At 51.3% G+C, this 64,630-nt stretch overlaps 8 protein-coding genes across 15 annotated transcripts in view; 5 read left to right on the forward strand and 3 right to left on the reverse strand.

The window, feature by feature from the left end:
- The first annotated feature begins 3,926 nt into the window (after positions 1 to 3,926).
- On the forward strand, positions 3,927 to 21,972 carry arhgap21a (Rho GTPase activating protein 21a). 3 transcript variants are annotated; one of them, XM_076047476.1, is made up of 25 exons: positions 3,927 to 4,358; positions 5,659 to 5,853; positions 7,658 to 7,679; positions 9,621 to 9,713; positions 9,847 to 9,925; positions 10,114 to 10,168; positions 10,724 to 10,747; positions 10,943 to 12,848; positions 12,954 to 13,097; positions 13,200 to 13,302; positions 13,403 to 13,439; positions 13,519 to 13,638; positions 13,728 to 14,027; positions 14,607 to 14,671; positions 14,799 to 14,950; positions 15,037 to 15,179; positions 15,558 to 15,716; positions 15,823 to 15,901; positions 15,995 to 16,068; positions 16,144 to 16,233; positions 16,350 to 16,475; positions 16,555 to 16,596; positions 16,862 to 16,967; positions 19,117 to 19,148; positions 19,290 to 21,972. In XM_076047476.1, the coding sequence occupies exons 1-25, from the start codon at positions 4,056 to 4,058 to the stop codon at positions 20,928 to 20,930; spliced, it is 6,090 nt and encodes a 2,029-aa protein (XP_075903591.1). In that variant the 5' UTR covers positions 3,927 to 4,055; the 3' UTR covers positions 20,931 to 21,972. The 3 variants fall into 3 exon arrangements, with proteins under 3 accessions (XP_075903591.1, XP_075903593.1, XP_075903592.1); XM_076047478.1 differs by having other exon boundaries at positions 3,928 to 4,358; positions 13,230 to 13,302; XM_076047477.1 differs by lacking the exon at positions 10,724 to 10,747 and having other exon boundaries at positions 3,928 to 4,358.
- Positions 21,973 to 22,551: 579 nt separating this feature from the next.
- Positions 22,552 to 25,162, forward strand: apodb (apolipoprotein Db). 2 transcript variants are annotated; one of them, XM_076047642.1, is made up of 5 exons: positions 22,552 to 22,691; positions 23,882 to 24,002; positions 24,105 to 24,226; positions 24,552 to 24,637; positions 24,728 to 25,162. In XM_076047642.1, exons 2-5 carry the CDS (start codon positions 23,889 to 23,891, stop codon positions 24,958 to 24,960), a joined length of 555 nt encoding a protein of 184 aa, XP_075903757.1. In that variant the 5' UTR covers positions 22,552 to 22,691; positions 23,882 to 23,888; the 3' UTR covers positions 24,961 to 25,162. The 2 variants fall into 2 exon arrangements, with proteins under 2 accessions (XP_075903757.1, XP_075903758.1); XM_076047643.1 differs by having other exon boundaries at positions 22,571 to 22,691; positions 23,885 to 24,002.
- Positions 25,163 to 25,310: 148 nt separating this feature from the next.
- otos (otospiralin) lies at positions 25,311 to 26,663 on the forward strand. Its single transcript, XM_076047644.1, has 4 exons — positions 25,311 to 25,519; positions 25,631 to 25,697; positions 26,013 to 26,036; positions 26,278 to 26,663. The coding sequence occupies exons 2-4, from the start codon at positions 25,640 to 25,642 to the stop codon at positions 26,463 to 26,465; spliced, it is 270 nt and encodes an 89-aa protein (XP_075903759.1). The 5' UTR covers positions 25,311 to 25,519; positions 25,631 to 25,639; the 3' UTR covers positions 26,466 to 26,663.
- A 3,797-nt stretch (positions 26,664 to 30,460) lies between these two features.
- and1 (actinodin1) lies at positions 30,461 to 35,720 on the forward strand. The gene is made up of 7 exons (XM_076047639.1): positions 30,461 to 30,638; positions 30,924 to 31,020; positions 32,538 to 32,582; positions 32,769 to 32,917; positions 33,384 to 33,803; positions 33,928 to 34,182; positions 34,396 to 35,720. Exons 2-7 carry the CDS (start codon positions 30,948 to 30,950, stop codon positions 35,374 to 35,376), a joined length of 1,923 nt encoding a protein of 640 aa, XP_075903754.1. The 5' UTR covers positions 30,461 to 30,638; positions 30,924 to 30,947; the 3' UTR covers positions 35,377 to 35,720.
- A 1,092-nt stretch (positions 35,721 to 36,812) lies between these two features.
- On the reverse strand, positions 36,813 to 40,058 carry tmtopsb (teleost multiple tissue opsin b). The gene is made up of 4 exons (XM_076047418.1): positions 39,371 to 40,058; positions 38,674 to 39,002; positions 38,191 to 38,424; positions 36,813 to 37,791 (listed from the first exon to the last, which is right to left on the reverse strand). The coding sequence occupies exons 1-4, from the start codon at positions 39,768 to 39,770 to the stop codon at positions 37,534 to 37,536; spliced, it is 1,221 nt and encodes a 406-aa protein (XP_075903533.1). The 5' UTR covers positions 39,771 to 40,058; the 3' UTR covers positions 36,813 to 37,533.
- Positions 40,059 to 41,336: 1,278 nt separating this feature from the next.
- On the reverse strand, positions 41,337 to 53,408 carry tnk2a (tyrosine kinase, non-receptor, 2a). Of its 2 annotated transcripts, XM_076047413.1 has the most exons (22): positions 52,513 to 52,783; positions 49,669 to 49,708; positions 49,307 to 49,608; positions 48,563 to 48,725; positions 48,366 to 48,436; positions 48,024 to 48,227; positions 47,618 to 47,767; positions 47,433 to 47,528; positions 47,173 to 47,354; positions 46,938 to 47,064; positions 46,699 to 46,845; positions 46,370 to 46,464; positions 46,095 to 46,289; positions 45,466 to 45,557; positions 45,331 to 45,375; positions 45,021 to 45,247; positions 44,512 to 44,715; positions 43,604 to 44,259; positions 42,863 to 43,022; positions 42,669 to 42,764; positions 42,384 to 42,507; positions 41,337 to 42,176 (listed from the first exon to the last, which is right to left on the reverse strand). In XM_076047413.1, coding segments are annotated over exons 3-22 (3,198 nt in total). In that variant the 5' UTR covers positions 49,469 to 49,608; positions 49,669 to 49,708; positions 52,513 to 52,783; the 3' UTR covers positions 41,337 to 42,174. The 2 variants fall into 2 exon arrangements, with proteins under 2 accessions (XP_075903528.1, XP_075903529.1); XM_076047414.1 differs by lacking the exons at positions 49,307 to 49,608; positions 49,669 to 49,708 and having other exon boundaries at positions 52,513 to 53,408.
- Positions 53,409 to 53,441: 33 nt separating this feature from the next.
- Positions 53,442 to 59,256, reverse strand: tfr1b (transferrin receptor 1b). Of its 2 annotated transcripts, XM_076047415.1 has the most exons (19): positions 59,032 to 59,256; positions 57,959 to 58,011; positions 57,694 to 57,880; positions 57,399 to 57,597; positions 57,104 to 57,241; positions 56,866 to 56,950; positions 56,658 to 56,780; positions 56,487 to 56,582; positions 56,243 to 56,382; positions 55,971 to 56,140; positions 55,741 to 55,860; positions 55,579 to 55,664; positions 55,424 to 55,487; positions 55,285 to 55,352; positions 55,145 to 55,212; positions 54,854 to 54,944; positions 54,304 to 54,531; positions 54,083 to 54,232; positions 53,442 to 53,817 (listed from the first exon to the last, which is right to left on the reverse strand). In XM_076047415.1, the coding sequence occupies exons 2-19, from the start codon at positions 57,989 to 57,991 to the stop codon at positions 53,605 to 53,607; spliced, it is 2,259 nt and encodes a 752-aa protein (XP_075903530.1). In that variant the 5' UTR covers positions 57,992 to 58,011; positions 59,032 to 59,256; the 3' UTR covers positions 53,442 to 53,604. The 2 variants fall into 2 exon arrangements, with proteins under 2 accessions (XP_075903530.1, XP_075903532.1); XM_076047417.1 differs by lacking the exons at positions 57,694 to 57,880; positions 57,959 to 58,011; positions 59,032 to 59,256 and having other exon boundaries at positions 57,395 to 57,544.
- Positions 59,257 to 59,835: 579 nt separating this feature from the next.
- sh3kbp1 (SH3-domain kinase binding protein 1) overlaps positions 59,836 to 64,630 on the forward strand; it is an 18,560-nt gene continuing 13,765 nt past the window's right edge. Inside the window, exon 1 of one of the 3 annotated variants that reach the window (XM_076047363.1) lies at positions 59,836 to 60,119. In XM_076047363.1, the coding sequence (XP_075903478.1) occupies positions 60,116 to 60,119 (4 nt within the window). In that variant the 5' untranslated portion in view covers positions 59,836 to 60,115. Of the gene's footprint in view, positions 60,120 to 61,365; positions 61,666 to 64,630 lie in introns of those variants that run through there. The other 2 variants (XM_076047364.1, XM_076047362.1) reach the window with 2 other exon arrangements.

The following is a 64,630-nucleotide window of genomic DNA, read 5'->3' on the forward strand; positions in this document are numbered from 1 at the left end:
GAGTGGGCACATGCAGCCGCCCACCTGATCCATTCATGCAGCATCATTTGTTGCTCAGCATAGCCCCGCCCACCGCCAGCCTTTGACCCTGCGACCTACTTCAGCCTCAAGTTGCTTTGTCTGTCCTTCAGTGTGTGTGTGTGTGTGTGTGTGTGTGTGTGTGTGTGTGTGTGTGTGTGTGTGTGTGTGTGTGTGTGCGCGCGTCTTTGCATTTGTTTTTCTGTTCTTTACACAAGAGCAACAGCAGCCTCGTTACCAATTCACTCTTCCAACAACAGATTAGACGCACACACGCGCACGCACTCTCACACACACACACACACACGCGCGCGCTCCTGCCCCTCCTCCCCACTTCACGGCCAAGTGGCGGTGGCCTGTTAAGTTTGCTGGCGAAGCCATCTGGCCTCCAATCTGTGTCTGCGCGACCACAAACACCACTTTCCCCTGTTTCTTCAAGGAGGTTCCAGTTGGAACCTGTGAAACACAGCGGTGCAAAAAAACAGTTGCTGCCTCGTCAAGCTTTAGCATTCTCCTCGCACGAGTTGTAAAAGGAGGACAACCGCTGTGTGTTTGGCCTCAGCGGTCGGTTCACTCTGCTGTGTGCCAGCGAGTTTGGGTGGAGACACTTGACTACAACACAGGCCATTCCGGCACCCTCCTCTGGCAGCAATCGTGATTACACAAACACTGCCAATGAACTAAAGATGCTCGAGACGCTGAAGTTACTTCTGTGGCGACTTCTGTTTTTAGCCAAAGCTGAAAACTAATGTAAGAGTAATATTTTTAGAGGGGAAATCCAGAGAGGCCATAGCCAGCTAGCTGAGCTAGCTGAGCTTTTGTCCGTATGAACAAGTGTTCCCGGAACGCGGAATAATCGTTTTGCTTTGATTAAGAATTTGCAGGCGGACAAAACGGAGCACAAATTCCTCGGCCGTGTGCCTTCGAGGTCTCATCTCTGCTGGACAAAAAAAAAAAAAAATCAGGAGGGGAGAGGGGAGGGGGCGAAGGGGGAGGAAGGCGGTGAGGGAGGGAGGTGGGGGTGGGGGGGGACATTCCAGTGAATAACGGCCGAGCTGCACCACACAGCGGGGAGAGAGGCAGAAACTTTTCTTCAGCTCGTTTGTCCCAGGTCAGGCCTTGCATAACGCCGGTCGGCCGGTCAGCGGACGGACAGACGGCCTCAAGTCGAGGTGCGGCCGCTGGTGTCGACCACGACAGCAGATAAAACAGCCAGAGAATGCTTTGATCCGGCCCGACTCCTCCCACCTCTCATCACATGTACACGTCCGTTATAAAGTTCTCCTGCTGTGGGACATATATTGTGTACAGAATTATGTAGTGTGTTTAGTGACGCTCAGCTGGATGGCACCGCTCGCCCCTCCCCTGCTGGAACAAGACATATACTGTTCAGTCACAAGGCAGCACAAGACCTCCAGTGTGATTTTTGCTTTTAATCTTGACGTTTCTCCAGCCTTTACCTTCGGTCTAGTTGGCAGCGATGGGGAGAAAAAGGGGAGTTTGACATTAGAGCCCGCTGCGGATGAAGCTTGGACTCGTCTAACATGAGTTCCAGTCACGTTGGGTTGGTATCGTCCAGTTCACACCTAATGGGAAATGTCGGGGAAGGGGAAGAACACAGAAAATGACAAAAACTGCAAGTGCAACATCAGCGGCAACAACGGCTGACTCTGCAACAACGGAGGCGCTGGGCAAAAACACATTGCCTGCAAAATACGAGGGATTACAACACCAACAGTGGTAAGAGGAACTATAAATATGACATCCCAGAATAACTGCCATGCAATTTAGTTCTCATTGTGTGTCAGTCATGCACAGTCTGTGTATGTGTGTGTGCGGTATTTTTAGAACATAGATGCATGTCTCCAGCTGCTCATAAATTTTAGATGGTACTTTTGAATATTTCACCGCTGGACCAGAATAGCCGCTGCTGCATGCTGGCTAACGTGTTTGCTATTTCCTGGGCGACTGTTGTCACCCGTGTTTTTTCCTTGGGGGGGAAAAAAGGTCTGATCGCGTTGGTTTTGACTTAAATAATGTGACAATGCAAAACATAGTGTTAATGTATTGGAAGCAACTTGTGTTGCAGCCCTTGTGTTGCGCCGTTTCAGTTTTTAGACAGAAAGTTTTTGTGGAGCGTTCCTGCGTCCAGGTGAGAGCTGCGCTTGGCAGCCGCCCGGCCCCGGCCCTCACCTGTGGGAAGATCGGCTTACGCCGGTGCTGTGTGGGGGCGTCGTGGCGAACACACAGTGTCTGTGTGGCGCCGTCGCCGCTTTTAAAGGAGCCTTTCATGGAGGGATAAAGGCCCGAGTAACCTGACAGGGCGGACAGGTTGGCTTAAATGTCTGCAGTTTGAATTTTAACGGTCGCGCTCTGTGAATCGGCCGTTTGTGTGTAAGTTAATGCCCGTCTTTCTCCTGATTTCGTGGTTTTGGGTGGATTCTAGACGCCGCAGCTGCGTCTGGTGTTGTCGGAAAATCGTCTTCTTGTTGGTCTTTTTCTCATTTGTGAAATGACTTTGCCTGAGGAATCCTGAGCACATGGAGAGTTACCAGTTCAAAAAGACCTAGTGATGATTCAGTAACTCAATAATAATGTTTCCTAGCTTGGCAACAGGAAGTCTGCTCATGCATTTTAAACCCATCCATCCCAGTGCAGTTCTGCCCTGCTTCTGGTGCTAAGCATCACATGCACGCTGGAAGCTAGTTTGTGGTTGTTGTGGTCAATTTCTCTGAGCCAATGAAAAAAACCCAGATGAGCTACTTCCCCGTCGGGCCGCTCAGCTCTGGGTGTTCTGATCCCTCCCTACGGTCGCCGACCATCAGGTTAATTCCCCGTTGTTGCCCCCCCTTCCCGCCCCTCCCGAGGAGGCTTCGTGAAGAACTGCATTATGGGTGTGTGTCGGCGTGGGCAGCAATCTGTTCTGGGTCCTCATTAGCTGAGCCTTTGTTACAGTAAGCCACACGTTTTGGGGGAGCGCCCAGATGCAGCGAGGCCAGATTAGACAGCGAACCCACCAGGAGTCCTGAAAAGCCACCTCGGGTTGAGGCTAATCCTCCAGCGAGACTTTCTCTTTTCTTTTCTTTTTTACCACACACAGGCACACACACACACACACACACACACACACACCGCCTCAGTCACATAAAGTGGGTCCAGCACAGATTGGAGACATCAGCATGACTCAGTGTAGTTTTTAGATTCCTGCCACTGCCTTGAGGATCCTGACAGCTGTTTACAGACCGCAGCCTGGAACTCAATTGTGACAGTTGAACAGAATCAGGTTGGGGGCGGCTGAAAGAGCAGAGTAGTTCTACTCTCACCCCATATGAGCCAGCCCTTGGCTGGGCTCCAGTTTTTGTCTTGGTTTTGTTTTTAGTCACCATGCGATATGCAGACATGCGGACGTGCATTTCTCAGACTTTACAGAAACCATGTGTCCACCAACTATGAGTGACGCGCACAAGTCTGCTGAGAAAGACAAAACATCCACCTGTCCTGTTGGAGTCTGAAGTTAGATTTTGTCTTCATGACTTATTGATTGTTCTCAACAACGTGACTCTGCTGCGGCCGTTTCCCAAAAACTTCTAAAAGCGGCGGGAGAGGAGACGCGAGGAGAGGAGCGTCGGGGAAGCACGAAGCAAACTGGAGACGGGGGAGAAAATTCACTTTGTGTGTGTGTGTGTGTGTGTGTGTGTGTGTGTGTGTGTGTGTGTGTGTGTGCATATTTCAGAGGAGTTGTGTGTGTGTGCGTGCGCGCCAAGTGGGTGGGATGCATTAGTCATTGGGCCGGAGCTCTGCAGTGCTCTCAGCCGCAGCGCCTTCCCTTCCTCTCAGCTGAGCAGGAACATCATGTGTCGGCGGGACGCCCACAGGAACGGCGGTGTCGTTCCTTCAGACTGACACAGAGTGAGCGAGGCGGCGGCAGCAGCAGCAGCAGCAGCAGCAGCATGGACTCGGGAGCTTTTACAACAAAGTGAAAAACTGAACTTTTGGAGCAGCGTGTGTGGTCACCGGGGAGCAGGGCGGGCGATGCCATGCTGGCCCAGCGGAACGGGCTTCCCGACCCGAAGGACGTGGAGGGGAGCACCGAGGGATGCTGCTTCCTCAAGCCGCCGCCGCTGCCGTCGCCAGGAGGCTGCCCCTGGGCCTGGCTGGCCGGGCTGGACGGCTGCCCGTCGGAGCCCTACTGCCTCTGGTTCCAGCTGCTGGCCCGGGCCTACTGGGGGGAGCTGGAGCTGGGGCTCAGCGGGGCCGACAGCTGCGGCTGCAGCAGCGGCAGCGGCGTGTCCTGGCCCTGGCTCAGGAACACGGCCAGGAGGGGCCGCGTGCGACCCTGGGTAAGGAGACGGAGGAGCGTCCTGGTGAGGGGCGACGCTGCAGGAAGTTCAGCTTCTCTGGAAAATCTGAGACGGGACCAGAAGTTGTTCAGCCCAGCTCGAGGAATTTTGTCTGCGTCATCCGTCCTGTTGTTCCCAGTATTCCTGTGTCAGTGTTGCTGCATGTGGATGGAGCGTGTCTCATTTCTCCCAAAAAGCTGCTTGTGTGTTGTTTGTTGTTTCATGCAACTTGTCTTTGCGCGACATTCGTTGCTGCGCTCTCTCTAACCAATCGGAAGCCTTTAAGGGCCAATTAGCTCATGGCAGCTTACGTCAGTCAGTGAGAGTTGAAGAGGAGAGGCAGATCCAGGAGGTCGAGCCGGCTCGCAGACTTGCGTCTCTTTGTCTTGTGAGGACAGACATGCAAATGTTGCCGTTTGCAGGCGCCATATGGCATCACTCGCTGTGTGCATGTTTTGGCGCGCTGCATAATGAAACGGCCGTGAGATCAGGTGCTTCCCAGCAGACCCTCGTCCACCGTCGCACTCGGGGAGGTTGTGTTTACTGACAGTTTGCCAGACGCTTCTGCTCCTGCGTCATCCAGCTCGTCGCCGTCGCGTTTATCAAGCGCGCAGCAAAATGCAAAAAAAAAAAGAAGAAAAGAAATGTGAGTCCAGGTCGTGGCTTACCCGGCTCTCTGCGATGCCGTGGCGGCTTGTTGGCGGTGATCTCATCAGTAATGCAGCAAAGCCCGAGCCCACCCCACCGCTCCCCAAGGGGCTCTGCTGCCGCCGCTGCTTTCAGAGCCGCTGAGAAGAAATGTAGATGAAGGAGAAGCCGGAGGGTGGGGAGGGGGAGCAGGCAGTGGGAGGAGTCTTGGCTCTGGATCTCAGATCCATCGTAGATTTTGGCAGCCAGTCGTAGCCCTGAAGACCCTCTGGTGTCGACTGTGGTCGCCACAAAAGAGCGGCCTGCGGAGAAATCGTATGCATTTGTAATATATCCTCCAGCTTGGTTGTTTTTTGCATTTGAATTATTGTCATAACAACTTTGGCTCTTAAAGTGTTATGGTACCAAAAAACGAAAAATGCTCTTTTCTTTCAAGCTGATACACTTCAGCGTTTCAGCTTTCGCCACTTTCTCTTTCTGAGTGTGACCTGCTTTCACTTTTGTTTTCATCGCCAGCAGTGTGCAAGGAAAATGAAATGTTCAAGATGCCGCGTAAACACAATGAGATTAGAGGAAATATAATACAGCAGTATTAAAAACACAAAGCGCTGGTCTCACCCACCTGTCTGTCTGTGTGTCTCTGTGCTTCCAGGCCAAGCAGAAGGAAGGTCGAGATGAGAGCGAGGCGTCGGCGCTGGCCTCGCTGGGCGGAGCGGCGGAGGAGGAGCCTTTCTCCTGGCCGGGCCCCAAGACGCTCTGCCTGCGGCGAACCTCGCAGGGCTTCGGCTTCACGCTGCGACACTTCATCGTCTACCCGCCGGAGTCGGCCGTTCACAACTCGCTGAAGGTGATGATCGCGTACACGCTGCCCTCACGTGCAGAGTCTCTTCTCCTTAAGATTTTCAGTGAGGTGTGATGCTCTGTTACTATTCACTCGCTTCTTTTAAAAGTTCCGCTACGCTGTCGTTTCATGGCGTCAAGCTGTGTCCAGGTCTGATCCAGTGCAGGATAGTGCAGTGAGCTCGAGTCCACGCGTTATCGCCACGAGCGATGGAGAGTTGGAGAGGAAATGTGCAGATTTATCTCATTAAAAGATGTAGTATCGCTGCCGTTGATCGATGCTCGTGTCGCTGGAGCAGCCTGAGCCGTCCGCCGCTGTATCGCCCCACCTGGGAAGTCTGCCAGCTGTATAATATCCGCACCAATCTGCCCTTCGGCTCTTAATCCCAACGTTGCTGCACTTCCGGGCCCCTAATGGCCACGGACGTGGATTTAAGGGCTTTGGATGAGTAAGCAGGGCTTTTTGCCGCTGCTGTTTTCTGTCCGCTCGTGCAAAGCTTCTCATCACCTCCCAACTCTCAGATTTTCTTTGGTGTGTTTTCTCTCAGGTGAATTTTTGACCGACCGTCCTCTGACTTTTGCGCCCACTCTCCAGCGTACTCCTGGCGCCAGCATAGAGCTTCCTGTGGTCTGGCTGTTGGCTTTGTGTTGTGCACGTTCAGAGGGAAAAAGAAAAAAAAACAAAAAAAAACCCTGTCGGCCGCTTAGTTCACTTTTCAAGACGCTTATGCAACCAGTGGACTGGATGGAGAGCAACAGTGGCCATTAATGAAGCTTTTCTAGCACTTTTGGCGTCTCCATGACCCTAATCTGAGTTGAGTAAATTCGTTCCTTTAGCGTAATTAATTCCGTGAGATCAAAAAAATAACCACAACTCTCAAATCTACTAAGCAGGGCTGGATTTGTGTTAAAGGGTCTGCCGCTGCTATATTTATACCACACAAGCTTGTTTGGTCTCGTCAAATTCCCCCCCTGCCGTCCTGTTATTTTAACTTTGACTTCAACTTTTAGTTTCATTGTAGAAAACAATCTGTCTTCATCCTCCCTGCTGTTACTCTTTGTCAGGTCTATCGAGTCAGTTGGTTTTATATCATATGTTTCTTCAATAAAAAACAACCTACCATTTTCAAACAGAATCACTTCACACCACCTCAACAATTGCACTTTTCTGACTGTTAAAAAGACGTGTTTTGCATCTTCTATGTCGGTCCCCTTGTTGCTTTTTGGTAAACTGACGTTCTGGAAGCTCTTCTGGACCTCTTCATTTTAATTACTTTGAGGATCTGGGATTAGAGGTCTTGATTAATTGCAGCGCAAGGACGTTTGGTTTGGCATGAAGAGGGTCAGATCGTCTTAAGATGGGCCTTGGGAGAAAGCTGCTTGTCTTAAGGGGTCCGCGCCCAGCATATGTGTCACTGAGGGGAGTTTGGATTAAGCAGCAGGAACCAAAGGAATTCAGTCGCGTCTCTGCAGCGGAGGGGTTGAAGCGATATTGGTTGAGGATCAGGAGGAAATGTGTGTGTAACAGTCGTAATCACACCACATCACTCCTTAAATCATAAGCCAGGAGGACTCAATTATAATTTTTGAATTCCTTTTTGTTTCAGTGACCTTGTAAAGTCTTTATCCAGTTTTTAACAAATTGATGTTGATGCTCAGAATTAGCTCAGACTGAGGGGAAACCAGTATCACCTGTTTTCCCCATCATAAATAGCAAATGTACCTTGTTAAGAAAAATGAAGGGAAAATATGTCTTCAGTCATATCAAATCACAACCCATCTGAATTTGATTTTCCTTTGTTTTATTTCAGGACGAGGAGCATGGCAGCCAAGGTGAGTTTATTTCACTGACTCTCTGATGGACCTCAGGTTAATCCTATAGACACGCCCAATGCATTTTCAGGGGTTCCCACCCCCCTCCCCCCACCACACACAAATGGAACTCGTCAACTGGTGTGTGATGTCATTCCCAAATCCAAATCCCGTCTTTGGAAGCTGACCGTGGAACTGGCCGTGAGTCAGTGCATGCAGTTGGGTGTGGACGGCAAAAACTGCTCTTGTGCCCCTCCCCTCTTTAAAGAAAAACCCAAACATCTGTTAGTGGGAACACCAGTCCTGTGAACACCGGCTCCCATTATCCCAAGACAGTGGTTGACCAGATGAATAATCACTTAGTGTTGTTTTGGGGAGGTTTTCCCCTCTGGAGATGGAACAACAGCGTGTCCCTAAACCCACTTCATGTTTGTGGCACCAGAATTTGGCTAAACTTTACTTTAAAAAGCTCCATTATTGAGTCATCTGTCATGAGATGTTTTTTTTTTCTTTCCTCATTTGGAGTTTTTCCATTCTGTAACAAAACATTTTACTGGGGAGAATTATCGCCCGTGGATGGTTCAGCTGAGGGGAAAACCCCTAAAGAGTCTTGCAGTGAGTGTGATTCAGTAACTCATCATGTTGTGTTGCAGGCAGTCAAAGAGGGCAAAGAAATCTATGGTGAGAGGAGTGTCGAGCTGCTTCCATTCTGATTCCTGACCTTGGAATCCTCATGGACATTATGAAATGAAATCATTGTTTTTGAATGCAAAACAAAAAGAGTGAACGTTTTCAAGTCTGACAGGTGTTCTAATTATTTTGGCCGCCGCTGTATTTTCCCTCCTCGCTTTTTGAATCCCGGCTTTGCGATATTTGGCGGCGGCCGGCCCTCGCCGCTTTGGACGCACGCCTGTTTATTTGCTTGACGCTGTGCCAGCGTCTGATGAGTTTCTCGGACTTGGTGCTGCTTATAGCCTTCCTCAAAACACTCACGGGACAGGCAGACACGCACGCACGCACGCACTGACGTAACTAGCAAGATAAACAAGCGTAAACTGTGATGTGTACACTGGGAACAGTGGGAAGGCAGGAGTGTGTGTGTGTGTGTGTGTGTGTGTGTGTGTGTGTGTGTGTGTGTGTGTGTGTGTGTGTGTGTGTGTGTGTGTGTGTGTGTGTGTGTGTGTGTGTGTGTCCCTCTCTACATACCAAGCAGCTGTTATCCGACATCTTCCCCTCTATCTAAGATCCCTTCTTCCTTCCACTCTAATGTCTCTCCTCTTCCTCCAGACGCTCCTCAGCTGTTGGTTGCTCAGCCTCCTGAGGGTGAAGCGTCTTTGGTTGAGCTGAATGTAATGCAGCACAAGCAAATTGAAAAATTTCCAAACGTTATTTCGAGGTAGTCGTGATGTCTCCCCATCAATCCACTGAAACCCCCGAAACGCGCCGACACTCTAAGATTTCTACACTGAATCCCGTTTGTCCAGCTGCAGGCCATGGAAACTTCTAGAATCCAATTCTGTGCTGCAGAGTTGCAGGCTGTCGATTATGGGGCCGGGCCAGAGAGAGAGAGAGCGAGGGGCGAGCTGAGGACAGATGTGGGTTAGTGAGGTAGAGTGAGGTAGAGTGGGGTTGAGTGAGGTAGAGTGAGCAGCTGTCTACGTCCGGCTGCTCTCGTCTCACTATCTGTTGTGTGTTGCTTCGTTGGCGGCATCGCTGACCTTTGACCTCCCCTAGTCTAGACGCTTTCATCCGACACTCCTCCAGCAGCGGCATGAATGGAAAATCCTCTGCTCAGCAACTGTACATGGTGTTGCACATCTTTTTTTTAACGTGCTAGGTTGCCCCCTGCTGGATTTTAGACTGACCTACAACTGCCAGGCATCAACCCCTCTCAGTTCTGCTGCTGTGGCTCCACCTTGTTGTGTGACCCATCACACACTGATTTTTTTTTTTTATTTCCAGGGAGGCCGAGGAGCCGTCTGGAGCCGATGGACACTATTTTTGTCAAGCAGGTGAAGGAGGGAGGCCCCGCCTACAGAGCTGGACTCTGTACAGGTGACAGCACGGAGACGCTCATCACAGCAGTTTATTGTCTTCAAATAAAAGTCACCTTGGACTTTTTAATGTCAACAGTTTCGTAAACATGAAGCTGAGCGAGGGGTTTGATTTCATCTCTTCGTCTAACCAGGTGACCGTATAGTGAAGGTGAATGGGGAGAGCATCATTGGAAAAACCTACTCACAAGTAATAGCCCTGATCCAGAACAGGTGACTACATCACGACTGTTGCACATGAAAACTGAATAAAACAGAGCATTTCAGGGATTGTTGCTGCAAAGTTACAGCTGTTGAGGGTTGAATTTGCCCTCGCAGTTCCTTTTTTCTTCTCTTAATCTTTTCCGTGCCCTCCCTCTCTCTCTTTCTCTCTCCCTCTCTCTCTCCCTCCCTCCCTCCAGCGATGCCTCACTGGAGCTGTGTGTGATGCCAAAGGATGAAGACATTTTGCAGCTGGTATGTGTGTTATTCACCAAGAAATAATGTGCGCAGCGGGGGGGGTGGAGGTTTGAGGGGGGCAACAACAGTTATCAGCGTGCGAACGTGCGATCGAACAGCTTCCATCTTTCCACTGGATGTTGCGTCACAAACTCCCCCGCAGTGCTGGAGGAGGAGAAGAAGAAGAAGCCGGCGTGCAGGAGTGAGCAGGGAGAGCTGAGACTCGCTGAGTGTGACAGAGGGAGTAGGAAGGCCTGCACGGTAATAATGAAACTGTGGGTTTTTTAAAAAAAAAAAAAAAGTGAGTCTGAACGCAAAAAATGAACGCTCATGGAAGAACAGAAATCAGAGAGAGGGGAAGTTTTTTTTTTTCCCTCATTCCCTTTTCCCCTCCTGTCCTTCAGCTCCACTCGCTCTGTGCTGTCCACTCTTTTTCAGCCTTTGCTGAAGGCGGCCAAGTCCAGCGTCTGCCTTCCATCGTTGGCTCTGTTTCTCCTGTTTCTCTGTGCTCACCTGCTTACTTCTCTGTGTCTCCCTGTTGCTTCTCTCTGCGTCTCTAAACCCACGGACCAGTTTTCCAGGGATATAACTGCTCTGGTAAGAGGGGAAACCGACCCGACTGACTGCTTTCAATTCTCCATTTACACTCCACTTTGCACCCTCTGACTTAGTTGCTGCTTCAGACGTGTCTTGAGATGTTCTCACAGGGGTTCTGAGGCGGCCCGTCGTCGCTGTGTAACTGTAACTTCTGAGCCTCCCAGCTGAAACTTAACGCCGTCGCGTGTCTTCCAGGCGTACTCCCAGGACGCATACCTCAAAGGAAATGAGGCGTACAGTGGAAATGCCCAGCACATCCCGGAGCCTCCTCCCATCTGCTACCCCCGAATAGAAGTGAAGACGGCGGGCGCGGCCATGACCACGACGGAGCCGGTTGCAGCCGAGGTGGCTGCCGAGGCCTCCCCGGGTTTTGCTCAGGGACCGAGCAGAAAGGGAGGAGAGGCAGAGAAGGGCTACCGGGTGGAGATCTCCGTCCCGCCGTCCCCTCTGTCCCCTCTGTCCACTCTGTCCCCGTCTCCCCTGCCTCGAGATCCGCCAGCCCGGGTCGAGCCCAGCCACCGGACCGAGGAGAACCGGTACGCCCCCCCGGCGGCCGACCCGGGCCCGGCGAGGCCGCTGATCGCCGCCCTGCCGGGAGCAGCTCAGCTGCAGTTCCCCTCGGCAGAGAGCCCCGTCTTCTCCCCCACGCCCACCTCCAGCCCAGGCCCCGCCTACCCCGACAGACTGAGCCCCGCCCCACGCACCTCTGCCAGCCCCACCTCGCCGGGCGTGTTCTCCACCACTGGCACCCCCCGCTGCTCGCCCTCCCAGCACAAGAACATCGACTGGAAGAACTACACCACCTACAAGGACTACATCGACGCCAAGAGGCTGCACACGTACGGCTGCCGCACCATCCAGGAGCGCCTGGACAGCCTGCGGGCGGCCGCCACTCCGGGCTCCGCCTACGCCCAACAACACACCCCGCCGCCGCCGCCGCCCGCCTCCGGTACGAGTCAGAGAGGTCTGGCGAGCTGGCGGTCGAAGCCGAGGAGCGTCTCGGTGGACCGGGGCGGCGCCGACGGCGGCAGAGCGGACGCCTTGAAGACTCTGTTGCGCAGCGTCTCGCAGGAGAAGCTGGGAGGCGGGACCGAGGCGGCGGTCAGGAACTGGCCCCGCAGCTCCTCCGAGGACGCCCTGCCGCTCTCCAGCCCCGCCGAGGGCACCAGGCAAAGGGCAAAGTCCTGCGACTACCTCGGGCTGAGGGCGTCGGAGCGGGCGGAGCTGGAGAACCGGCTGCTGCTGCAGCAGCGGGGGGAGGAGGCCAGGGCCAGCAGGCCGGGGGCGGCGCTGAAAGCTTTACCTCACCTGAGCAGGACTCCGCCCACCGCCGGCCAGGACGAGCAGAGGAGAGCCGGCGGATTGTATTTCTCGCCTTTGGCCACCGCCACGTTTACTAAAGGTCCGGCCGACTCGGCAGCGCCCCAGCTGAGGAAGGACGGCGTCATCCTGAGGCCGTCGCGGCTCCCCGTCAAGAACTCGCTGGCGGACGCTTCGTCGCCATCGTCCTCCTTGTCCTCCGTCAAAACCGCCGACTATCTCAGATACCAAAGAAGTAACTTTGCGGACGGCTACCCGGCCGGGCTGCAGCTGCAGCTCCGCTGCCGAGCCGACAGTCTGAACCTGGACAGCAGGTCCGAGCCCGGCCTGGCTGCCAGAACCTTCTCCTGCTCTGCCGCCGCCTCCTCCTTCTCCTCCTCCAAACTGTCGGCGGTGAGGCACGTGCAGAGCGCGACTCTGAATTCCTCGCACACAAACGGAGACGCGAGCCCGAAGGCGAGAGGAGGCGGCGGCGCCGCATGCACTAACGGTACTCTGGGCGACGGCGTGGAGGGTCGGGACGCCACCGTCGTCGTTCTAAGAAGGGATAAAAGCGCCGCCGCCGCCCAGCACATCCGCCCCCCCTCCTACGTCCAGGCGCTCAACGACAGCCAGAGGGGCGTTCACAGGTCGCCGCCGCTGCTGATGAAAGCGGGTTCGGAGGACGGAGCCATGTGCCGGGTGGGCAGGGACCGGCAGGCGAGGCGGCTGGGAGACGCACGGCAGCAGAAGTCTGACTCGCTGAACCTGGACGGCTCCCTGGACTCCATCCCCTTCATAGGTGAGCAGCCTGTGAGCGTATTATACACTCACACACACACACACTAGTGGGGAAATCAACAGCTCCATGTAGCGACTGACTGATGCTTCTCTGCTCTCCCTGCAGACGAACCCTCCAGTCCCAGTATCGACCAGGACAGCTCGCTGGTTTCTGCCTCAGTGGTTTGTGGAGCTCCCATCATCACCACCATCCCAGCCAGCCCCACCTCCCACTCCCCTCTCATGCGACGCCAGATGTCACATGACCAAGGTGCTTCTTCTTTTCTGTTTTCTATGTTCCAATCAATGACAAACAGCGGAAGCGAGGGGCCCACTGACTGTCGCCAGTAACCGTCTGACCTCCTCTTAATAGATTCTCTCCGTCTCACATTTGTTGAGTCAGATCCTGCGACTAAAACCGAGCGATCCAAGTCGTACGACGAGGGCCTCGACAACTACCGGGAGGAGAGCCGGGGGTGAGTCGCCGCCAAATCTCTCCTTTCCAGAAACCTTCCTGCTCCTGCTTCTGTGCTGAAAAAAAAATCTTGATCAAAATAGTTTGTCACCTGTTCACAGACGGTCCCTGATACCTGGCCTGAGGGGTCTGAGGAAGGTCAGTCCCGTCACCGTCACTTTCTCGCAAGCCATTTCACTCCCACTGCGAGTGATGTGCCGCTCACTGTCGTCCCCAGGCTACGGACAGGTCGTCTGAGGACTCCGGCTCCAGGAGGGACTCCTCGTCAGACGTCTTCTGCGACGCTGTCAAGGAGGGTTTGCTGCATTTCAAGCAGCTGAACACAGACAAGGGCAAGGTGAGATCCGGCGGACGCAGCGGCCGGAGCAAACGCTCGTTTGACCTGCGGTGCTGAGAGGATCGAACTCCCTCCGTCTCTCCCCGCAGCGCGTCGGCGGGGGCATGCGGCCGTGGAAGCAGATGTACGGCGTGCTGCGCGGCCACTACCTCTGCCTGTACAAGGACAAGAAGGAAGGCCACGCCCACGCCAGCTGCCAGCCCTTCGAGGAGCCGCTGCCCATCAGCGTCAGGGCGTGTCTCATCGACATCTCCTACAGCGACACCAAGCGCAAGAACGTGCTGCGGCTGACCACGTCGGACTGCGAGTACCTGTTCCAGGCCGAGGACCGGGAGGACATGCTGGCCTGGATCCGGGTCATCCAGGAGAGCAGCAGCCTGGATGAGGAGGTGAGAGTCCCTCGGGTCCCTCGGGTCCCTCGAGTCCCTCTTTCTTTTCCACTCCGATGCTGCTCATCAGCTCAGGCGAGTCCTCGCCACTGCGCCTGCGTGCTTAAAAATACGTCGACGTGCTGCGACACGATTGGCCGGTTGGGTGTTGGCGTTAACGTGCAGCTGAATAGTGCCAAAGTGGTCTGCTGGCACTGTGTGTTATATCATCTGATGGTGTCATGTCACCGAGTGCGTCCCGCTCTGACGCAGCCATGGCCCAGTTTGTTCTGTTTCATTTATTTATTTTTAGTAATTATCATATTGACTGATCAAGATGCTCTGCATCGCTCAAGTGAGGGGAAAAAATCTTTGCTGTTGAGAGCAAGTTTTAGATGTTTAATAACCAAGTTCACGCTCGGGAAATTCAAGCCGATCCCACTGTGGCGTCCCAGTGACCTCACCTGTGTCACCTGATAGCTGCAGGTTACGTAAAGAGCAGTTAGTTGTGTCTCGGCAGCAGAGGCACCTCATCCCTGAAGCATCACATATTGTTGCTCATTGTTCCTCTGCTTCCGTCCTTCCTCTGTCTTCATATAGAACGCAGTTTTCACCAGCCATGACCTCATCAGCAGGAAGATCAAGGAGTACAACACCTTGATCAGGTCAGGGGGTTAAAAAAAAAAAACACTGAAGTGGGGAGGGGCGGGGGCAGAATGCTCGCTGGGCTTCGCCCTCGTTGCGCTCACTCGGCTTCAGCTCGGACTGGATGGACCCACTTTGTCTTTTCAGCCCCACCGGCAGCAAGACGGAGCCGTCGCCCCGGCCGTCGCGCCAGTCGCTGAGCATCAGACACACGCTGCTGGGAGGCGGGAAGGGGGAGAGCCGCTCGCCCAGCCAGCACTCGCCCAAGCCGGAGCAGGAGAGGAAGAACATGCTCAAAGGTGAGAAGCACAAACCAGCCTTGGGGGGGGTGGGGGGGGTCCGGTGTGCGTTCGGTGGGCTGAACCGTTGCTGTGTCGCCCCGAAGATGAGACCAGCCCGCCCAAGGACCGGGGCACGTGGAGGAAGGGCATCCCGGGCCTGATGAGGAAGCCATTTGAGAAGAAGCAGTCGCCCGGCGTCACGTTCGGAGTGCGGCTGGACGACTGCCCGCCGGCGCAGAGCAACAAGGTCGGCTTCCGCTCCTCCTGCTGCAGCATTTTGCTCTTTTCATTTTGTTTTTTTTTTTAAAGAATCATGCATCATTCTAAAGGCAATTATCTTGAAAACTACCAAGTCTAGCTCAATGAAATTGAACAATTTAGGTGTTCAACCTGAAAACAGAACAAATATAAAATCTTGATCTGTTTCTATACATTCTGTGAACATTTGAGGTTATTTCAACAACAATTCCCCAAATGATTGGCCTGCAAAATGATGTCAAATGTTTTGGGACACCCCGTATAATTTGAATTTTGATTTTCCTTTTGTTTATTTTCCTTGCATCCTGTTGCTTTGCCGTAAACCATAATTGATATGAATGTTTCTCTCCCTCCTCTGTGGATGCAGTTTGTGCCGCTGATCGTGGAGGTGTGCTGTAAGCTGGTGGAGGACAGAGGGCTGGACTACACCGGCATCTACAGGGTCCCGGGCAACAACGCCGCCATCTCCAACATGCAGGAGGAACTCAACAGCAAGGGCATGGGCGACATCGACATCCATGACGACGTGAGTCTCGCAGTCGAGTCGAGAGCCGCTGCTGCTGCTGAGCGTCACACGTCAGCGCTGTGTGCGTTATGTGAGAAGAAAAGAACTGTGTGGTGCGTTTTTGCAGAAATGGAGGGACCTCAACGTCATCAGCAGTTTGCTCAAGTCCTTCTTCCGAAAGCTTCCGGAGCCGCTCTTCACCAACGGTGGGTGCGCCGCTCCGACGTGGCCCTCTAGTGTCTAGAAGAATATCAAGAGGTGCACCTTTAATCTAAGGAGCCCTTCCTTCTGACCCACAGACAAGTATGCAGAGTTCATCGAGGCCAACAGGACCGAGGACCCAGTGGGGAGACTCAAAGTCATCAAGAGGCTGGTGAGTCTCTCTCAGAACCGCTGTCTTCTGTCTCCTTCAATGTCATCTGTTCATAATCCTATCCTTTCTGCTCAGCTCCACGAGCTGCCGCAGCATCACTACGAGACTCTCAAGTTCCTGTCCGCCCACCTCAAAACTGTGGCAGAAAACTCCGAGAAGAACAAGGTGTGAAGCTCTCCAGACGTCGCTCTTTTATTTCTTTAAAGTGTCGTTTTTCCTTCCGCTCCGCTTCTCCTTGTCCAACACTGTTTGGCTGTGCCGCTGGGTTTCTTGCTTGTCAGATGGAGCCCAGGAACCTGGCCATCGTGTTCGGTCCAACCCTGGTGCGCACCACCGAGGACAACATGACCAACATGGTGACGCACATGCCGGACCAGTACAGGATCGTGGAGACGCTCATCCAGAATGTGAGCGTTTCTATAAATGGTTTTGAAAGAACGGCGTTCCTTGAATCTGACAAGGATTTTCCGTTCCTCTCTCTCCCAGTACGACTGGTTTTTCACCGAGGAGGGAAACGAAGAGCCGCTGGTGAGTTGATTAGATTAAGATTAAGATTAAGATCAGACTGGACTGGGAACTTCATCGTCATTCATTGTGGAAGACAAGACGGCTCGGAATCTGATTGAACTGTTATCGCTCCGTTAAAATACCGTTTCACTCGGCATTAAAACTGGGTTAAATATATAACTGCGTAATTCCAGTAAGTTCCGAACTGTAACTGGGAACGACGGAATCACGGTGGCAATGTCCAGACATAAAGAGCGATGTGTGGTGACGGTGCCGCCCGTGTCAGACTGTTTCCCAGGAGGAGAGCGCGGTGGAGTCTCAGCCGGTGCCCAACATCGACCACCTGCTGACCAACATCGGCCGCACGGCCGCCTCGCAGGGCGAAGTCTCAGGTAACACGCTCGCGAGTGGCGGCTCCAAGCTTTTCCCTGCTCCTCCTCCTCCTGGCTCTGCTATTTCCACACAGCAGCTGCTTTCTCATTCACTTCGAACTGCTAATTTCCAAAAAGGAAAAAAAAAAGAAGAAGTCAAAGCCGCTTTTATTCATTTATTGGCCGATCTTCCGCTTTGCTTCTCTGGCTGACGTATCAGGGGTATTAAAAGTAACTGGTCAATCGGCGGTAAGTCCAGTGATGTGATTTCACGTCACGCACGTTTGTCTGACTTTTGGGAATCGTGTCTGTAAAAAAGAAAACAACTTTTTGTCCAAGTAAACGTCATTTTCAGATTGATTGCTGGAAAATCTTGATGGTTTTTCACACTGATTGGGCTCCACAGGGAGACTTTCTCAGGATATTCACCTCAGCCCTGATTCGTCACAGCACAATTGTCTGTGTGGGTCTTTTATTTGCCTTTGCAACATTTTTTTTTTTGAATACAGCCAAATGAAGGTGCTTCTTATTTTGCCTAACTGATGCAAATGTGCTTTTTTCTTTTTCTAAAAAAGAAAAAAAAACCTCTCTGCTTATTAACACCTGGTCAAAGTGGGCCGGCTTGTCCCTCCTCTCTCCCCGCCCACTCCCGCACTAACGTTCGTCCTCAACGTCAATCCAATCCAGGGATGTTTTTTCACAGCGGAAGGCGACTTGTGATTCCTCTGTCTCTAGTGAGGCTCTGTCGGGTGTCCTAAAGGCTTTCCCAGCATTCACACATACTGATCTTGACACAGGCCAAGTGGGAGGAGTCTATCGTACCGTGATGACACTGATGGACTCTATAATGTCCGTGATGGACAGCTGGAACTGTAGGAAGAAGGAAGATTGTTGCCCGCAGTGTAGCTGCCTAGTCTGCCGAAACCCGCAGTTGTTTTAGGCGCAAGAAGCCAAAGCGTAAACGAAACCAAAGACGCGGTGAGGAAGGCGGGTGAAGCGGCTACACGGTACAGTACGGCGCCTGGCGTTGCAGGTTTCTCCATCTGAGCAATACAAGCTTGACGGGCCGGTGCCTCTGTCTGAAAGGCTCTCCGCTGTCTCTCCTCACTGTCTCACAAGCTTTCCGGCAGGAGAGACGGCACGGTATGGACCCACATCACCCGTCCGTCTGCACTCGATCATCTGTATTGTGAGGGGTTTCTAGGGGGGCTAACGTGACCCAAAAAAAAAAACAAAAGCATATTGTAATATTTTAAAGCTCAAATGCCAAGCTAGGAGTAGATGTGACGCCGGAGCAGGTTGAGGACCGATTGCAGGGTTTATTTTATCTTTGTTTCTTTGTTTTGTTTATTTTTTGTTTTTTTCTCTTTCCTCCTGGTCGATGCTCCTCCTCTTTCAGACAGCGTCCTCTCTTCTCCACGTAGCTAGCCCCTCTGTGACCCCGCCCACCTCTCACTCTTCTCTCCCCCGCCCACTGTGTCGTACGTGAACGTGCCATTTCTGTCAGCCCGCCTCATCTTCTGTCATCATCCTGACAAAAAAAAAAAAAAAGAATACAACTCCGATATATCTTTCGACTGGGCGCCACTGCCCTCGTCTTTGATTTCAGTTGGTTTTGACAGTTTTTCTACCGAATTCTTGGACATTGACAAATCCGGAAGGAAGAATTCATATTCAGTTTTCTTTTCTTAGTTTATTTTCTTTGGAATAACTCAGAGTTTACCATTCATTTGTCCTTTTCCCACATTAAAATCCAAGACTGATGGAGTTGAGTTGTGTCCAGTGCTCCCAGTCTGATGTCTTCATGTCTTCATCAGCAACACGTCCCTCGTTCTGCATGGCCGCTGTACTTGTCATGTGACCGGTCCGAGGCTGCGCTCGGTGTTTGTCGGAAAAGGTCGAGCGGTTCTTCATCAGACTCGGTCGGTGTGTGTGTGTGTGTGTGTGTCTGTGTGTGTGTGAAGCATGGTCTCTCGTCCAGTCACACTCGTGCTTGCCTGAAACGTCTCTTCTGTGTTGTTCTTGTCGTTTTCCCCCAAGTTCTCTTTTCCATCAAACTGTTCTTGGTTTTTTTTTATTTCTTCCTCTTTCCCGGCTCATCGTCCTGTCAGGCAACATTTCAAGACATTGCGTAACTCACTTTTCGTGTCTCATCTTCTCTTCCCCGCAGATTCGCTGACTAGTGACTCAGCTAAATCAAAGGTATGTGTGTGTTTGACTCCTCTGAAGCTGATTAGAGACTTCTAGAGGTAGTGCTTGACGAGCAAGAGTTCTTCTCACCACGAACATCAAATGTATTTATTTTCTACTCATCCCGATTGCTTTCTTATGCCGGTCCTGCAGGGTTCCTGGGGTTCGAGCAAGGACTCTTGCAGCCGAGAGCTTCTGGTCACCTCTATCTTTGCTGCCGCCAGCCGCAAGAGGAAGAAGTCCAAGGAGAAGCCGCTGCCCAGCAGCTCGGACGACGATCTGGACGCTGTTTTTGCCAAGAAGGAGATCCCCGGTCAGAAGCTGCTGCACCACCACCACCACCACCACCACCAGGTGCAGCCGGTACCAACGGAGGAGAAGAAAGGCAACGGAGTTTTGGATCTCACGCCCAAAGTCAAGAAGGAGCATCGAAGCTCTTTAGTCTCCAAGGAAGCGCCGCCGCCCAGACGTCCGTCTCCGTCTCCAAACATCTCCGGGGTTCTGCTGGGGAAGTCCTCCCTGTCGGACCCGCCCTCTCAGCAGGATGAGAACACCTCCGACCTCGGCACCATGAGCTCCGGGGCCTCGGTGCCGCCGTCCAAACCAAAAAAGTGGAGCACAGGAAGCGCCGCGGAGGTGGCGGCCGGGTCGGGAATTGGACCGGGTCCGGGACCAGGTCCCAGTCCAGGCCCGGGGGCCTCGGTCGGGGCCGAGGTGAGCTCCATCACCTCCGACTACTCCACCACCTCGTCCATCACCTTCCTGACGGGGGCCGAGTCCAGCGTCCTCAGCCCCGACCCGCAGGGCGGCGAGGAGGCGGACGACGAGCGCAGCGAGCTGGTGAGCGAGGGCCGGCCCATGGAGACGGACAGCGAGGGCGAGTTCCCCGTCTTCGCCCCCGGCGGCGGCAACAGCCAGTCCACGTCCACACCCCGGCCCGAGCCGGCCGCCCCGGAGAGGAGCCGGGCGAGAGCCGAGGGCGACGCCGGCGCCGCCGCCAAGCGCCTCTTCCCCACGCACAAGATGATCGAGTGCGACACGCTGTCCCGCCGCTGGTCCCTGCGCCACAAGACGGCCAGCGAGTCGTCGGTGGAGGCCGGCGGCGAGGCGGCGCGGGCCGAGTCCACCACGCGCCTCTCCCGCGTCCTGGAGGTGATGAAGAAGGGCCGCTCCACCAGCAGCCTCAGCTCCTCCTCCCGCAGCGAGTCGGAGCGGGCCGAGCCGTCCTGGCACCTCCGCATCACCGAGCGGCTCAAGCTGCGCCTGCGCACCTCCTCCGACGACATGTTCACCCACAAGGGCCGCTCAGCGGCGGGGGGAGGGGCGGGGGGGGCCGCCGACGCCCGCGTCAAGAAGAAGAACATCCGGCGGAGGCACACCATGGCAGGCCAGCGGGACTTCGCCGAGCTGGCCGTCATCCAGGACTGGAGGGAGCAGGGCGGCGTGGACCGGGCGGCCCTGGACTGCCTCAAGCCCCGCTGCTCCTCCCAGGACCTGTCCATCCGGGACTGGATCCCCAGGGAGCGCCGCCGGGGTCCCGACACCACCGTCGCCGCCAACCCCTCCCCCGATGCCGCCGCCGTGGCGCCCAGAGCCGTCCCCGAGGACCATCCGGAGGAGCTGGACGCCAGCGCGGAGCGAGCGGCGCCGTCCTCCCCGGCGCTCACTGCTGAGCACGTCAATGGCGGCAGCGGCCTGCAGATCAAGAACAAGGCCAACATGGGCTCGGACCCCCACCCCCAGAAACTGTCCGGGGCTCAAGTGGTCCGCTCACGCTTCTACCAGTATCTGTAGCACAGCGCCCTCGTGTGGTCGACAGAGGATGTTAAAAAAAAAAAAAAAAAAGCAGCAGCAGTGTGGGAGGGGGAATTTTAGCTGAGGTTTGTGCACAATATTTTTTCTACAAAGTATACTTTATGTACTTTATGTACTTTATGTATCTATTGTACATACGGCGTATTGGCCCGGTTACTGGAATAGTGCCGACGACTCGGCGGAGACTTCGTCCCGCGACATTCTGTCCATGTGAGTTCATGGAAACGGACCCGGGTTTGTTTCCAGCCCGCAGCGGGAGGAAGTCGCTTTCAGCCTCCCCGCCTGCGCCATGAAGAATGTATCCGTCTGCTCATGGACTAACACTAGTTGCTTTACAATATTCATTTATAAATGACGTATGTGTGCGTTTGTATGTTGTTGTTTTTTTTCCTCGCCCGTACTTGAAGTCTGCACAGGTTTCTGACGGCTGCTCTCTGAAGCTGTTTGAAAGTTGTTTATTTCCACAGCACGCGACACAGCCAGAAGTGTTTTGAGTTTTTATCAAACAAAGACTGAAAAACGAAGACGGATGAAATGCTGATACGAGAGTATACGATGCTTGGTACAGTAGTTCAATTTTTAAAAACCTTGTCCAGTTTTGGTCCAAAAGTTTCTACGCTTGTTTGAATTCGTTTTTATTTGAAAAATCTAAAGTGCCTCTTTTTTTTTTTGTTGTTGGTCGTCAAAGATGATTTTTCACCTCGCAGGCATTCCAGAAACTTTGTTCTGTTTTAGGTTCTAAACCCCAAAATATTCCCATCAAATGTCCGTCTTTGTCCGTCTCGTTCATACTTTTACTCCAAACCCACCCAGTTGTTTTGTGTGTTGTTTAGTTTTTTTCAAGTGCAGTAAAAAATGTGTGGGAGACGAGATAAATGCAAACATACAAACTTTTTTTTTTTAACTGCATGAGACAATGTTTTCTGAAAAGTGAACATCTCACCTGAATACAGCCACACATGCAAGGGTGCTGTCCCTTCTCCAAAAACACTGGAAATAAATAATCTTTATTAGATCCTTTTGTCTGCGTTATTGTTGATTCCATGCCACTCAATTTATCCATCAAAAGTTGTCAATTGTTCCGTAAATGGTGTTAATTGAGCAGAGTAGCCATCAGCTTCATTAGCTTGTATAGGTTAGATAAAAAGCCAAATTGAGCTGTCTTGTTTGGATAGAGCGTCAGGATTCACAGGCGTTCTCATCTGTCGACTGAGCGGTTTTCGTACTTTGTCGCCCTCTGGCGGCTCAAGTCAAGAGCTGCAACACAGAAACTTTGGGGTTCAATTTGCGTTGCAGTTTGAAAACGCACTCAAGATAAAAGATGCCCCGAGATAAACACAGCGATGCTAGAGCGTTTGTGTAAAGTCCTTTTGACAAGAAGCTGTGTTCGTGAAAATATATATATATATTTTTTTTATTATTATTTATTTATTTATTTATTTTAAAGACATTTGCCTATTTCAGGAAAATAAAAACAGACGTGTGGTGGCGCTCACAACGAAAAAAAAAATAAACTGAGAAAAACGTGTGAATGGGACGACTGTCCTCGTCACTCATTGTTATTGTCACAGCGTGGGAATGTGCGCGTGAGATCCATTGGGCTAACGAGCCGCGTGCCGGCCATGACATCACGTGAATCACTCCCAGTCCGGAAACTGCGCGCACGCACAGCGGAGGAGCGACAGTCGGGTCCGCGAGCCACTTGGACCCTCAGTTTGACCCCACACCTTCACAGCTCAGGTAAGGCCGCGTCTCGTGGTAAGGCTGACCGGAAGTACACCTTCCTCTTTATTTAACCATCGACTTGTGTTGTGTTTTGTTTTCTACTTTGCGTGTCTCATTTATGACATCAATTAATTGAAACAAGTTCAATTGTGTTGTATTTCAAATTGTATTGCCCCCCCCAAAAAAAAAAAAAAAAAATCGAAATGTGATCACCGCGTTATGATTAAACTTGCATCTCGCCTTATATACATTCCATTGTATAGCTGTGATGTGCGTGGAAGTGTTCCAGGCAGCAACAATGCCAATGGAACCAGAACAACTGGTTTGGCAACTAACTGCTGTTGTGTTAGACAAAGATAGATTCCAGCACAGACCATCGTGGTGGGGGGGGAGAAATTTCTGCTCTCTCCTTTTCAAAACAGAAGAGTGAAAAGAAGAAATGTTGACGCTTTTAAGAAAAAATACATGTCAAATGAAAATACACAGAGAAACAGTTGAGGTCATACGAAGGTCGCACGCAAATGTTTTTCATCTCTCTCTATTTCATCGTATTTTTTTCAGTGTCTTCAGAGTGGTTTTAATAAAGAGCTGAGTACCGTGGGGCTTCAAATACACTGCTTTTGCTGTAACTTTGAACATGTTTTCCTACACAACCCATTATGTATGTTTTCCTCCTCCGAGGTGGCCTCCATCCATCTGCTGCTGCTCCAGCTCCTCTGTCACATTTTAGAAGCCAACGCGGCCCCACCAGTCAAAAAGTTGGCCCACCGCTGTGACAGATGAATGTTTGACGAGTTCAGATTAGCAACCCCAAGCAGTCTGACAAACGCCGTAAACATGCATTATATACAATGTCCACTAGATGGCGGCATCCCTCCATTTATAAAAAAAAGAAATCATTTGAACCTGTTTTTCTTTTCTTTTCAATATTAGACCACAGAGATTCCCAATTCGTGCCAAATGACGATCTCAAAAACACCTTTTGGTGGTCAAGTTTTTTGTTGTTGTCAGCGATCACACTTTTGACCTGATAGCCTTTTCATTTTGATTTCTGTATTTTCTGATTTTAAGTCACAGTGTTTTGGAATCCAAACAGTTGCATCACAGCCGTTCCCAGTCTTTGTGTGTTGACAGATTTGGAATGAAGTTGCCCTTTGTCTTGACTCCCCCTGCCCCCCCGCCACCCCACACCCCACACCCTACAGCAGAGCCATGTCTGCTGCCTGCTGCCTGCTGCTGCTGCTGCTCCCTGTGGTGTCAGCTCAGACCTACCACTGGGGTCCCTGTCCTACTCCCAAGGTTCAGCCCGGCTTCAACCTTGAGCGGGTAAAAAATAAATAAATAAATGAATGAATAAATAAAAAACAACCCTCGGGTCCATTAACGCGACTGAGCATATGCAACACTGACGTGGCTGTCCGTCAACAGTATCTGGGCACGTGGTACGAGATTGAGAAGCTCCCTGCGTCTTTCGAGAGGGGGAAGTGCATCCAGGCCAATTACTCCATCAGGAAAGATGGGACCATCCAGGTGCTGAACTCCCAGTTTTAGTGAGTATGGAGTCCCAGCCACGCTGTACCCTCCTAGCGTGCCCTCCTTTCAGCAGCTCTGCTCCCCAACTCTGGAACTCTCATCCCTGACATTGACTCTCTTCCTATAATCAAATCCAGACTCAAAACCCTTCTGTTTGAACTATGCTACTCTGTCAAACTGCGTTGCTTCATTTTATTTTATTTATTTTTTTATTAGTTTTCTTTTTATTATTGTGTGCAGCTTTGAACTGTTGCCTTATTGCATTCGTGTTCCCTGCAAAGTGTTTTTTTTTCTTCACGTTGCACACCTTTGACCAAGTTAAAATGAAACGGACTCTTCCAGCAAAAACAAGGTGAGGACGGCTGAAGGCACGGCGGTGGTCCGGGACGTCCGGGAGTCTGCCAAGCTCGGAGTCAGCTTCTCCTACTGTGAGCTCATTGTGTTTCTGTCTTCTCTTCATTCCCTTCACGCTTGAGCACCTTCTCACCTCACGCTTTTTCCGTCGTCCCTGCTCCCAGTCACCCCCTACAGCCCCTACTGGGTCCTGAGCACCGACTACACCAGCGTGTCCGTCGTCTACTCCTGCACCGACATCCTCAGCATCTTCCACATCGACTACGCCTGGATCCTGGGCCGCTCGCGCTTCCTGCCCCACGAGACCGTGTGGTACGCCAAGGAGCTGCTGGTGAGCGAGGACATCGACCTGTTCAGGATGAAGGCCACCGACCAGACGGGCTGCAAGGACGACTAGGGGGCCTCCCCGCGGGATTATCAGTCGGCGGCAGGATGACGAAGGACCCGACGCTTTGAAAACACTGCCGTTAGTCATCGTCGTGTTTAGAAGCTGGAACAGGATCCCATCGTTGTTATTGATTTTGATGATTAGTGTTGATTTTGATCACAAGATTGTTTGTACTATGATTATGGGGTCTATTAAAGGTGCATGCATTGCAGTTCATTTTTGAAGAGTCATCTTTCAGCTGCTGTGTATCTATCTATCTATCATCTATCTATCATCTATCTATCTATCTATCTATCTATCTATCCATCTATCCATCTATCCATCCATCTATCTATCTATGTATCTATCTATCCATCTATCCATCCAGGTGTGGTTATTATGAAGTTATTTTGTGCATTAGAGTTTGTCGGGATTTGTCGCTGGCTGTCGTGTTTGTGTTTGCTGAAGGGCTCCCAGCTCCTCCTCCTCTTCCTCCTCTTCCTCCTCTTCCTCCACCTCTCCAGCCCTTCACTCCGCGGATCTCAGCGACTCCACCACCAGTCTGCAAAGCTTCCAGGACCATTTACAGGTAAAGATCTCATCTTTAGACTCTTGCGTCTCTCATCCACTCTTCACATTCATATATCCATGTGTATGAAAGAGGTGCGTGACAGGAATTCATTTGTTTGTTTCTTTTTAGGGGGACAAGATGAAGTTGTTGGTCTTGGTCAGTTTTCTCCTCTGCCTGGTTGCCTTTCACCTGACTGGTAAAATACTGTTTTATTTGTCCAAAAGTAAAGGGTGAAATTAATTCTGGATTATGCTGTAAATGAATGCAAATACCTAAGGTGAATCTGTTCAGTGCACCTTCAGAATGCGCGTGTGTGTGTGTGTGTGTGTGTGTGTGTGTGTGTGTGTGTGTGTGTGTGTAATATTTGAGGAGGGTATTCTGCGCCGGTGGGGAGGGCGGGGGAGGGGGGGTGCTTGAGGGGTAGAGGGGGGTGCTTGAATTCTGTCTTTGTGCTCGTGAGGCCGCAGCCTGCTGGGGAATGTTCATTTTTTTTCTCTCTCCTTCCCCACAGATGCCAGAGTCATCCCACAAGGAGGTACTGTTTGTTTATGACACATCACCTTCAAATTCCTGCTGCATTTTCAGAAAAAGAACAGAATATGGGGTTTTGTCCCACATTTGCTGACTTATTTTGATCACTCAGTTTGTATCACTTGTGAAAGCCATCTAAAAAAAAAAAAAAAAAAAAAGCAGCAGCAGCGCCGCAGAAATGTGGCTTCCATCGGGAAAGGTGCACGACAGAATCCTACAAACGGTGACCTTTGCTCCTCCCGCAGTGCCGTACGACGAGCCGCCGGCCGTGCCCTACTGGACCTTCTCCACCTCGGACTTCTGGAACTACGTGGAGTACTTCCGCTCCATCGGCGCCTACGACCACATCAACGAGCTGGCCCGCGCCTTCTACGCCCACCAGCACCTCGGGGACACCCTGGGCTACGAGACCAACCAGGGACACGAACACTGAGGCAGGAGGCGATGGGAGGGAGGAGCCAAGCGGCTGACAGGAGCCGGGGTGGGGGCGAGGATGAGTGTATCAAGCATTGTGTAGCCGTAGTGTGTAGCTTGCTGTGTAACCATGTAGAGTCCCTCGTGCTTCTGTAGTCGACCCATATTCATTGATTGATTGTTCCTTATTCTCAATAATATAGAAAAGATTTTGCAAGATCATCGCCTTTACTCTTCATTTCACGTTTTTAGGACGAGTTACAAACGTCGGTGGGATTATTTGTCTCACGCCTCAGGACGGTAACTCACAACAATTTAAGAAACAAACAGACAAATAGCAGGACAATGAACCTTTCACTGGGCAGATCGAGTGTCATTCACGGCCTTGATGTACAGTCAGCACACACTGGTGTAACTGTCCACTGGAAACTAGGACGACTGGAACTGTGCTAATCTCATGACCTCCGCTCTGTTAGCAGCAGCTTCCCGCTGTTTCTCACATTTCACTGTGTGTGTGTGTGAGTGTGTGTGTGTGTGTGTGTGTGTACGTGTGTGTGTTTGTTTGTTTTTGAATGCCAACTGCCGTCCGTTAATCCACGTACAGGCTACACACATCCATCTGCCGAACGCATGCAACAGAAATGCACATGCGTGGCAATGAAAAAGAATTCAGGGAGCGTAAATCAGGGACCTTTTCTCATCACAACAAAACATGATGCAGCTGCAGAGGAGGAGTTTCCTGATGGGACCTCAATGCTGTAGTTTTGTACAAGGTGAGCACATGGACATGATGTGACTAGAAAAAAATCAAGTGCAGGCAACTAGCATTTATGATACAGCCAACTTCTGCAGCAGCACCAATCGCCCCAACAGCCCTGCTGGTGAGTCAAGCGGGCTGACAAGCTACTTGCACTGCTGAAAAACCTCCGCCAGAGGGCAGCAGTGTCGTGGAAATCGCAGCGACAGCTGGACGGAACGCCCTCAGACTGCAGGTGAGGCAGGAAGGGGCGCGGCTGACGGCGACGATGACGACGCACCTGGTGGCCCCTTGATTGCGAGGCGGAGCGCAGGTGTGGATGCCGAGCACGACGGGAGGAAGACGGACGGAACCGAGCCGGCTGAGCAGCAGGCTGAGCGGCGGCACGGTGGAGGTGACGGTCACAGGTGGAGTTTGGAAAGATTCCTGTGACTGACAAATAATAACACACATTTTTACACGCAGTACAAATTATTATACACACACACACACACAGACATGTCTTTCTTCCTCCCCCCCCACCACCATCATCCATCCACAGCTGTTCTGCCTCAGCAATCAGTCCCACCTGCTCATCAACGGCTCATCAGCTGCATCGCTTCAGCTCCACTTGTCACACTGCGTGGTTTCTCTCTGCATGCTGCTTCTCAGAAGAGGCTTTTTTTTTTTTTTGAAGGGCTGATTTTCAGTTCTCCCTACTCTCTATCTGTCCTAATACCAGTGGTATTATTGCTGCTTTGTGTTTTCAAAGCCTCACCATGAAGAGAATAAACCGCAAATAAGCAACAAGTAGGACAAAATCTTTTGGAAAGGAAGTGTATTGCTTTGGGACAGTAATGTGTGAACGTGTCCCAACAAAGATCAGGCCCAATCTCTAATGGAACATCAAAGTCAGTATTCCAGTGTGTGTGTGTGTGTTTGATGATGCGACAGGATGAGAACAAGGCACCGGTGGTGATGTGGAATCCAGTAAATCCAAGTCTCTGCTCTCAAAAACAAGCCCGTATAATCCCAGATGTTCATCTTCTGTGTGCATCGGCTTTAAAATGAGCGCAGGTCTGGGTGCGCTCACAGTGCTTAGCCAATGTGTTTTCCATCTTGCAGCGCAGGCAGGCAGGCAGGCAGGCAGGAGGCAAATTAAAAAGTAAATACATAAATAAAACGCTTTGGCCCCGACAGCACATGACCTAGAAAGAAAAGAGGGAAAAAAACGGGGAGAATTGTTAAATTGCTGGAAGGAAAACAGGAGTCGACAGGAGGCTGGTAAACTCGGTTTATAGCTGCTGTCAGACTGAAAAGCAGCGGGATGCCTCGCCAGTCAGCTGCGTGCACGCACGCGCGCACACACACACACACACACACAAAATCACAGTCAGTCTGTTAGGAAGAGGAGGAAGAAGGAGCTCAGGTCTTTAAGATTCCAAAGATATGTTTAAGGACCAAATAACTGCAGGGGGAATCTGAGCAAACGCCTTCAAGTCCAGTCATAGCACATAAATTAGAAGATTAAAAGGGGCTCATTGTCTTTACAAGTTGCCCCCCCCCAACACAACCCCCCAACACCACCACCCCCTGACCGCCCCTCACTGTCATCCATCTCTGAGAATCGATGAGAGCAGCGGACAGAAGAAAAGGAGCCTCCTCGCTGAACCAGGTGTGGCTGAATTCTGGGGATCCCTCGCATTCCGCTTTTCCAGGAAATTATGAGTATGCTTTTGCCGTCGTCGTGTTCCAATCTGCTCGCCCGGCGCCTGGATTGCAGGTCTGCGGGGGCCCCAGAAACATCTGTTGCCGTTAAAAACGCAAATTACATACGAGAAATGTTCAGTTTGGACACGTAGAGGGCCTGTGAGGGGCTCCGGTGGGGGAGGGGGCGCAGGGGGGGGGGGAGGACTCCACTAATGAAGCAAGTCGTTGCTGTCCATTGCAACTCTGATCTCGGTGAAGCGATTTCATCAAATCGTCATCAGTCGTAATGTAGTAAAGCCTGAAGTTGAAAAAATGATCTTCGTGTGATCCAAAATTTTTGACACGTCTTCATTTTCTTGGTGCGCTGAGTAAAGATGGAGCGGCAACTCTGTGACCTAAATGCATTCTTAATTGGCTTACAGTTTGCGTGAAATGCAAAGATGAATGCAAAGAGGGATTCGAGTCACCTCTAAATGCTGAAGGGAATTTCTGCTCTCTTCGGAAGGGGCGGGGGGGGGGCGGGTGTGGGGCGCTTCTATCATCTGTTGTGTTTTTGATTCTTCATTGTCTGAAAATAGGTTTGTTGCATCCGAAAGCTGAAAGAAGACAAGCGATCCAGGCCAGGAGTTGCTTTGTTGTCCCACCTTTTTCTACTTCACTTTTAGCTTCAAAGTTTGAACCGGATCCTTTTTTTTCTACAATCAATTGAGGCGGAGGAGAAGACGTGGAGGAGAAGACGTGGATGTGATGTGGATGTGATGTGGATCACAGTCACCACCTTCACCAAGGTGAGAAACTCATCGTAAGCTCCTTAAAACCTCCCAGGAAGAAACAGGCCTAACGAGGCTGCACAGCATCATAAAGGAGTTACAGGCTCACAGGTCAGACCTGCTGATGTTGCAACAACACACACACACACACACACACACCGCAGGAACCAGGCTTTTTTTTTTTTTTGGCTGCTTTTTCACTACAAAATCACGGGTCTGTGTTGCAGGCCTGCACAGTTAAAGTCGGGAGGAAAGTGTAGATTAACAAATTCCTCATGTGTGGACCAGCTGTTTCTGTGTGTGTGTGTGTGTGTGTGTGTGTGTGTGTGCGTGTGTGTGTGTGTGTGTGTGTGTTCAGGTTCAGGCAACACAAGTCGTCAGCTTATGAGAAGCTGCTTATGTGGCAGCATATGTTTGCCATCATCAAACGTCACACACTCCTGTCATGTGATGTCTTTTGTTTGTCAGAGATGGTTGCACCAAACAATCACAACAACAACAACAACAACAACAACCACAACAACCAAAACGTGACCTTTAATTGAGATGCATATACGATCAATTCGAGCTCTTCTTAATGACGTCAAACCAAACAAAATAAGGCCGTTGGTCCACGTCTCCTTCTCTGCTCCTTTACCTCCCTCCTTCCTGCCTTTAATTACGGGGCCTCTGATTGGTCGAGGTCCTCCCGAAGACCTCTGCCAATCAGGTAGCCAGTTGAGGCGGTGCACCGTCGACCCTCCCTCAGGTGGCGCCTGTGCGCGTTCAAGTATGTTTGGTTTAAAACAGTGGCCGGTGGCTGTGAGCTGGCAGAGCGACGGGACGCCGTGCAGGAGGAAGCTTCTATCACACACACATACACACACACACACACACACACACATAGAAACCAGGTGGACTGACTCGCCAGGCCTGCTGGGCTTTGTCTGAGTCACGCCTGGATCCACAGACAGGTACGGCAGTGAGATATCAGGAGGTAAGTGGTGGAACCTGGAACTTTACTTTGAAATTTCAGGACAAATTAGAGGAAAGTTTTTGATTATTTATTTGAAAAATCTGTATTTATATCACAAACTCTTCATCTCCATCATCTTCTCCTTCTTCTTCTTCTTCTTCTTCTTCTTCTTCTTCTTCTTCTTCTTCTTCATCCTCCCTTTAAAAGGCTGCCGAGTTCAAACCTGGGATGCCGTGCGTCTGCCGTCCTTTTCTTGTTGTCGTTTTGCGTATTGTCCTCCTGATGAAAGCGTCTGCTCCTTCACAGTGGAGGTGAGGAGGCGAAGAAGTCATGGCTGCCGACGGGAGAAGCAGCTGCTCCGGCCTCTTGCTGACGGCGCTGCTGGCTGCGATGCTGCTGCCCGGTGAGTTCACGGCCGGGACGCTCAGTGGCTGCTGTCGCGTTTCTTAGCGCTCGCTCGCGTGTGTGATGTGCAGTCTGCAAAAGGGGCAAACCAGTCGCAGTTTAAGAGGAGTGACGTGTGCAAATGGTTATCTACAGTTATTAATCTGCTCAAGTTTATGACAAAGAGTCAGGAGTCTACAGAAAGTGACATTCAGCAAGAAGTTGAATTCACATCACGTGGATGCTGTCTTGCTGCGTCGCTCTTGAGCCTGCGCGCAGTCAAACTGAGAAATCAGAACAGCCGCAGAGAAATGAAAACACCTCATGTTCGGTGAAGCGTCTCCTTTAAAGGAGAAGCTCGTCTGAAGCACAAGTTTGTTTACGGCAAAAATGGCCAAAACGTACAGGAAGTGAAAGTACTCAGCGGTCAACGGAATTCCTGCAGATGTTGTGGTTTATTCATCACTGACGCTGTTAGTTTGTACAGCACAAACCCCAGAGGTAAAGATTAGAGACTCAGAGTCAAACCCTGATTTTTATTTGGTTTTCACAGAATTTGTCGCCTTGTCGTTCCTCCAAACGTGTCACAAACCTCTTCATCACTGCCACATTAAAGCCTCTTACAGAGACAAAACCTGCGGCAATGTTTCTAATTGGTGGTTTGCTGAGGTCGTGGCTGCGCTCCCTGCCTGCTGACGTACAGCTGGAGCTGCGTCCTCTCCCTCATGATCAGCACATTGAGGGAGGAGACGCTCTCGTTTAAAGCTTCAACACAGATGTTACCGAAGCGGCGACAGGTTATGATCTGTAGGGGTGGGAGTGGGGGAGGGGGGGGTTCTTTCATGATTTGTGCCGCTGCTGCAGTAAATGAGCACCTTGAGCCCCCCCCCCCCCCCTCCCCCTCCCTGGCCCTCTTGAAGCGCTTGTTGCTTCCAGATGTGCCAGCTACTGTCTTTTTATGGGCCGATTAAATTGAAAAAGAAAGAAAACAAGGTGAAACACCCGCCCACCTCCTTCCTGTCACTGCACACCGGATCAACTCTGCCATTCGAAAAATAAATCAATAAAAATAGATTTTTTCCCTTAAAATGTGGCTGAATCCTTCTTCTTCTTCCTCTTCCTCCTCCGCGGATCTCCCATCTCCGTCTCCTCATTTGTTCCGCTGTCGAGCTCCCGCCCGCCTCCTTCCCCCTGCAAACCATTAACACCTTTTTCCCCCATGGAGATAAAAGCAGCCTTGGGAGAGGAAGCCTGAATCCGCTGTTTCCTGCGGCTGCATGGGGCCTTAAATGGCACACAGGCATCCGTACACAAACCCATTAGGACACACAAGTGCACACGCAAGCTCTCTGAGGCAACATGGGGTCTCGCCTATTAAAATCTACAAAGCGCGCCGAGCCTTCGGGGGCCTTTCGGGTGCAGCAAATGATCCCCTGATAAACCTGAAGGAGTCGCGCACGCACGGCCGTCGCCGCCGACTGTTCGCTGTCAGAAACATCCCAAATTCTGACTTTTACGTCTCCTGTGTTTCCGCAGCCCTCTTGTCCGCCGGACCGGTGGTGCAAAAACAGAAAAGAGACGGTGAGTATGTGATATGCGGCCGTGAACTTTGAGATCCGTTGTTCCTCGTATTAATAATTCAGAGGGAAACTTTTGAAGTCATTAAAAATCTGCCCTTGAATTTTTATGACGAGGACAGGCAGCGATGGCCACCCCAGGATCAGAGACGTCCTTTATCACTCTTCTTTTTTTATATTTAAATCGCAGTGGCGGCCGAGAGCCTGGGAGAGAGGTCGGCCGCTGCTCTGGCGCAGAGGAGGCTGGTCCGCCACCGCAGGAACATCAGCTGGTACAAAGAGCACTCGGACTTCTGGGGCTGGTACAAGTTCTTCACCGAGAACAACAACCAGGAGGCGGTGAGTGGCTCAGTCCTGCGGCAGGGACTCGTGGAGATGAAACACAATTAAAAACACAGTAAAGATATAATAATCTCATGTGACAACAATAATGAGCCGCTTTCACAGCTGGAGTTTCCATTATCTCCCTGCCTGGGCTCTGAATTGCCTGTCAGCCTGTCTGTGTGTGTGTGTGTGTGTGTGTGTGTGTGTGTGTGTGTTTTGCGAGGAACCATCGACTGTCCGGGGTGTAGCCCCGCCCTCACCCAGACAGCTGGTATACGACCCTGAGTGCAGGATTAGAGGAGAGGGTGTAAAGTTTCTCTCCGTGCCCAAAGAGTCAGAGGAGGATCTTAAAAATGATCCTCTGACGTCATCCGGCTGAATCTGATGTCTCGGAAAAAATTGATAACCAGTGGCTTCAAACCGCGGTGGGTTTCCTGGCTGATTGACATTGACAGTTTGACCTTTTGCGATCCCTGCGCAGGTTCAGGAGATGGACCGCATCTACCTGGCCTACCTGCAGAACAAGAACCGCTCCGAGGGCCGCCGCTCCTACAAGGCCTACCTGCGCCACCTGGGGGACATCTACAAGTCGTGCGCCGACTCCGACGACCCCAAGTGCGTGGCCAACTCCATGACCAGGCCCAAGCCCAAACCCGAGCCCCCCAAGCCGGCGCCCGTCAAGACCTGCGACCCCACCAAGGACGCCTACTGCCTGTACGCCGCCCTGGTGCAGGGGAAGAGCCCCTACCTGCCGCTGGTGCTGCCGGTGGCCACGCCCCCCCCGGCCCCGGCTCCCGCCAAGGCCCCGGCGCCACTGTTTGTTCGCTCGGCCGCTCCGGCCAAAGACCCTCAGTCGGGCTACCACTACTACGCCCCGTCTGCAACGCCCTTCCTGTCCAAGGTGAGCTGCAGTGTCTGCGTGCAAGGTGCAGGGGAAAGGTTTCACTGTAAATCTAAAAATAAATCACGAAAAATAAATGAACCAAAACAGCACCAAAAACCGCGTGTGGTCTCTGCTGCTTCAGGAGCAGAAGGCCGAGCTGCTGCGGATCTGCTCCTCCGACGACGTGGAGTGTCTGCAGTATCACCTGAGAGCCGCCTTCGGCCACGCCCCCTCGGCCGGCTCCCTGCCTTCCTACGCCCACCTGGGCTGCGACCCCAAGAAAGACCCCGCCTGCAAACCCAAGCTGGTGCAGAGAGCGCCCTCTGGTGTCTACCTGCAGTACCCCAACTGTGATCCTCTGAAGGACCCCATCTGTGCCTACGCCGCCTCCCTGGTGGTAGGATGGAGTGATTGCGCTTTAGAAAGAAAATCATTTTGATGGCTTTTGATGCAGTACTCTGAGTTTCTTTTGAGTTTTGAAACTGTCAAGCCGGTAACATCCTACAGCCCATCTTATTGGTCTGAACAAAAGAAAACAGGACTAATCTATCAATGGCGTCAGATTTTGATGTTTTGCAAATTGAAATCTAACGGGGTTGTGTTTCTGCAGGCACCTCGGGCCGTGAACCCTCCGGCCCCCGCCGGCCCCGGATCCTGCAACCCCCTGTACGAGGACGGCTGCAACCCCCTGACGGCCACCAGGTTCGCCACCCCCCCCGAGGCGTACCAAGCCAAGGAGAGAGATGAGGCCGCCTCCCTGCGCGTGGCCCCTGCCGCCGCCGAGCAGACCGACCCCTACGCCATGTACAGGGACGCCTTCGCCAACGCCAACAGAGTCCCTGCTGACCCCTACGCCATGTATCGGCAGGCGGCCAACCCTGCCCCGCCCCCCGCCAGAGACCCCTTCGCCATGCTGCGCCAGTACATGGCCCAGGCTCAGGTCAACGACCCGCACGCCCCCCGCGCCGAGGCGGCCCCAGAGGCTGACCCGTCCGACCCCTACGCAGCCATGCGCGAGGCGGCGGCCGCCATGCATCGCCGCGCCCCCCCCAGCGCCAGGCAGCAGTACCCCTTCGCCGCCCCCACCCACGAGGAGCCCACCCAGGACCAGCGCCACCCTCTGGGGCCTCCAGGTAAAACCAAAGAGGGCTACGACTGTTTCATCGGCTACGACCGCGAGTGCTACCCCGTCAAACCACGCTCGGGGGGCGGCCCGATGGCGCCTCGCCCTGCCGAGAGCTACGAGCCGCACCTGAACGGCGACGGCACCCGCAGCGGCGTCCTGGAGCCCGCCAACCCGCACTGCGACCCCGAGTACGACCCCGACTGCCGCCTGCGCCGCTACGAGCCGGAGCAGGGCCAGGCCGAGGCTCACGCCGAGGCCCACGGCGCGGCCGAGGGCGGCCAGGAGCCGGAGCAGCAGGAGCAGGACCAGTACGAGGCGGAGCCCTACCAGAGCGGCCAGGAGGAGCCTCACATGTCCTACCCGCAGGGCATGCCCAGCCTGCAAGACATACTGAGGCACTACGGAGACCGGTTCCCCGAGCAGGACGACCACAGAGCCTACGCAGACGACTACCGCAGGAAATGAAGCTGCCGCACGTAGACGGACATGAATTACACACTTGCGTGGCCCCGCTGCACCTCCAACCTCTGGCCGCCTCGTGCATAACACAGTCAGGTGCACCTGGACTCGATGTGGGACACGTGAAACCTCCACCTGCCTCCCCTGCTTCTGCTCTCGACCTTTTGCTTTGGCCTGCCGCTTTTCACCTTTCACCTCAAACCACTCGAAATTAGCCGACGCTCTTTCTCTGCTCCGCTTTGCTTCTCTATTGTATCTGCGAGTCTCACTTTTGAATATTTGATGCTGATGGATTTTGTTTTCTTTTTGTTTTCTTTTTCAGTGTCCTAATAAAAATCTCCAGGAGTCTGTTTTTGCTCTTCATTAAATGACTCTTTATGCTTCTCACATGTTGAATTTTTATATTGCAATAAAATTCATTGGCCAGAGAAGAACCTCAACGTCAACAACAGGACCGTCGATGTGCTCAGTGTTTCGTCATGGCTGCCTGAATAGATTCATGAGAAACAGGAGCTTGGGGGTCGGAGGGAGGTTGGGGGGGGGGGGGGGGGGCACCCGTTATTGCTACTGCAGGTGCAGTTTGACCGTCAGGTGAAGGTCACTCTATTGTTGAGCAGTCAGCAATTTTCCCAGGCATCTTTTAAAAGTCAGAACAGAGACGCTGGTAATGCAGAGGGATTAAGGGGGCGACTCTTCCCTCACATATTATCCCGTTTTTATCAGCTGTCTGGCTGCCTGACTCCTATTTTACTCTGGATGAAGGACACTGGCCAACCTGGACTGTCCAAGTGTTTGGGTCCTGCAACTTTAAAATAAATAAATAGATAAAAATATAAATAAGCTGGAGCATGGAAGTTTGTAAAACAAAAAAACAAAAAACCATACAGACAAAGTTCTTCTTCAGTCTATGAATTATAATGTGCTCTATCACCATTCATACTTAAATTCAGAATCACGTTTAGAAAATAAATTTTTTGGAGTGGCCAAAATTGGATCAGCTAAAGGTAAAAGGTCTAATTGTCACTTCCTCCACACGATAATGTGCAGGTGCGTCTGCAACTGTCACACCTGCTCCTACTTATTAAGGCCGCGCCACACCTGTGATGCATTCCTAATGAAATTGGCCCATCTATTGCGGAGCAGGTGTGACAGCTGCACATTATAGTGTGGAGACAGTGACCATTACAGACCTTTCAGCCGCGCACGGCCCTTCTAACATCTGAGAGACGTTTCTCTTTGAGTGACAGACAAGAAAAGGTTCAAGTAACATGGAGCGTTTGGAGCGTCAATCAGAACAGTAAATGAATCAACACAATGTCTTCCATTAACCGTTCATTCAATAACCAGGAAAAACTGCGAAACACACACACACACACACGGATAATGAAGGATACAGTGACACACTCGGAGAAGGATTAGGACATTTAAATGTGGCTGCTGACTTGATTTAATTTGTTATATAACCAAATGAAACATTAGCAGACATAAACATGAATCTGTTCTTCCACCAAAGCAGAAAGTAATGCGGCCTCAGAAGCACAAAGACGCTTAAAAAAAAAAACACGACATCTAAAGACCTCGAAACTGTGACATTTCCCTTCTAATAACTTAATTAAAGTCCCAACTTTGATCAACAGAAAAGCTCATAGACCACAAAGTTCTACTAAAAGGATAATAATAAAAAAAAAAGAAAAATCTTCTCAGTTCTAAATTGCATAAAGCTGTTCAACGAATTAAGACTCTGAATCAAAATCCTGAAATATCCGCCCTGGAAATGGGGCCTGGGGGGGAAAAATCCCCGCATTTAACTGAATATGAAATAGGAATGAAGAGCATTGACCCATTTTTGATCAGCCACAATACCAGCCATAGTATAATACTTCCAGCAAGAATAGGATGTGCTTTTCCTGAACACTTCCAAATTTTGACTCTGACTGAAAAATAACTCAACCGTCATCTCACAGAGGATGATAACAATAATAATCATCATCATAATAATCATAATAACTTCAGTTCAATGTGCAGGAAACGTCTGTTCTCCTCTGCTGGGATCTCAACAGGAAGTCCAGTGCTTAGCCCTTGTTTACCGAGTCCTCCAGTGCTGCAGGACACCGGAGGTCTCCAGTGTGGTCGGTGTGCAGACCGTCGCTCTCGGAAGCAGTGTCACTCTCTGAAGCGAGCCACCAGGGTGAGTCTCGGCTTGGGGCCGGCCGCAGCAGAGGCAGCGGGCCCCTGGTTTGAGTGGACCTCACTGGAGGCGTTGGGGTTGGTCGTGGGCCGGGCAGAGGACGGCGCCGGGGGCGTCACCTGCGGTTCTTTAGTCTGCCGAACGGTGCCGAGCGCCATCCGGGAAAATGGCTTCAGAGCGGAGCCTCGCCGGGGGTCGGAGCAGGTCAGGAGGGCTTTGAAACACCTGGAGAACTGGAAAGCAGCAGTCAGACTCCCAAACTGTGCAGTGAGACATTTTCCTTTTTCAGTAAGATTTTCTTACAAACGCGCTTTCTTTTTTTTTATTATTTGTCCAAACAAACTCTTAAAACCAAATCTATGGCTTAGTTTGACCCCAAAGCTCACACATTAAGTGAAAAATAAAAATAATCCCCCGGCATTAGTGTGCACTGTGCTGGCAGTTGTTGCTACTGTAGTGGCGATAATGTGGCCCCCTGGATAAACGTAGTGTACTTAGTATACTCTTTCACTAATGCACGTATACTGTAAGCGTACTACATTTTCCCAGGAACCCCCAGGGATGCAGCAGGAAGCGCAGACAGGCGGCCCTCTGAAAGTGATTTGTGCAGGATTGCAGGGAGACCAGCTCACCTGTTTGTTCATGAATATGTATATGAAGGGGTTGACCACGGTGGAGAACTTGGCCAGCAGCGAGGGCACGATGCTGGCCTCGGGGCTGAGCATCTCGCCGGGCCTGAAGGTGGACAGCAGGGCCACGACTCCGTAGGGCAGCCAGCACACCAGGTAGCACAGCACCATGGTGACGACCATCAGCAGCACCCGCTGCTCCCTGCGACGGTTCACCACTGAGCTCACGCTGCTCACCTGCAGGAGCAGAAAGGTTCCTTCTTCTCATCGACTCATCTTCGATTGCCAACCAGGCCGTACACCAACTCAGGCACAACACCTTGTACATGCAGATCTCAGGGTTTCAGGTTAGATACCAATGACTTATTTTTAGTAGAAGAAGAATAAGTCCCTTTATTCCTCTTTGACCATCCTTCTTATTGGACAGACATGTTTTTTTTTCTTGTTTTTTTTTGTTTTGTTTTTTTAGAGTAAACAGCAACTCGCCTGTCTGATGGCGCACAGCAGCTTGCCGTAGGAGTAGAGGATGATGCAGAAGGGCAGCAGCAGGCAGAAGGTGAAGAGGCAGACGATGTAGGAGACGTTGTTGGCCGACTGGCTCCTCCAGTCCACCGAGCAGGTGGTGCCGGGACCCTCGGGCCCGTAGCGGCTCCAGCCCACCAGCGGCGGCACCGTCCAGCCCAGCGAGTAGAGCCAGGAGAAGCAGATCCCCGCCAGCGCCGGGCGGTAGTCGTGGCCGCTGGCCATGGTGGGCGACACCATGGTGCAGTAGCGCTCGTAGGACAGGACGGCCAGGGAGACGAGGGAGACGATGCCTGTGTGGGAGGTTGACGGGACTTCACAATCTGAGGACTAGAAAGTTGTGTTTCTGACGTGTTTTAAATTGGTATCGTGTCATAATTGGTTGCCTAATCCCTCACTCAAGGTCATGAGGGTCGCAGGAGATTGTCCCTGCTGTCTTGGTGGTGATGGTTCACCATCACAGGACCAACACAGAGACAAACAACAGGCCCACACATCAGGTTGCCTCTCAGCCTAATGCGCATGTCTCTGAGACTGAAGGGAGAGCGTGCAAACTTTACGCACGTGCATTTGAATCGAACCTGGGAGCACGTAGCGGTATTACAAGTGCACCAGACTCCACAACAACAGCGACAACAAACAAAACAGACGCTCTGCTCACCCAGAGAGGCGTTGACGAAGCCGTACCAGACGCAGCCCGCGCGCCCGATCAGCCAGCGTCCCTGCGTGCTCGCCGCGAAGCTGAACGGCGTCCCGAGCACGTTGACCAGCAGGTCGCTGGCCGAGATGCTGACCAGCAGCAGGTTCATGGGCGTGCGCAGCGCCCGGCAGCGCGCGAACAGCGCCAGCACCAGCAGATTGCTGAGGAAGCCCAGGGTGCCGATGGAGCCCAGGCACACCGCCACCACCAGGTGACCCCTCGCGCTCAGCGAGGGAGGAGCAGCAGCAGGAAGCGGAGCGGGAAGGAGGAGAGTCCCGCTCAGCTGCGCGTCCGCAGCCGCCGCCGCGGCGCCTCCTTGGCAGGGACAGTGCGCGCCACCGCTCAGGTTGCCAAGAGTCATAGGTGCGAGTCACTTTTTGTTGTTGTTCCGTTGGGTTCCAGCTTGGTTTCTGATCATCCCAGCAGAGGAGAGGAGCGCTGCAGCCCGTGTCGCCTTGGCGCAGCTTCAAGTGAGAATCCCAAAGAGACGCCGCATGGCGAGGAGGCAGCGGTGCTCTTGGCTGTTAGATGATGCTTCTCCTCTGCCCTCTGCTCTGCTCTGCTCTGCTCTGATCTCCTCGGCTCGGCTCTGATGTGCTCTGCGCCCTGCTGACAGCACAGGTGTGATGTGTGAGCAGTCTTATCCATCACCGAGCTGCACGAAGGGCTGGGTGGTGCACAGAACTCTGGCTGCGACCGGAAAGGGGAGGGAGGGGGGGGATTACAGCACAACTAAGTGAACTGTAAAACAATTCAACAGAACTGTCTATGGTGTCGCAGTCTCTTAAATCATGAGTCCTGGGTGACGTCTAAAGAAGTGAACACTGAAGACTTGATTGAAACAAAGCCTGGAGAACCATATCGAACACAGACCAGAAATACCAAGGAGCAAAGACTCAAAAACAAAGAGTGAGTGAGTGAAACAAAGTGATGCATTTCAACAGCCGGGAGGCTCCTGGCTTGGATGAGTGAAAGACTGAAGGACGGGGCTGAAGGACAATGGAATCTTGCCTGCATGCACTCATTAATTTCCTAGCAGTGAAAGTCAAGGTCCCCATCACAAGGCACAGGGGATAAAAATGCTAAAGTCATTCCCATAAAACAGAGCTGTTGTCTTTAACTTAACTGCCCCTCCAGCTCTCCTCTCCACCTGATGTTGAAGCACTTAATTGTTGATTCAACCAATTTCACACAGCAGAGTGTTTTCTCTGCATGCATCTTCAACTCTCTGCCTCTCTGGCAGATCAACACAGACTTTAAATCTCCAGCATTTGTTGTTTTTGATGAACGCTGCGTCCAACACTGCAGGCTCCCTGCGACTGCACACAAAGATGGAACATGCACACAAGTGTACACGTGTCCCAGGCATCTGTCACTGTGACTGAGTGCTTATCGCTGTTGCCGAGCGCCAGGAGAGAAGAGGCATCTGAACTGTGGTGCCAGGGGAATCACACTGGGCGAGAGGACCACAATGCACTGCTGCGCGGCGCTGCCGTTCTGTCGATATGTGCCTGAGAGGTGCCACTTACCAGACTCGGCGGGGAAAGGTAAAAGCCGGGGTCATCGATTGGTGAAGCATAAATGGTCAGAACAGCAGCTCGGGGAGGTCCCAAAACTCACAGATTTGTTGCCCAAGATTGCCCTGGCGCCACCGGAAAGGTCAGACTGCCGTCCCGGCCGCAGTCAAATCACCGCCAAAGTCTTTTCATCCTCACCAGACACCAAGTCTTGTGAATAAGATTGTTTGTTTGTCCAATGGAGGGAATCCAAAGACGCAGTTTATCATCACTGTTTTTTAAAATAAACTGTCTTTTAAATGAGTGTTAGAGGACAACAAATATCTCATTTCAATTTCAGTTTTAATTTTAAGCATTGTAAGCAACAAAAGGTGTTTTTGGTAAAGAATGAATTTATTTTTATTTGGAAAAAAAAAAAAGAGCAAAGGCTGTGTTCACATTTTTTGTTTGCTTGCTGCTCAGGATATAAAGCAGCTCACAGAATAATACTTATAGCTGTGTGTAAACTGAACATAAAAAAACTATTAAATAACCCCCCCCCCCTCCCCCCAAAAAGAAAATTATCCCTCCTTCACATTGAACTAAGGAGCTTTTCTTGCAGCAGCATAAAACATTCACAACTAACAGCAGCAGCTTGCAGACCCAACAAAAAGCCTTTAATCAAGATTCATTGTCTTGAGGAGAAAATATTGAACGTCCATTTAAAACTCGTACCTTAATACCCTGTAATCACGAGGAGACAGCACAAAGGAATGAAACAAGGAAAGAAAATTCACAGAAACGGCAGATTGGATTTGCATTCATTAAAGTGCCACGCACAGTTTTTAGCTTCCTACACGACTGTCTTAATATGAAGCGGAACCCTTTCTATTGGTGGCACAGCTTCGCTATCTATGGCTCCCCTTGCAGCAGAGGGGTTACAGGCAGGTGTGCAGAGTCTATGCATGTGCGCATGGATTTTTTTTTCCAGTCACTTCGATGGAGGGGGCGAGAAGACAAACTCTCACTATCGCCTAACAGCCAAACGAGACATAAATAGAGCGACTTCTACCACAAGCCGGCTGCATGGGACGCATGCGGTGGACGCTATCAACAGTATATACAGGGCGCGTGTTCCTCCGTTCATCAGGAAGCTCTGGCGGCCCCTGAGTGTCGAGTCGTCCAGGGTCCAAGGTCGGGGCCGGTGCGTCGGCGCCCCCGGTGGCGCCGCGGGAGCCTGTCGCTGCTTAATGCTCTTCTGCTGTCACTTTCTGTCAGGGAGAGACACACGGCGGCGGCAGAAGTTTTATCAGCTGATGTAACAGCATGCGGTGCTGAACTTTGAAAATACAGGATTGACTGAGCGACTGTGAATGGAGCATCAGAGGGCTGAGCCAATGCGAAAGGGAACCTATATATAATATAATAATACAATATATATAATTGGACCTATATAATCAGTTTGTGCTTCCACTTACAGGTTTTGTTGGGGTACGTGTCCAGCAGGAGCCGACACGATTCCTCCAGATTCCACTGGCAACGCTGCAGAAGCTCTTCACACTCAGCTCTGGAGCGCAGGCCGAGTCGGAACAGCTGCTCCACCTGCAGCAGGCCGGGGACGAACGGGTAAGGCTTTTTATTCATTTAGTAATGTTGTTGGTGAATTTGCATTTAAAAATCAGAGTGGTAATCAGGGCGTGTTGCCAAGTTCAGACTTGCTTGAAGGCGAGCTGGGTTATAAAAGGCTGGTGTATAAGCGGCACCTTCAGGTGATTAATAGCCTCGGCGACGCTCCAGCTGTGACTCTGCAGGGCTGCTCGGCACTCATCCAGGGTCACGCCGTGCACCGCCTCCTGCACCTGGTGACCACAACACAAACTCACTGTGGAGCCTCCATCAGCACCTGCCATCGGCTATATGAACGCGTGATATCTAGCGATATTCACTGGCCACATACCCGTCTGATGCTGTGATCCTGCTGCTGCAGGTTGGATGCCGCAGTTTGTCCGCCGCCGCTGCTGCTGTTGTTGTTGTTGTTGTGGGAGGAATTTGGTTTGGCTGCTTCTGGCTGCTTGTGCATCATGGGTTTGACCGCTGCCATGTTGACCGCTCCGTACCTGACAGCGCCGCCGCACACAGGAACATCATACAGCACGTTTGAACAGAGCAACTCGACAGATGGAAACATCCAGTCGCTGAATTGAAGGCACATTTTTTACAGATGCTAACAAGAGAGTGCAATGGAAATGTTCATCATTAGCATTGGAGTTCCACACAGCTCTTCCCCTTGTTTCTAAGAGACTGTGGAGGCACAGCCAGGAGGGTTGCACGCCGGCTACAGGCGGATGGCGAGAAATCTCGCTTCTGCGATGCAAAGGTGCTACTACTAATGAGCTCAACTTCAGCGCTTGGCTTAATTTATGTAGCGTTACGGCTGGAGGACGCAGAGAGGTCCTGCCTAATTGGGTGGGAGAGAAAAAGCAGACGAGGAAGTTGGGATTGTTGTTGTTAGAGCAGCGTGAGGTGTTGAAATAAGAAAGAAAAAGAATAAAGGAGACAAAACCCAGATCTGCCAATCAAATCCTTCCGAGCTTCTACTGTGTGATCCTTCAAAGGCACAATGAGCTGATGGTGTGAGCCTTGTGCAACACCTCACCAGGCTCCTCCCACTACACCGTCCGGGACGCAGCACACAAACCTTTCAAGAAAAGCCGGCCGGTCGGGCAGTGGCGCCGGGGCGGAGCTGTGCGAGCTCTCAATCAACGAGGAGAGACCCCGCCCCTCTCTGAAGGCCAGCGGGTCCAGCAGGGACCGAGAGTAGGAGGCCTGAGGCAGCGAGGGGGTGGAGGAGGTGGAGGAGGAGGTGGTGGACACCAGCAGGGTGGAGCCTCGTCTGGGCGAGCCACAGTGGGGAGGGGGGGGCAGAGCCACCGGGGAGCAGGAGGAGGTCAGCTGGGCCACCAGGGGCAGCGGCGAGGAGGAGCGTGAGCCCGGCTGGGACAGCGTGCGGTCTCTGGGCGGCACCTGAGGGGGCGTGTCTTCCTGCTCGCCCAGAGAGATGGAGCTGCAGCGGGCCTGCGGGTTGGCCATGTAGGCGGCGGAGGAGGAGGAGGAGGAGGAGGAGGGGTGGGCGTGTCTGGTGGGCCGCAGCGGCGGGACGGGGCTGCGGGGCGGCAGCACGGGCCGGTCCTCGAAGCAGGAGGACAGGGAGGAGTAGTAGGCGGGGCCGGAGGCGGTGGGGGTGGGGCAGGGCGAGGCTGCCGGCAGGTAGATCTGCCGGTGGGGGGCCAGGGGGAGGGGGGAGGAGGGAAGGGAGCGGCCCGCCGGGACAGGAACCTGCAGCTTCACCATCACCTGCACAAAGACACGGAAGACCATGGAAAAGATCCAAATTGACAAGACCTGAGACCAAGACCCCATCAAGACCAGAGAGCATCGAGATCGAGATCGAGACCACGACCAGGCCAAGACTATATCAAAGAAAAATAACAACAAAACAGAAAAATGACCAGTATCTTTTTTTAAATTAAATTTTTGGGAGAAAAAAAAAAAAGAAAACAAGAGGAGGAGGAGACACTGAAAAGTGAATTTCAGGGAACACTGAACCTCTCGCTGCAGCTCCTGGAAGAGGTCGGCTGACTGGGACTCGCTGCGGCTGGCCACCGCTGCTCCCACCGCTGCTGCGTCCTCCAGCGTCAGCCGCTTGTTGATGGACTGAACTTCCTGGTCCTCTGATTGGTCGTCGAGCTCGGCGGTGACCTCGTCGTAGGACGGCTGTGGGAGGGGCCAGTCCAGGATGGAGGGCATGTCCTGCGGGGAGGCCGAGAGGGTGGTGGGTGTAAAACGTGCTTCGAGTGAGCACAGAAGAGAAAATGACTGATGGGTGTTTATCATTAGCGCAACAAGCAGAGGCTGCAGTTTGGAGCAGCTGATGCATTATGGGTGGAAAACCACAGCCTTCAGCATCAGAGCTCTTTTCAAAGCATAAATGAAAGTTAGTAGACCCCCGTGACCCTGAGTGCAGGGATTTATAATGGATGGGTCCTCTGCTATGATGACGTCATGGTCCTCTGAGGGCCTCCTGTGGGGAACGCGGGGATTGCAGACGTGCTCACCTTCAGGGTGTCCTGCTGGGCGTCGGTGAGCGGCGACGGCGTGGTGGAGCTGAAGCTGTCGTCGGTGAAGTCGATGAGCGACACCTCGCTCTTGGCCAGGCGCAAGCCCGACGCCTCCCACGGCCGCAGCTTGAGGCCCAGCGACACCCCGGGCCTCTTGGGTCCCGACGAGGCGGCCGAGTCGTCGCTGTCGTCGTAGTCGTCCATGACCGAGTCGTAGAGAGGCTCTGCTCACACGGGCGGCACACGTCAGAAAGCAACATAGAGGAACACGGAGCGACTTTTGAGTTGAGACTGGAGGAAGACCTACTCTTGAGCAGGACCGCAGGTTGCGGTGGACGTGGTGGAGGTTGTTCTGGAGGAAAAAAAACAAGAATGCAAGTCTCTGTTCAGTAAATGTTCCAGACGCAGCGAAAGAAAAGGGAGAGAAATCAAACGGCCGTACTCTTGGCACGGTTGGGCAGTTTGGTCGGCCTGGCGATGCCGGGTTCCATCCCCAGAACATCAGGAGGGTCCATCGGGTTCCCCAAATACAGACTGGAGGGGAAAGACAACATGTCAATCTTTCTTTGGCTCTCAAGTTGATATTCAAAGTAAGATATTAAAAGCAGGAACTAATCAAATCTCTATGTATGTTCTGTCTTCAGGGCAGCTGGGACAGATGTTTGTTTTTTTCCTTGGTGTTACATAAACTATAAGGTACTGCTGGTGCCAGAAGCAAGTTGAGCTTTGATTATTGCCCTCGTCAAACACAGTCTGTGGCGCACTGCTGCCCTCCAGTGGACACAGGGGAGAAGTTCTCCATGGATTCAAGAGCCCTCATTGTGCCATCTAGTGGACAAAAACTTCAGGGCAGGTCAAATAACGACAATGAGCACTGTTAATTTCTCAATTGGATTACATGAAATGGCCGGGCGAGCTTCCAGGAAACGTGACAGATGCACTTATACTAATGAACAGCAGGTGGTGTTGCAGGCTTCCTGGGAGACTGTGGGCTTTAGTAGCGTCCCCGTTTTATATTTAGAGGGTGAGTGTTCTTGCTCAATGTGAGCTTGTTGTGACAGTCCTCCTCACCTGTCGATGCGGTCTGCGTGCCCCCAGCTGCGGTGAGGGTCCGTGTCCCCGTGGCCCGTGTGGATGAAGGAGTGTTTGAGCGGTCGGCTGATGTCCTGGGCAGACAGACCGGCCACCGACGTCACCACGTGTCGAGGAAACTGGCCCATGCGCAGCGTCCGCCGGTTCTGACCTCGCCACCAGTAGTGCTCCGCCCTAACATAACACAAATAAATCAAGAAGCCCAAGATGCCATATAAGGAAACAACCATGCTGCACTAGTCTCAAACACCCACCTTCCCTCGATGATGGTGATGACGTCATTTGCTTTGATTTGTAGCTTGTCGTCATCCTCAAAGTCTTGCAGCGCCCTCATGTCTGTGGGCAAGGTCTGCAGAACGCACGCAGCACATCAGCGCACAGCAGGCCCAAAACAGAGGACTGGTTGATAAAATAGCGCTAAATCAATAAATAATTACATAAACACAATTTTTTTTTTTTTTAAATGATTGCTGTGGACAAAGTTTTCTTGCAATGTTCCAGTTTGCAATACATTTTTCTGCAATTTGCCGTCAGATTCAGCGCATGTTTTCCTTTTGCTGTGATATCACGACGAATGACCGACCTCAAGCAAAAAGTCTCTGAGAGCGATGAAAGTGGGCCTGTCGTCAGCTTTGGGGCTCCAGCACTGCAGCATGACGTTGTAAATGTCCTGCGGGCAGTCGTCCGGTTTGCACAGCCGCTCAGCCTCCACATCCACCTTGTGAAGGATCTGTAGCACAAAGACGTTCAAAGTTTCTGGCATTTTTGTTTTCTTTTATCCATTGTTAATCATTTCTGTGAAATGAGGAAGATCTGAAGCACCTGACTCCCGTTGAGGCCCAGCCACGGCTCCTGGCCGTGGGTGAACATCTCCCACAGGGTGACGCCAAACATCCAGGTGTCAGAGGCGTGGGAGAAGGTGCGAGACTTCAGAGACTCAGGAGCACACCTGGTGGCCGCGGGGGAGATTAAAGTTTCAAGATAAAAAAAAAAAAAAAAGATCCAGCCTCCGAGACTCCAGGCCAGGACACAGGAGCGGGTAGTGTCTCCTTCTCACCATGGAAACGGGATCTTGTGCCCTTCCTCCATGATGTACAGGTCCGTGTGCGTGGGCAGCGCCCTCATCAGGCCAAAGTCGCCGATCTTCACCATGTCGTTGGTGAAGAGCAGAACGTTGCGAGCGGCCAGGTCCCTGTGGAGGAAGCGTTTCTGCTCCAGGTAGGCCATCCCGCACGCCACCTGCAGGCCAGCAGAGGAACCATGCGGCAGAAACATTCCAAACTCGTCAACTTGACTTTTTTTGGACACCAAACTGACCTGCACTGCGTAGTTGCACAGCGAGGAGATGAGGATGTGGCCCTGGCGCTTCCTCAGGCGGTCTAACAGCGCCCCCAGTGGGGCCAGTTCTGCAACCTAGTGGGTGCAACACACACGACAAAGCACATCAGTGAGTGTTGGAATGAGTTGGGTGAGCGTGTCCTGTGTAATTGTGTGTGCCGTACAATCCTCATGGGCTGAGTGAGGACGATGCCGTGCAGACGGATCAGGTTCTGGTGGCTCAGCGAGTGCATGGCGTTGACCTCCCTGATGAAGACGTCCAGGCCGTCAGAGTCCAGCACGCCGGCCTTCAGACACTTCACTGCCACTGACAGCTGCACGGAGACACACGGTGCGTTAAATGGCCATAGTAAAAACAAACAGTCCTTTTAAAAAAATAAAAAAATAAAAATAAATAAATAAATAAACTGCAGAAATGTTCCACTTTGCAAAAATCAATTTTCTTGCTTTCTGCATAAATGCTATCAAATAGGAGAGTCATGCATGGATATAATGCGGATTATCATGACGCATGTTTATGCTGATGATTCAATTCATTTACTAAAAATAGAGAAATTCTTCTACTCTCACCACGCCGCCGCTGGGGCTGCTCCACTCTCCCCTGCGCACCACCCCGAACGTGCCGTCCCCGAGGCGCTCGAACATTTGCAGCTCCGTCTCCTTGATGAGGCAGGTGAGCGAGGCGCCCGACTCTGCCGCAGCCGCGCTGGGGGGCTCGGCCTGGGAGGGGAGGGGCTGCTGGGAGTCGGCCTCGGGACGTTTCACCGGAAACACCTACAGGGAGCAGAAATAAGAGGCCTGTAGCCATGGCAACTGCTTTGACTGGATTCATTTAGGGGTGTGTGTGTGTGTGTGTGTGTGTGTGTGTGTGTGTGTGTGTGTGTGTGTGTGTGTGTGTGTGTGTTGCTCCACCTTGCTCATCCACGACTTGCGTTTGCAAAGAGCTCTCCTCCTCTTGACCGCCTCCCACAGCCTCCTCTGACCTGAGTCCAGCCAAGGCGAAACAGCGAGTTACAAGTGAACGAGGTGAAAGGTCAAACTAGAGGTATCAGAGGTCAGCCGGATGATGATGATGTTGATGATGTTGATGATGATGATGCAGGCCCTACCGGGTCGGCCCATCCCGATCTTCTCCAGGTCTTCATTCTTGACGTAGTCAAAGTGCGACAGCCGGGTCACGTTGAGCTCGTCGCGGATTCGCAGGAAGTACTGCTGCAGCTGCACGTCCATCAGCAAGTCCAGCAGCCATTCTGTCCCCTCCTCGCACGGCATCTGCACACACACACACACACACACACACACACACACACACACACACACACACACACACACACACACACACACACAGCACATAGGCAAAACTCGTCTTACAGTGAAGTATAAAAATGCTCTCTGGCGTGGTTATATTGTGGCATCATATGAAGAGGATAGAGAAGCATTCACTAGCCACTATTGACTGCATTTGTGCACTAAATGATGTGAATATGAACCACAACACACAAGATGAAACAAACAGCAGTTGGCAAACTGTCGAGTCATGTGTGATGCAGACAATTACTGATTATTCATCAGTTCAGTGCCTTTTCTCTGTTTGTTTTTACTTTATTTCTTGTTTCAGCTATCGAGTCATTTGGAAAATGTTTTTTAAGATTAGATTAGATTAGATTAGATTAGATTAGGCGATGCACGGCACATGATAAGGTCAAAGAGGATGACGTGAGATCGAAGAAAAAGCAGTTTGACATTCATAGTGCAGAAGACAGCAGACGGTTGGTTCTGTGGGAAAAATCAATGGTGCACAAGCGCAACCACTGGCAGTGGAAGGTCACAGAGTGACAACTCGAGACTATTACCATGGCTCCCCTGACACTCTGCGCGATCTTCCCATCGCCCTCCTCCTCCACCACCTCCTGCTGCTGCTGCTGCTGCGGCTGCTGCGGCTGCCGCCGCTCCTCCTCCTCGCCCGCCTCCCCTCTGCTGTAGGCCAGCCGCTGGTACATGTAGCTCTCCCACATCGCAGCTCCCGCTGCTGCTGCTGCTGCTGCTGCTGCTGCTGCTGCTGCTACTCTCCTCGGCTGCTCTTCCTCCCGCTCATCCCTGTGCGCCTTCCTTCCTGCAGGGCCTCCCAGGAACAGAAGGGTCTCGGACGGCAGGAGCTAGGATGGCAGGATCTAGGATGGCAGGATCTAGGATGGCAGGTTCTAGGATGGCAGGGTCTCTTCTCGGCTCACCGGGCTTCCATCGTCAATCCATTCCTGCACAAAAGCAAACCAGGAGGCATCTGACTGCACGCTCTTCACCCGTATCAGCTCCAGCCTTCTAGAGATTCACTCTGCCTTCCTTCACCCTCTCCCTCACTCTCTCTCTCTCTCTCTGCTGACTCACAGCTCGCTCTCTCTCTGTCTGTCTCTCTCTATCTCTCTCACCCCTCCCTCTCTAGCTGTCCATTCCCTCACGGCTCAGGCAGCCGAGTCCGCTGTTTGATAAATAATTCAGTGGCACTACTGGCAAAGAGGACAAGAGGGAGGACAGTGATGCGGGCAGGAGATGGGGATCGTGGATGGATGGATGGATGGATGGATGGTCAGCTCTGGTGATGCTGCTTTCCAGTCCTTTTCAAGTCGCTTGAGAGGTAGAAAATAGGCCCTAGATATTTGTATGACGCTGCTGCTACTGACGGAGAGGTTTTGGGGGTTTTAACGATCGACAGCAGCTTTCCGGTTACACTCGCACAGATGGAATACGTGTACACTGTTTGCGAGGGTGGAACAAAAGCAGTCAAACAAAGGTGGTCAAAAAAAAATTACGTCTTCCCAACATGCCGGTGATGTGGTCCTAATATAACTTAGGATCATCAAACTAATAGAATTCAGGTCGGATAACTGATGGCAAAAGCACTCGATGGCCCCGACATCTGGAAAGCAATGAAAGTTTCCTACGTGTATTTCAACAATAATAATATTGATAAGAAGAATGTTGACAGGGATGCATGTACAGTGGCATCAAAATGATTCATTTAATTTGTTGTTATTGTCATTCAAACTTCTTTCTGGAGGAAACAGGCTTCCGTGGAAGGACGTGGCCCTCGAGTCGCCCACATTTGTCCCCTCCAGGATTTTCCTCTTCATCTCTCTCTCCGACTCCACGTCGGCGTTGAGTCGCACCTGCAGGTGGGCGTAGTTCTCCTCCAGCCGGCCGTGCACGGACGTCAGCCTCTCCAGCGCCGCCCGCACGCTGCAGTGGGTTCTGGCCAGCGCCAGCTTCTCCCTCCTGGCGTTGGCCAGCTTGAGCTCGGCGGCGTTGAGGTCCTGCGCCAGCACCACGCTGTTGTTGTAGGAGTGGAAGCCGATGGAGCGTTCCCAGTCGTAGCGCTCGCACAGGACGCCCGTGTGGGCGCGGGCTTCAAACAGGGCGCAGGTCATGCTCTCCACCGCCTCCCACAGGATCTGGTTCCCCCGGACCTTGGAGCTGACGTGGGCCGCCAGCTGGTCCACGCGCTGCTCCTGGGAGACGCGGCTCCGCTTCAGCCGGCGCAGCTGCACGCTCAGCTCGCTCACCTGCCGCCGCAGGGCGTCTTTCTCCTTGGTGCTGTAGTAGCTGCGCAGCGCGGTGAAAGCCCAGTGGAAGGCGGCCAGACCCGTCAGAGCCAGCGTCAGCGTATGCATGTATGACGCCTCTGCCTTTTTTTTTTTTTAACCTCTCGTTGAGTTCTTGTAATATTTAGTTTTCTTCACATTGCATGGACTCTGCTCTTCTGCTAATGTCCTGGGTCAGAACTCGGCGGGGCCGTTGTGCAGCCGCCTGGATGCCAGCTTCACCTCCAACAAGGAAACGAGGCCGAATTCGAAGGCGTCCAAACTCGCTCGAGCCAAATTAAGCAAATCAGATCTTGATACCATCTTCCAGCTTGCCTCAATTAAGTACACGAAGGACTGAAAAAATATGAATAATAATCTAATAACATGAAAGTAAAAGTTTTGCTCTGATGAAACGCAACTTCAAAGAAATGTACACTTTGATGTCTAGTTGCTCCGTCTCCTTAACACCTCGGAGGACTTGTGAGGTGAGGAAGAACAAATAAGACATTGACGTATCACTAGTATTTAAAAAAAAATTTTTTGAACTTTTTCAATGTGATGCCCTGATCAGAAGATAGCAGCGTTTCCAAGATCTAAACTAATACCAAATTATCATACAGTACTGGCCAAATCACACTGGCAGCGTATTATGAAGGTGCAATATTTCTCTCATGTTGCTTTTCAAAAGCAAGTATGATTCATATTAAATACAAATAATGGCCAAGAGATGCGGGCCGAGTCGTCCTGGCTGCCCCACCCTGAAACCTCGACTCGGAGGCTGATTGGCCAGGCAACCTGCGCGCATGCTCATTGCACTGCAGCAGCCGGGGAATGGCGAATATAAAGGCGGCTGAGGGGTGCACACTGCACAAGGTGAGGCAGTGATTGATAAGACCGCCCACAGCAAGAAGAGTCAACCTCGCATTTGTGACTGAAACTTTTCAATTACGAGAACACATGTAATATAGAAGGTTATATATAGGTAGTGAAAACCGGTGCTATTTGTTTCCACCATTTTATTCCTGTTTAGAGATTTTATTAAACATTTCCTTATGGGTTTTTAATTTATTTATTTATTAATTTATTTAATTTTTTAAATGCCGCACTTCACTTGAATGCGTTTACATTTTGCTGGATATTACGATGAAAGTAAACGGTATTCTTCCTATTATTGTTGTTATTGCTATTGTCATTATCAACGTCATCCAACATGTGGGTGTGAATACTGAATGCACATGGAGGAACGAGATGCGTTACCCTGCGCACAGGCTGTATTGACTTTAATTGAAGAACCTGCTTTGGTCATCAAAGCTGATTAGCCTCCCGCCTCCTGCCATGTTCGGCTCTTAACGCTCTATTCACAGTGCTGGTGGTTTGACGGAACTGGAAGAATGAGGAGTTTGAGATTGATGTTGGAATCTGAGCGTCGCGTCTCATCGTGTTGATGCAAAGAGGGAAAGAGGAAAATGTCCCGTACTGACCTGTGTGACGACAGGAGCTGCGTGCGGTGGGAGGGAGGGAGGGAGGATGGGAGGAGCAGCAGCTCCGGCTCCGGCCACCGCTCTTCCGGCTGCGTCAAATCCGCTAATCCTTTGCGCATCAAACCGTTTTCGGTCGTCGTTTATGCACGTTAGATATCGAGCCCTCCGCCGTGGATGTTTCCCAGAATGTATTACAGTCACGATTTGTTCCCCCCCTCCCTCCGCGCGCGACTGAAAGCCAAAAATACATCTGTACGTCCGGTGTGGAATTTCAGAATAAAAGCTTTTATCCTCGCTCCGAAAGCCTGATCAATGAGAGAGGAGGCATGTGAAAGAATAACTGGCCTATACAGCGTCGTCTTATTTGGAAAACTGGAACGACAGTTTATGCCCAAAAGGAAAACTATGAACTAAGAAAATATAGCTTGAAATACAGCCGAAATACAGAATGTCGCGTGAATTTAAAAATGATTCGAGAGGAATTCACTGCTGAAAAATACTATTGGCATTGTTTTTTGCATTGATATTTGGTGATTGACAAAAAGCTACTTTCAAATCAATTGAGGATATGATACGTTAGAAACGTTGCTTTTATGCTGAAGAGCCACGTTGCCTTCAGGACAAAAACATCCAGCTTACACCGAGGATGACGTTCTCGTTAAAGGGCCCTGGTAGAACATTTCACAAATGAATCGAATTTATAACATAATTCATAACAAATACTTGAATTGTGGTCAATTAAAATATCATTTCTGAAGTCATGTTGCAAATAGACTGATCCTCACTGTGGGTCACTGTTGCAGTTGGTGCCTCGAGTTGGTCAGTGGACTCTGCAGATGCTTTGAACTTTGACCAGTAAGTTCCAGAACTGAGAACTTAGTAGATATTTTTGATCCATGTACAAACAACCGAAATTGAAGACACAATCCTTTGTAAGGTTTTATATTTAGATTTAATTAATCATTCCTTTCAAAAGATCTGATAATGTATCAATTTTGCCTCAATTTCATTTGGACAAGATATGCAGTGCAAACACAGAAGCACCACCACAAGAAAAAGCAAGCAGCGTCGGCCCTCCCTGCCCACCCTCCTCTAGTTTTGTTCAGTGACATCCCATATGTCTCCTGCCATGGCACTGGCGCATCGGTGCAATGTGCTGGTGGCCAGAGCCAGCTGGATGTGAAGCTGCTCCATGTCACTCGTCTCGGCCATGGATGCCAGAGTGTGGGTGCCTCGGCCCCACAGGAGGTGACGGAAAGGCGTCTCCATGGGCGACAGGTAGGAGGAGATGAATGCAGGCTCCATCTGGAACCATAAACACAGGACTGTAAATGCAAGAGACTGAGGGCAGTGATGGCTGCAAAACCTCAGGCATGAAAATTAAGCCAAAGCCGTTCAGAATTTTGATTAAAAAACTGCAAACAATACATTTTATCTATTGCAGCAATACTTAAAGGAACTGTTGTACTTTTAAAAGCATCTTGCACACATTCACAAATCCAAATTGTGTCTTTGCAAAAGCTTCATTCCATACAGGTGTAAAAATATGCATGACAAGCAAAGTCATTACTCTCATGATCCTGTCGTTGAGGATGCGACAGGCCTCATGGTTGTCCCTGTCAGTGTTGGCAATGGCGGTGGTGATGCTCCCCGCAGCTCGTATGCAAGAACCCAGTCCTTCGCTCAGCCACGTCAGGTCCACGTCCTTTAGCGTACCCAACTGCAAAACAGCAAAACCCATGAATGCATCAACGCGTGGAGGCGTTCCTTTCGGGATGCCTGAGGACCCACCTTAGTGAGGCTGAGGATGCGTTTGTAGACGCGGCGGACGGCTGCGCTGACCACGCTGCTGAAATGACTCGTGTCCACTTCAAGCACTTGGCTGTAGGTCAGTCGCAGAGCCATCAGGCCGGCCATCTGGGCGGCCCTCGCCGCCATCTTACTGGTCCCCTGGTTGGTGTTGTAGTTGAGGTGATCCCGGCTGTCCAGGTTGGTGCCGTAGTAGGTGTAGCTCTCTGCCTTTTTTTTTTTAGGAAAACAAATGCATGCAAGATATAATAAGGTGATATCACACAAAGCCGCCTCACATTCAGTGTAACAGCATGACCTCCAGTCTCCCTTTTGCTTTTCATAAAGCAATTCTACAAAATGTAGTTTGAGTGAATCGATGGCAATTCAATGAAGAGGTTACTGTTTGCTTGGTTATTTAATTATTTATGGCTTGACTGACTGTTGGGCCAGTGCAGCCTCACTTCTCGAACCCAATTAATAAAACTGGCAAGAGCTAACTATGATTCTGCAGTTTAATTTTCATGCATGGCTGTTTTGCTTCAACACTTACGTTTTTAGAAATGAAGCGGAAAGAGACGGAAGGAATTCCAGAAAAGGCCAAGAAGGGATAGGCGGGGTCGTCCAGCAACATCGGCCTCATCCTGCAAGTAAAAGTTGTTGAGGTGAACATGGTGAGCTACTGAATTACTCTCATCTGAGATGACAAGTCACTTTCCACTTTCTTTCAATAACATGTGCATAAAAAGGCTTTATGGAACCTTAACTACTGTAACCGAGAAAACTCAGTTGACACTTTCACACCTCGTCGAAGCAAATGACGACAGTCAAAATTCAAACTCACACATTTGCCACCCAGTCACTTTTCCCCATCATGTCGTACAAAGAGCCGCCGTCGAAAGGATCCTGCACCTGGTCGAGGTTGAGAGGTACAAATGTTGTTGCTGATTTGTGCTACAACGCTCTTAAATGTGCCGCTTTCACCTCTTTCATGGTTCTCTCCAGGAGGCCGTAAAGCAGCGGACTTGCCGAAGCCACAAAGGTGCCGAGCCCTTGGAAGAATAAACTCCAATCAACAAGAAACGGCCTCCAGGAAGTTGAAAGCATCAGTGAAGCCACTCACCCATCACTACTCCGTCCAGGCTGATGTATGTGAAAACACTCCTGTCGACTGAGGACATGTAACTCTGAAAACAAGCATAAGAGGAGAATATTATTATTATTTTTTTTTAAACAACAATTTCTCTGACCGTGCACAGAAAGCTGTTCAGTACTCGCCTCTAACCACTCTGTGGCGCCAATGTTCCCGTATTCACCGGCACTCCAGCTTGCAAACACCAGACTCCTCCTGGGCCTGAAGTGATCTGTTAAAAAACGATGACAACTACAGAGCTCTGAGCACCACAGAGCAGGAACCAAATTCAGCACAATCTTGGTCACCTTTGTCCACCATCTCCCGAACAACCTTGGCCAGCTGCATGAGGACGGAAGTGCCGACCGTGGCCTTGCTGTAACCTTTCCCCCAGGCGTCTCTCTGAGCTCCCAGTACAACAGCGCGATCTGCACACACATACACAAAAAAAACAATACATATTCATCCAGTTAAAAAGTGGACAAAAGAGTAATGTGACTGCTGATAGTGAGAGAGGAGAGGGAAACGTCGTCGCTACCGGAATCAACGAATCCTTTGATGACTCCAAACACGTTGCGGACCACCTTGGTTACCAGGATGTTGTTGACCTCAACCGTGACATTCTTCTGGCCGCCCAGTCTGTAGATCACTGACTTTAGGCCCCCTATAAAACTGCTGTTTGTGCTCAATATTGGTCCGCCAATGTTCCTTGGAGAGTGAAAAGAGGGTTCATCTGGTGAATCTCGGCTGTCTTGAGTAAAGCAAAGTGAAGCATCCCCGAAAGTGTTGATTTGTGTGCGTTTGTCTCACTGTAAAAGAATGGTGGCGTTGCTGGCTGTGATGGTCTGTGCTGGGATCTTTGGCAGGCCGGACGAGCGAGTTGGGCGCAGTTGGCTGTGGTAAAAGGATGGAAAGCCTGGGCTGTAGGGGTCTCCTAGACCCAGGTGGACCTGACGCAGCATAGAAATGCAATTAACATGCTGTATCAGAGAGTAAATGTGATTACATTTTGGTGGGGAAAAAGGTTGAAAAGGTTGTGTGAGTGCAAACTTACGTGCCCATAGAGAGGCGTGTTCATGTTATAGTTGTAGTCTTTGGTGTCAGGATAGATGAGAACAGCAGAGGCTCCCCTTGTGGCAGCATTATCCAGCTGGGAGGAGAGGACCCGATATAGAATGAGGAGGCACGTTCATGAAGCACACAGCATTGCCAGGTGAGAGCTGACCTGCTCAGCAAAGCTGATCTTCCCAGTTCGCAGCAGCAGAACGCTGCCGTTGACTTCGATGTTGTTGTTCTGCAAAATGTCCAGATCCTGCAGGCGGCCGTAGTTGCCATACACTAGTCTCCCCTACACAAGTCACACATGCCACTGGTTAGGCACTGGTTAGCACCAGAGCTTTAGCCACTAAATCATGAAGATGATGACATCTCACCTCGACCTGACCAGCAGGGCTGTAGGCCAGATACCCTATAGGCTCAAAGACAGTGGAACCAAACACCACACGATTGGGACGCTGACTGTGAAAGAAATGAAAGTAAAATAAGTAAATCATTAAACAAAAAGTGACCAAACTGAGATTTAGTCCAGGTTCCGAAACTCAATCACAAAGAAATACTGTTGAAAGTTGAAATTACAACGCGGCTAAATGTGAGTAACTGTGCAGAATGAACCTGTCTGGCTCCGGGAGCAGAACGCTGTGGGTGTGGCTCCAGGGATCCATGTGCAGCTTCTGGAATCTTTCAAAGATGCGGTTCCCCAGCTGCACGTCTCCCTCGCTTCCTGTGGAACGTTTGGGTAGATCGAAGTCCCTGCAGAGCGAAAATAAAATCTTTCTAAAGTCGCAAGACATCTCGTGCCGGATTTTCTCTCTATCTCTTTTGTGATCCAGACGCAGCACTTGGCTTGATTTCTTTTAAATAACACTGAATGTCTCCAGTGTGAGGAAGTGGGTGTGGCCTTACGTACGGTAGCGTCTCATCGAAGGCCTTGCTGGTGAGTTGCTGCTTGAGGATTTGGCTGATGTTGTTCCAGAACAGCTGGGTATCAGGAGCCGGGCGCAGTTTAGGCACTCCGTCCTCCGTGTCCTCTTGGTGAGCGCCTCCGCCTTTGCTGTCCTTGGGCTTGTCCTGAGGTTGGCTGTGACTTGCCTCACCAACCAGGAAGCCTGGTGAGGGAGCGAGAACGCAGAAGTTCTATGGGTGGGGACCATAGATGACTAAAATAAAAAAAAAAGTCCATTCCAGTGATTTGCGCTGCGTACCAATCACAAACATCACCAGTAATCCCAGCAGCAGGAGGAAGATCTTACACCTGCTCCTGTCAGGCGACTGCAACCTGTGGAAACCCTCCGGCAGGTCCGCATCCTCCCCGCTGTCGTCAGTCAGATTGAAGTCATGGAGTCTCGTTGCTGCCGGTCGCTGGGTGAACCTGCTGCTGCACCAGTGAGTCTGGAGGAGGAGGAAGACGCCCGTCATCGCACAAATCCGCTGAGGAACAAAGGGAATTTTGAAGTATGAGTCACTCACCACGCGCTCAAATGCAGAACTGATCCCATCCATTGTTGTCGCTGATCTTTTTTCTGAAAGCAAGAGCAGCACACTGTGTTAGTGTTACAACCACGACTTTTGCAATCGCTTTCCAAAATGTGTCCATGGATTACAGTTGCAGAAAAAAAAAAGATTGCTTTGTTCAAAACTGAATCTGAGGCCACTGTTTTGTTTTTTTTTAAGGCTTTTAATGGCTGAGCTAAATCTAGAAATCAAATGAATTCCATTAAACATTTCCATCTATTAACAGTTTGAAGCAGCAACGCACCACTTATCATAACTTCAGAACTGCTTGCATTTGCTTATTTTCTCACACGCGCGACACTTTTCTGCAGTACGCCGTGTCATCATTAGCTGCGATTCCATTGTCATTGTGCAAGAGTCCTTTCCAGTAAATGGCTTCACTTACAGTATGTCACAACATCTCCACTGTCTACATTCATTCTGACCGAAACTGGGAGACTGTTGGTGACCTTCATATTGTTCCCCTATCATAACAGCATTTGCCGCCGATTATATCAACAAAAATGTGTTTGGTGTTTCAACCCCACTGTGTACTGTACATGTCTTCGCTGAGGATGAATGGACCAACCGCCAAGCAACTTCATAGAAGACAGGGATCTTTAATGTATTCAAAATGCAATGTATTAGCGTGCAGGGCTAAAGAGGATAGCTTGTGCACTATTTACAGGTTTGAGCTGTGCAACTCTGCAGTTGTTTACACCTTTAGCCTGTGCAAATCCCAAAACTGGGTCACATAATCTTAGCGAATGAATCATTCCTTTTCGTAGGCTAAATGGCAGTTTTAGGTTTACGATTAAAAAACAAAACAAAAACAAAAACAAAAAACAATGGTTAAGGCAATGATTTCTTGACCCACCATGTCAGCTCAAGTTTGTTTGTTTGTTTGTTTCAGTTTTAATGAGAAGACATGGGTCTGCATGTCCTTATCTTCGACACAGGTCACAGACACACGGCACTGAAGTGGTCAGCTGCTCGAAGGAAACATTAAGAGGAACACACGATACAAGATACAGGAAATTAGCACTCACCTCACTGCCGCTGTAACATCTTGCGTCTCTACATTTACAACTTTTGTTGTTATTTTGATCCTACTAAGTTCGACTGACATATAAAATGTATATCCAGCGGCTGAACACCGTGTGTCTGGCAGAACTTCCGACTTTTCCAACCGTCAAAAAGCCAAAAAAAGGACGACAGTCAGCAAGAATTAAATCCCAAGACTGTGTAATAACATCCGTTTCGACAAACATGACGACTGTTTACTTTCACTTTTGTAAAGCCTGCCCCCTTGTGGCCCCTTGTAGTATGCCACATAATTTGTAATGTGCGTTTCCTCAGCCTTTTAGTTTTGAAAAAGCTGATGTGGGCCGTTTTAATGTTATGTTCTAGCTTTCGTTTGTTTACCTATCTATCTATCTATCTATCTATCTATCTATCTGTCTAGTTGGCTAGTTACTGTATCTCATTTGAAGAAGAGGTGTTTTAATCAGAGAAGTGGTGTTTCACAGGCAGGTTGTTCCCGACAAGACAGTTTTATTTTGAGATCCGCACCTCAACAACGGACGCAACCACAACAGCAGTGACACCGACGGGGGACTAAATTGTGTCGCCACCATCTGTTGTGCGCGCATCACAGCCGGCCAGTGAGTGCAGCGAATCGTGTCACCGGGACGGACTGACGATATCATGAGAGCGGGAATTTACGCGGTGCACCTGAAGGCAACGAGAGAGAGAGAGAGAGAGAGAGAGAGAGAGAGAGAGAGAGATGTTCAGCGGCGCTTTCGCGTTGACTGGCTCGTCGCTCGGCCCCTCTGTGGCGTCACCGCGGAGGGAGGGAGGGAGGGAGGCAGTCCGAGAGGAAGAGGAAGGAATATGGTTTCATCTGACACTCCTCCCGTCGTCTGTGCGCCGTTGTAGCGGAACGCCGCTCGCAAGGAGGAGGAGGAGAGACGAAGAAGGAGAAGACGAAGAAGAAGAATAAGGGGGGTCGATCGGCCGCGCTGCAAAGCGACTCTGCACCGAGCACCTTTATCACCTCCACCACCTCCTCCTCCACACCCCCGGGTCCCAGTCAGTCCTGCAGGAGTGCCATCGACACCCCGGGCCACATAAATGGGTGAGACGCAGCACTCTCTCTCTCTCTCTCTCTCTCTCTCTCTCTTTCTCACTCTCTCTCTCTCTCTCTCTCTCTCTCTCTCTCTCTCTCTCTCTCTCTCTCTCTCTCTCTCTCACACACACACACGCCTCGAGCGATCGCGCGCATCTGCACGAGACAGGCCAGATGTGCTTGCTCAGCCCTGTCTCTCCTCTCGGAACATCTCTCTCTCTCTCTCCCTCTCCTCTCTCTCTCTCTCTCTCTCTCTCTCTCTCTCTCTCTCTCTCGCTCTCTCTCACTGTCTCTCTTTTGTTATAGCCACGTTATTACCTTTTGGTGCGCGTGGGCGTGCGGCCGTGCAGCGCCGCGCGATGCGAGGCGATGCAACGCGATTCGATTCGTGGAGAGGGAGAGCAGCCAGACAACACTGATGACTTGCAGATGTTGACACGTTTGCAGTGGCTTTCTGTCTGTCTCTCTGTCCGTCTGTCCGTCCAACGCGTTTCACGGCGCTCCGGCTCGCGGCCCCTCGCGTGTCCGAAACACAGGCCCGTGTCCCCCCCCCCCCCCCCCCCCTCGGGCCACCCTCAATCCCCGGCTGTCACTGCAACCCTGGAGCCGCTACAACGCTGCGAACACACGGGGCTCTCATGTTATGCGTGTGTGTGTGTGTGTGTGTGTGTGTGTGTGTGTGTGTGTGTGTGTGTGTGTGTGTGTGTGTGCGTGCGTGCGTGCGTGTGTGCGCGTGTGTGTGCGTGTGATCTGCACACTCTGTGTCCGAAACATTTTAAGGAGGCCACTTTGGACTCGTTTTATGAATGGAGGGCGACCGCAAAAATACTTCTACTTCTACTTGCAAAAGCAGTCAACAAAAGCTGCATGCGCTAGCATCACAACACAACACTGGGACACACACTGAGGTTCCAAGGAGGTGCAGCACCAGGGAGAAGTTTCATTTCATCTGACGTCAGGGCTCTACTGTCACTCTTGTTGGTGTTCATCTCACTTTGACTGTATTCGTCTGCAGTGGTTTCTTTTTGTTGCCTGGCTGAAATTGTCACCAACTGCTCCCCATCAGTGAGATGCTGTCATTAGCGGGGCGGTTGCAATTCTTCACACGTCCAGAAAGTTTTGAACGCAAGAAATGCGACTGAAGAAAAAGCCTCATTTGAGGTGTTGGGCTTGTTCCCTCAGGCATCTCAAGACGGTTTTGCCACTGCAGTACAAGGCAGTTGTTGACATCACACGGGGGTTTCATTCCTTCTGCTTTTTCTTGATTTCTCAGAAGAAACTGGCGGCGTCACACCTCCCCGCTGCAGTTTTTCAAGAGGCAAATTGCGTGAAGTCGTCACCAAATGTGCTCCACGCTGCAGAAATAGTTTTATTGTGCGCCGGCGGCCCCCCCCTTGGTGATTAAGCGTCTCGCTATTTCTCCTCGGGAGAAAAGTCGGCGAAATCTTTTTGGCTTGACACTTTTCGCTCCCCCTCCGAGGAATGTTTCTCAGGAGGCCGAAGTTGAAAAGCGTGGAGGGAGGCGTGGGCGGCGGCCATGAAAACGGGACCGCAGGTCAGTAGCGTCGACACCTGCGGGTGGGTTCACACGCAGGAGATGAAGCGCTTTTAGACATCGAGCCTTTTTTTGCGGTTTGTCCATGTTTCCTTGGCTCGTTTCACCGTCAAACTGGCAAAACCAAACTGTTGCCTGTGAGTTGAGGCTCCTGCTGCTGGCACTTGTGTGCATCACCACGGCTGCTGGGTGAAAGTTTGCAGTATGGCGGCTCCAGTGTCAAATATTTTCGAGCTACATCATCAGGAAGCTGCTCTCAACACCAACATCTTCATCATCATCCTCATCATTATCAGCGGCAGTAGCAGCAGAAGATTTGGCTGCCACACCAAAGCGCAGTTCCGCTGTGGTGAAATGCGGTGTCCACTGTGTGTGTCTGTGTGTGTCTGTGTGTGTCTGTGTGTGTGCGCGCGCTACTTCCCCTTATCTAAACTGAGTGCAGCTGTGTGAAGGACGCTTAATTCCTCTGCGGTGTGCGTATTTTTGTGTGTGCGTGTGCGCGGCGTACATCTGTGGGCGGGTGGGCGGACGTTGAGTTTTGTTTCTCCACTTTGAAATCTTTGCAGCAGCCAAGTTCAGACCGAGTGCTGTGATTGGACGAACGTGCTCACAGATGCGGAAAAGACGGGCGGTGAAGTTATGCGTCGCTCTTTTTTTGCGTGTTGTTGCGGCGTTTCACACAGATCACGGCAGCGAGAGAAAAATCATCCATTGAGAAGCGTTACTCTTCACGTCACCTGACCCGCGGTGCCCGACCTTCCCCGCGGTGCCGCATGAAAGGCCGCTTGTTGTCCGCGTGTGTGACATGGTCGGATGCCGAGACAAAGAGCCACTTGTGAGCGGGATCATTAACAGACGGCGGCTGCTTTGACACCAGGGAGAGAGATTTAAAAAAAAATTCCCTCTCAAGAGTCCTCGCAGGAAGCCTCCTCTTGGCTCAGGGAGGGAGCGACAAACGCTGCTGGCTGAGCAAACACAACTCAAACACAACCGCCGGTGTGTTGCATTGTGCTGCAGTCTGTGCGTTCGGACCCTGGGACACCTGACGATGCCAGGGTCGACCGTTCACACCCCACTCGTTGAGTCTGAAGCTGCGTTTCCATTGCAGTTTTTCGCTAAACGAAAGCGATATTTTTAAAATTTCAATTTCAAGTGCAGTTGCGATTTGCAGGCGTTTCCATTGAATGGTTTAAAGAGCCGTACTCTTGCACAAAAATATTCCGTCTCCACCTCCATCCAAACATAACGCGCCATTTTCACTGGAGGTGAACTGGTCACGTGACCCCGTACGTCACGTCTGCTGACATGTAAATACGAAAAAAGTGTTTCCATGACACTTTCGCAATACCTCTATATGGATATGTGCGGAAAACCACCTCATGAAAGCGTCAAAACCTATTAGCCATATTTGAGAGGGTTTTTTTTGAAGATCATGTGTTTCCACCACCAGTTTTTTATTGCGATATTTGGGTTTTGTGCAATTCTGGGGGTCATGGAAGCACAGCTTGAGCCTGTAGGTCAAAAACAGAGGATGACGGTGAAACCCAGCTGGGCAGCTTCAACCAGCGGCCCGAGCCACGAGCTGTGCATGTGGTGTGCCGCTCCCCTTCTCAGTGCACACACTTGCGCTCATTGCAGGACCTTCCGTGCACGTCCGCGACGTCCTCCCAAATGAAAATCAAGGGAAGTCGCTAATCTCACCGGTGAAGCGAGTCGAGCAGGAACCCTGTGACGTGCGCCGTGCACAGCGCCAGGCCTGGCTGTGTGCATCGCGTGTCGCTGTATGTATGTCTGTATGTGTATATGTGGCTGTTGGGGACAGATGGGTTCAGGGAAGGAGCCGGCATAGCGTGTCTGAGTCATCGGCGCTCCCCCAGTCTTGTCCTCTTGTTTCCATGGTTATCTTCTCCCTCCCCTTCTTTCCACTGCTTACACATTTAAATCGAGTAGAGGCCTGAGTGGTGAAGGAAATAAAAGGTGTCAAGGTTTTAGGGTTTAAAAATATGCAGCGTGCGGCTTTTTTTGGTCCGTTTCATCAGCACTCACAAGGTCATTGTGGTTTCAGATGCCTGATGCTTTTTTTATAACAGTTGCCTTCAACATCCACAGCGGGGTTTTTTTTTTCACCCACCGGCCTGCGTTCACTTTTGTGGATTTTGTGTATTTTATGCAAAAGAGATTTTAGCTCATGTTTTTGTCATCTTTTTTTTCTGCATGTTCACACGCCTGCCATGAAGGAAATGGCCCAGCGTGGGCCGCTTGCCGCAGCAGTTGTGCAGTCTGTGCATCGAAAGGGTGTCGCCAAGCTTGTTTTGAGCGGCTGTTGCAAGTTTGTCCAGCTCAACCTTCAGAGATTCTCCTCTTTAATTATTTACATTCAGCCACTCAGCAGGCTGTGCACGCCGGTGTTTTCTGGACTTTGCAGGAAGTGGAATCCCAAAGCTGGTTGTCTCATAACTTATCCCCACAGTCAGGACGTCCAAGAAAATTAATTTTGGGTCGAGAAATAATGCGGATGAACTGCTTTGTCGTTGCTCCACAGGAAGTTGGGAGGCTGCGCTCAAGCGGAGGTCTATTTTTTTTTTCTCACAAATATTGTCTGCGGAGGTTGTCTGATAAGAGATTCTCGTCTCAAGGACAAGAAGCTCTTTTTGTTGTTGTTGTTGTTGTTGTTGTTGTTGTTGTTGTTGAGCTGTAATGTTTGCAGCCTCTCTAACCTCCCACATTCCCCCACCGTGACATAACAAGGAAGTAGCTCCAGTTTAAAACTGATGTGAAACTGTACAAAATTGCTTTTTAGTTTTTCAAATCTTTTCATCGGCCAAGCGCACCTGACGCAAATTTGTTTTTGACGGGGTTTTTTTGCCTGCTTCTCTTGCAAAAGCCAATGCTGCCCGTTTCTTGCTGATTTCCTGATGCGCAATGTGTGTGTGTGCGTGCGTGTGTGTGTGTACAGGCACTAGTG

This window comes from Nelusetta ayraudi, unplaced genomic scaffold (genome assembly GCF_046127955.1).
Source record: "Nelusetta ayraudi isolate G7.1 ecotype Tasmania unplaced genomic scaffold, CSIRO-AGI_Nayr_v1 ptg000094l, whole genome shotgun sequence".
Classification (NCBI taxonomy): Eukaryota; Metazoa; Chordata; class Actinopteri; order Tetraodontiformes; family Monacanthidae; genus Nelusetta; species Nelusetta ayraudi.

What these genes read in the sequence shown, in the direction of transcription:
- tnk2a (XM_076047413.1), bottom strand. Translation starts at nt 49,468, where the DNA reads ATGTGGGAGAGCTACATGTACCAGCGGCTGGCCTACAGCAGAGGGGAG. An exon ending in TCACTCAGCCCATGAGGATT is followed by an intron (nt 47,529 to 47,617) that starts GTACGGCACACA and finishes TGCACCCACTAG; the next exon opens with GTTGCAGAACTGGCCCCACT. An exon ending in ACCTGCGGTCCTGCTCAAGA is followed by an intron (nt 45,248 to 45,330) that starts GTAGGTCTTCCT and finishes CCGTGTGAGCAG; the next exon opens with AGCCTCTCTACGACTCGGTC.
- tmtopsb (XM_076047418.1), bottom strand. Translation starts at nt 39,770, where the DNA reads ATGACTCTTGGCAACCTGAGCGGTGGCGCGCACTGTCCCTGCCAAGGA. An exon ending in CTTCGTCAACGCCTCTCTGG is followed by an intron (nt 39,003 to 39,370) that starts GTGAGCAGAGCG and finishes CCTCCCACACAG; the next exon opens with GCATCGTCTCCCTCGTCTCC. An exon ending in TGCTGTGCGCCATCAGACAG is followed by an intron (nt 38,425 to 38,673) that starts GCGAGTTGCTGT and finishes CTGCTCCTGCAG; the next exon opens with GTGAGCAGCGTGAGCTCAGT.
- and1 (XM_076047639.1), top strand. Translation starts at nt 30,948, where the DNA reads ATGGCTGCCGACGGGAGAAGCAGCTGCTCCGGCCTCTTGCTGACGGCG. An exon ending in GGCTGCGATGCTGCTGCCCG is followed by an intron (nt 31,021 to 32,537) that starts GTGAGTTCACGG and finishes GTGTTTCCGCAG; the next exon opens with CCCTCTTGTCCGCCGGACCG. An exon ending in GCAAAAACAGAAAAGAGACG is followed by an intron (nt 32,583 to 32,768) that starts GTGAGTATGTGA and finishes TTTAAATCGCAG; the next exon opens with TGGCGGCCGAGAGCCTGGGA.
- tfr1b (XM_076047415.1), bottom strand. Translation starts at nt 57,991, where the DNA reads ATGGATGGGATCAGTTCTGCATTTGAGCGCGTG. An exon ending in ACACGCCTCTCTATGGGCAC is followed by an intron (nt 56,383 to 56,486) that starts GTAAGTTTGCAC and finishes ATGCTGCGTCAG; the next exon opens with GTCCACCTGGGTCTAGGAGA. An exon ending in TCCGCTTCATTTCTAAAAAC is followed by an intron (nt 54,532 to 54,853) that starts GTAAGTGTTGAA and finishes AAAAAAAAAAAG; the next exon opens with GCAGAGAGCTACACCTACTA.
- arhgap21a (XM_076047476.1), top strand. Translation starts at nt 4,056, where the DNA reads ATGCTGGCCCAGCGGAACGGGCTTCCCGACCCGAAGGACGTGGAGGGG. An exon ending in ACATCGACATCCATGACGAC is followed by an intron (nt 15,717 to 15,822) that starts GTGAGTCTCGCA and finishes GCGTTTTTGCAG; the next exon opens with AAATGGAGGGACCTCAACGT. An exon ending in AGGGAAACGAAGAGCCGCTG is followed by an intron (nt 16,597 to 16,861) that starts GTGAGTTGATTA and finishes CGCCCGTGTCAG; the next exon opens with ACTGTTTCCCAGGAGGAGAG.
- otos (XM_076047644.1), top strand. Translation starts at nt 25,640, where the DNA reads ATGAAGTTGTTGGTCTTGGTCAGTTTTCTCCTCTGCCTGGTTGCCTTT. An exon ending in GGTTGCCTTTCACCTGACTG is followed by an intron (nt 25,698 to 26,012) that starts GTAAAATACTGT and finishes CCTTCCCCACAG; the next exon opens with ATGCCAGAGTCATCCCACAA. An exon ending in CAGAGTCATCCCACAAGGAG is followed by an intron (nt 26,037 to 26,277) that starts GTACTGTTTGTT and finishes CTCCTCCCGCAG; the next exon opens with TGCCGTACGACGAGCCGCCG.
- apodb (XM_076047642.1), top strand. Translation starts at nt 23,889, where the DNA reads ATGTCTGCTGCCTGCTGCCTGCTGCTGCTGCTGCTCCCTGTGGTGTCA. An exon ending in GTGCTGAACTCCCAGTTTTA is followed by an intron (nt 24,227 to 24,551) that starts GTGAGTATGGAG and finishes GGACTCTTCCAG; the next exon opens with CAAAAACAAGGTGAGGACGG. An exon ending in CGGAGTCAGCTTCTCCTACT is followed by an intron (nt 24,638 to 24,727) that starts GTGAGCTCATTG and finishes CCCTGCTCCCAG; the next exon opens with TCACCCCCTACAGCCCCTAC.